The sequence below is a fragment of the Triticum aestivum genome, chromosome 5D (assembly GCF_018294505.1).
Source record: "Triticum aestivum cultivar Chinese Spring chromosome 5D, IWGSC CS RefSeq v2.1, whole genome shotgun sequence".
NCBI lineage: Eukaryota > Viridiplantae > Streptophyta > Magnoliopsida > Poales > Poaceae > Triticum > Triticum aestivum.
Window position 1 is genome coordinate 218,778,035 of NC_057808.1, and position 72,089 is coordinate 218,850,123.

Sequence of the window (72,089 nt, forward strand, 5' to 3'; positions counted from 1 at the left end):
GGCCATAGCCGCGGTCATCCGCCTCCGTTCCCTTTCTCCTTTCCACGCCACTACTGCCCACCATGGCTTCCTCGCGCTCCAGCGCTCTTCGGGATGGGCAGACGACGGACCACAAGGAGATGGCAGCCATTGCTGTCAACTGGCTTGCCGGCAGGCAGCCGGAGGACGACGACATCCCAATGGAGAACATGGTAGTCGACGATCCGGCGCCAACCCCCTCCTTCGCGCCATCCTCGCTGGTGCATTGCACCATGACCATCGGTGAGGCCCGTGCCCAATACATGGACACGGTCAGGCACAAGTGTCAGGAGCAGTTCCGGGAGGCGCAGGCCGACGCCGCCTACAGCCACCATCTCCTCCAGGAGCACCTGCAGGCAGAGGAGCGGATCGCTTCGGAGCGGGCGGAGCAGGAGCGCTGCTCAACTTGTACCGCTCCACCCGCGAGAGCCACCTCGCGCGCTGACGGTACCGCATGCGGGTGGCGAAGGTTGCGGCTGCCTAAAAAGAGGGCGATGAAGCGGGCGAGGCGCTGTTTGGCAAGACCGAGGACGAGACGGAGGACAATGTCGGCTCCGCCGAGTCCCCGCTCTGCTGGCGTCGACGAGGCCCTGCCCCGCCGAGGCCCCTCCGCGCCAATAATGAGGCAGAGGACACCGCCGGATCTATCGATGACCCGCCTCGCTGGCACCGAGGCGGAGGATTTCGCCGGCTTCTGCGAGGCCCTGCTCCGCCGAGGCCCCGGCCCGCCGGCACCGAGGCGGAGGACTTTGCCGGCTTCGGCGAGGCCCTGCTCCGCCGAGGCCCCGCCCCGCCAACAACGAGGCAGAGGATATCGCCGGCTCCACTGAGTCCCCGCCCTGCCGGCAACAAGGGGGAGGACTTGCCCTGCTCCGCCGAGGCGCCGCCCCGCCGGCAACGAGACAGAGGACATCGCCTGCTCCGTCGAGGCCTGCCCCGCTGCCAATGAGGCCGCGCTACATAGAAAACGAGGAAGAGTAGAACATGGTAGGTCGCCGCCGCTCGGGTCCAAGTAAGGCGACCGCTGCTACCCTCCGGTTGAAGCCAAGCTTGGCGGGTTGACCATTGGCGGCCGCTTAGCTTCTTGTCGGCGACATGGAGTCGGAGAGTTGTGCTGGAGAAGGTCACTACTTCAGTGACTTAACTGAAGTGTAGTAGGGTCACTGACATGTGGGGGCATCTGGCCCACATGTCGGTGACCCAACTGCAACTGCAGTTAAGTCACTGAAGATTCTGTTCGACTGAGCCGGACACTGGTGGGTAGCTTCGGTTAATTAATTATACCTCCAGCGCACCCCTTTTTAGTTGAAGAATGTATGAAATGTAATGAAATCCTGCATGTTTATATGAAATCCGGCCGTGTATGAATGAATTTAGTTCGATTAGTTCGAATTCTTGTATCACTGGCATTGGATGAACATGCAAAACAATACGTACTAGCATTATGTCGGCGTTCTGGGAACGGGGGTCCCCAGACTTGCCTGCCTGCGGCCCACGGCGTGGCTAAGTTAGCGGGCCGTACGACCCGCCTTCATCAACAAAGCATCCAAGACCCTCGCGAGGGGCCAAGCCTCATGAGGTGGACGACTCAAGACCTCCTCGGGAGTGGTCTGACCAGGCAGACTCACGAGGAGAGGAGATATCAAGGCGGGGCAAACCTCACGAGGCTTTCGTGACGTGAGCCATGACGATCGACACCAGGCGGGCGCCAGCGCGCGCAGCGTCCTTGTTTCCTCTTGGTGCTAAGGAGGCAAGCGCAGGCGAGGAATACCGAGGCACCAGGCAAAGGTTGCCATATCGGTGCAACGAGACCAAGACCAGACGGACGGCAAGACGGAGGTCACTGTGGAGCCCAAGACGGCGTCACCACCAGAGCCTTTTGCAGGTGAAGACCGCTTTTGTCAGGATAGCTTGTACTAGCTGTTCCCCTTCAAATTTGCCCGCCGTTGTTGGCTCCCTTCCCGCTCAATATTTGGGGAGAGGACCAGGGCCTATATAAGTAGAGCTAGACACCACAGTAGGGGGCAGGAGGTAGTTCATCGAGCTCTCACCCACTAGTCCACAGAGCACAAGAACACCTCAACCTCAGGAGGATGGTCTTCCCCTTGTACTGTTCCTCATCAGCCCAAGAGGCAATCCACCACCACAACACTAGAGTAGGGTATTACACCACAACGGTGGCCCGAACCAGTATAAATCTCGTGTCTTTATGTGTTGCGAGTTTGTCGAGTTCGTCCGCGAGATCTTAGCAAGCTAGGGCGTAGATCGGTAGGAGGGAAAGACTTCACGCGCACCCCAGAGTTCGAACCTTAAGGGTTTTGCCGGAACCCCACATCCGACATTTGGCGCGCCAGGTAGGGGTGCGCCGTAGCTCCTCTTCACCAGCCTACGCCCCGCGCCGTCGCACTTCACCCCCATGGAAGGTGCCCCGCCATCCACTCCCGCGGCCAGCATTGACAGCGGGGCATCTGGGTACCGAGCCCTGGCCCCCGCCCTGCGGCGGGTACGGTGGCCGACCAAGTTCAAGCCAGAGATGCCGCCGTGTTACGACAGCGTGGCAGACCCGTCGCCGTTCCTGCTAGAGTACGAGGAGGCTGTCCTCAAGGCCGGAGGCGACGACAAGATCATGGCCAACTGGTTCCCCATGGCCCTCGCCGGTGAGCCACGCGCCTGGCTGCTCAACCTCCCTGGATCCACGGTGACGTCCTGGGGGGAGCTCTGTGACCTCTTCGCTGCTCGCTACGCGGTGTCGGTGCACCACGCAGTCGCGGCCCTGCTGGGCGGCTCTCAAGCACCGCCTTCCGATCGCCACGTCAAACCGTTCCTCCGCCAGATTGGGGCTGCCTCCAAGCACCCGGGGGCTCCGCCGGGTTGGGCCGCGCCAGAGGCCGACCTTACTTTCGGCTTAGAAGACCACCCCGACTCCACCGCCGGCTCGGGCATGCTCCCAATGCTTTGCACGCCCACCATTTTCAATGTGGCTGTTACCAAGACCCTCATCGACGGTGGTGCCGGCCTCAACTTGCTCTCCGTAGAAGCCTTCAGCCTTCTTCACGTGTCGCTCAAGCGGCTCAGCCTCAGCAAGCCCTTCTCGGGAGTTGGTGGCGGAGCTGCCCACTCTCTGGGGCAGATCCGTCTCCCCGTCACCTTCGGCACACACGACAACTACCGCACCGAGCTGGTTGACTTCGACATCGCCCGCATCGGTCTCCCGTACAACGCCATCCTCAGGTACCCAGCTCTCGCTCAGTTCATGGCGGCGACTCACCCGGCCTACAACCTCATGAAGATGCCTGGGAGCAGAGGCATCCTCACCATCAAGGGGGACACCAAGGAGGCCGTGACGGCACTCAGGCTTGCCTTCAAGACCGCGGCGGCAACACAGCCTGCCGTCGCCGGTACCCCCGAGGCCAAAGAGGCCGCACCTACCAAGAAGTAGTTGTTCACCCAAGACAAGGCGGAAACCAAGCAGGTGCCGGTCAACAAGGACGGATCTTCGGGAGCCACCTTTACCATAGGCACCAGCCTCGACCTGGGTCAAGAGGAGGCACTTGTGAGGTTCTTGTGCGCAAACAAGGAGATATTCGCGTGGGAGCCTAATCAGCTGGTAGGGGTCCCGAGGGAGGTGATTCAGCATCATCTAAGGGTATGCCCCAACATACGCCCCGTGAAGCAGCGAGCAAGACGGCAGTCCACTGAGAAGCAGGCCTTCATCGTCCAGGAGACCCGCAAGCTGGAGGCGGCGGGTGCCATTCGCGAAGTTCGATATCCCGAATGGCTGGCGAACCCCGTCGTAGTGCCAAAGAAAGGCGGGAAGGAACGGATGTGCGTCGACTTCACCAACCTTAATAAAGCCTGCCCCCAAGATCCGTTCCCGCTACCGCACATCGACCAGATCGTTGACTCCACCGCCGAGTGCGACCTGCTGTGCTTCCTGGATGCGTTCTCAGGGTATCATCAGATCAAGATGGCGGTGGAAGACGTGGAGAAGACAGCCTTCCTGACACCATGTGGGGTGTACTACTACACCTGCATGCCCTTCGGGCTGCGCAATGCAGGCGCAACTTTTTAGCGGCTGATGCACATTGCCCTGGGGCAGCAGCTCGGGAGAAACAAAGAGGCCTACGTCCACGACATAGTGGTAAAGTCTCGCGAGGCGAGAACATTGATCCAAGACTTGGAGGAGACCTTCGAGAGCCTACGCCAGGTAAACTTAAGGCTCAACCCGGAGAAGTGTGTGTTCGGCGTCCCCTCCATCAAGCTGCTGGGATTCCTGGTATCACACAGGGGGATTGAGGCGAACCCGGAGAAGATCAAGGCCATCGAGGACATGAGCCCACCACAGACCCTCAAAGAGATGTAGAAGCTAGCGGGGCGGGTGACCGCATTGGGGCGTTTCATCTCCAAGCTAGGGGAGCGCGCCTTACCCTTCTTCAAGCTCATGAAGAAGAAGGGCCCGTTCGAGTGGACCCCGGAGGCCGACCAAGCCTTCCAAGACCTCAAGAAATACCTTACCAGCCCGCCGGTGATGGTGGCACCATGGCCTCTCGAGCCCCTAGTGCTCTACCTTGCCGCCACCCCGTACTCCGCCAGCGCGGCGCTGGTGGCGGTTCGGGAGGAGCGCCAAGCAAGGGGCGCACTGTGCCAAGCCGGAGCTAAAGTGGTGTAGGGTCAGGAAGGCGCAGCAAGGGCCTCAGCGGCAGAAGACCAAGCTCGGCAGGACAAGATCGCTGAAACTCCTGAAGACAGTCAGGTCTCAGGAACCCCTCCACCTCTGGAGATGCCCCAATCTCCGCAGGACCCGGGCCTTGACAGTGTGCCAGCTCTCGTCGAACACCCGGTGTACTTCGTCAGTACCGTGCTACAGGACGCGAGGGCACGCTACCCCATGCCTCAGACACTCCTGCTCGCACTCTTGGTGGCCTCACGCAAGCCGCAACACTACTTCCAGGGCCACCCCATCAAGGTCGTCTCAGCCTACGCATTGGAGAGGGTGCTCAGGAGCCCCAACTCAGCTGGAAGGGTCGCTGAGTGGAACATCGAGTTGCAAGCATTCCAGTTGGAGTTCAGCACGACCATGGTCATCAAGGGGCCCGCGCTCGCTGATTTTGTGGCAGAATGGACGGATGCCCCGACGCTTGAAGAAGGCGAAGACCGATCCACCTCACCAGGGAGCGAGGCTCCATACGGCTGGGTCATGTATTTCGATGGCGCCTTCGCGCACCAGGGCGCGGGGGCTGGAGCAGTGCTCATTTCGCCCACTCAGGACAAGCTCTACTACGCTATGCAACTCTGCTTTCAGCACGGCGAGAAGGTCTCCAACAATATCGCGGAATACGAAGGCCTCATAGCTGGCCTGAAGGCTGCGACGGCTCTAGGGGTGAAGCGCCTTACAGTCAGAGGTGACTCGCAACTCCTTGTCAACTTCTCCAACAAGGTATACGAGCCAAAGGACAAGCACATGGAGGCATACCTCGCGGAGGTGCGTAAGATTGGAGAAGCAGTTCTCGGGCCTGGAGCTGCAGCTCGTGCCCCGGGGCACCAACAAGGAAGCCGACGACATCGCCAGGAGAGCATCCACGCGGCAACCGCAAGAGCCCGGCGTCTTTGAGGAGCGGCTCTTCAAGCCATCAGCTACACCGCCACTTTCAAGCACGACTCAGCCCCGGGAGGAGCTCCCACAGCCTCTAGCCACGGGAGCCCCAGCCTGTGGCCCAACCTCAGGAGCTCGGCTACTCTTAGCGCTCGGGCCCCAGGATGAATGCTGGACCAAGGAATTCAAGGAGTACCTGATGCAAGGGACGCTACCGAAGAAGGAAGAGGACGCAGAGCGAGTGGCCCGGCAGGCCACGGCATACTGTATCCAAGATGGTGAGTTGTACAGGAAACGACCGAACGATGTCACGCTGTGCTGCATCTCCAGTGATCAAGGAAGGGAGTTGCTGATTGACATACACGGCGGGGACTGCGGGCACCACTCGTCGTCACGGACCCTCGTCAGCAAGGTGTTCCGAAGTGGATTCTACTGGCCTACAACACTCAACGACGCAGCCAAGCTGGTGAAGTCCTGCGAAGCTTGCCAATTCCACGCCAAGCAAATCCATCAGCCAGCTCAGGGCCTCCAGACCATCCCGCTCACATGTCTGTTCGCGGTCTGGGGGCTGGACATCTTAGGCTCGTTCCCTCGGGCGTCAGGGGGCTACCGCTATCCCTATGTCGCCATCGACAAGTTCACCAAGTGGGCGGAAGTGGAAGCCGTTGGTACCATCCCGGCCGGCTCTGCTGTCAAGTTCATCAAGGGCCTCGTGAGCCGTTTCGGGGTCACCAACCGCATCATCACAGATAACGGCTCGCAGTTTACTAGTAACCTCTTCAAAACCTACTATGCTAACCTTGGAACACAGATCTGCTACGCTTCGGTGGCGCACCCCAGGAGTAATGGTCAGGCTGAACGCGCCAACGCAGAGGTCCTAAGGGGCCTCAAGACCAGGACCTTCAAGAAGAAGCTAGAAGCCTGCGGCAGGGGATGGCACGACGAGCTTCAGTCCGTGCTGTGGTCCATCCGCACCACCGCCACCAAGCCAACGGGCGAGACTCCATTCTTCCTTGTCTACGGAGCTGAAGCAGTCCTTCCTCACGAGGTCAAGCATCGCTCCGCGCGGGTCCTAGCGTTCGACGAAATGCAGCAGGACGCCACGCGGGGGATGGATCTCGTGCTAGGGGAGGAACGCCGTAGCGAAGCTGCATTGAGGGCGGCAAGGTACCAACAAGCACTGCGGCGATACCACTGCCGCAACATCCACTCCAGGACGCTCGAGGTGGGCGACCTCGTCCTGAGGCGGGTCCTCTCCAGGGAAGGGCTGCACAAGCTTTCGCCCATGTGGGAGGGCCCGTTCAGGGTCGTCCATGTCTCCAGGCCTGGTGCAGCGCGCCTGGAGACGCAAGACGGGATGCTCATCCAGAACGCCTGGAACATCCAGCACCTCCGGAAGTTCTACCCATGAAGCAAGGCCCAGAGCCTGTGAAGAAGGCCCGGTGCCTGTGAAGAATCGCCGCCCGTGACACTCTCACGTAATAATGAGTGGGGCTGTACACGCCCCGGAGTCTCAGGAGCGCCGGCCTCAGGCCCTGGGGCTCCCGCCCATGCCTAGTGGCAGCACTTAGCTCCGCGCTGGTGAGAAGACTTGAAGACTAGACTAGGTGCCGGACACGGCTTTTCATTTGCTTTCCGTAGTTGGCTCGTTTTTCCTTAATCGAAGTTTGCCTTTGGTGTTCCTTGCTGATTCGATTCCCTCGCCTCTTACTGCGTTTTCGGGCTCTGGTTCGCTCGTGTTCTCTCACTCGCATACCTCGCGAGGGGGCTAGGCAGGTGCCCTCGCGAGCGTTTTTCTCCTCTCTGCCTTCTCGCGAGCCACCCTCATTCGAGCCTAAAAACCGGCACATCTCTCCTAGTCCGTGCCCCTCGGGTACCGCGATACAAAGCGTCGGGTCAAGGCTTGGGTGAACGACAAGTCTCCTGGCAAGCTCCCTAACAATTTTTTTGCAGTTCCTGAGCAATCGCAGACCACAAGGTCAGGACGGACACGAGGAAATAAACGTCTCGTAAGGAGGAGGGCGCCCCGAACGCACCAGGCTAAGTTGTCTTTGCGCAAAATAGCCACACAACGCTGAGATAACAAGCATAGCATAATGATTAATAAGTTATGGTTCGATACACGCCCCTCCGGGCCCATGCTGGTTTCGTTTCGATGTAGGAAGGAAAAGGAGAACATAACAAAAGCGGCGATCGCCCCTGCGGCAGCCGACGGGGGCGGGCCTCGACGACGTCCCGGGTCTAGTCGGACCCCTCCTCGCGCTTCATCGATGCGCGGCGGCGAGACGACCCGCTACCACCTTCGAAGCGGGCGCGACGGCATGGCGGCTGATCAAGGCCGCCGTTGCTGGAGCTGTCGCCAAGGGAGGAGCCGCCATAGCCAGACGAGGCGCGGCCGGTAGGCTCGTCCTCCTCCTCGTCCCGACCATCGCCAAGGCCGAGCACCTCCTCGCCGTCGTTCACCTCAGGGCAGCATCCGGCGCGGCGACCGTCTTCCCCGAACACCCTCATGAAGAGGGTCGTGTCGCCGTCGAACTTGAAGTGGAGGGTGCACCGCCTGCCCAGGCCGCGCGCGCGGGCGAACGTCTGCCAACCGCGGGCCAGAGCTATGTTGCCCGCGACGGAGACCTCGACCGCGACCCAAGAAGCCCTGCTGCAGCAGTCGTCTGCCTGCAGCCAGAGCCCGCCTGGACCGGAGGCCGGCAGCTCGTCGGCAAAGAAGCGGGGAAGCTGGAGCCAGCTGCCGGCCGGGTCCTCCGACCAAACAACGAACTCCGGTAGCACCTCTGACGCATGGAACCGCGGCCGGGGAGGTCGCGCAACCACGGCACGTCTCCTCTCGTCAACAGGACTACCGCGACTGGAGCGGCCCCTGCAACGCACTGCGGCGCCGCCCCGAGAGCCGGGGGCCGCAGCGGGGGTCGCGGCATGCTTGCGGGGACGGCCACGTCCTCGTTTGGGTGCCGGGGAGCCGGGTCCCTCCCGAGGGGCTTTGCCCTTCTCCGCGGTGGAGAACCTCTTCGGCAACGCCATTACTGCTAGCGGTGGAGCAAGGAGGAGGAAGCAAGCGACCAAGGAAGAGATGGGCGACGGGGGCTCCGCCCCCCTCCCCATTTATAGCAAAAGAAGGCCAACCGGAGCCTCCCACGATCACAGGTAATGATGGTTTTCCTTGCATGTCGCAGGGACTTGTCAAGTCGAGCAGTTGCCGAGGCAGCATGGGGAAGCGGAGACGCCCACGTCCAATCAACCGCCACACGTCAACCGAGGCTGCAGGCTTTTGGGCCCGCGTCTCTCCGCACTTGACCCTTGGCTTCGCCGCGAAGCCAAGCCCGAGCGCACCTTGGGCCCGGGGGTTACTGTCGGCGTTCTGGGAACGGGGGTCCCCAGACTTGCCTGCCTGCGGCCCACGGCATGGCTAAGTTAGCGGGCCGTACGACCCACCTTCATCAACAAAGCATCGAAGACCCTTGCGAGGGGCCAAGCCTCGCGAGGCGGACGACTCAAGACCTCCTCGGGAGTGGCCTGACCAGGCAGACTCACGAGGAGTGGAGATATCAAGGCGGGGCAAACCTCACGAGGCTTTCGTGACGTGAGCCATGACGATCGACACAAGGCGGGCGCCAGCGCGCGCAGCGCCTTGTTTCCTCTTTGGTGCTAAGGAGGCAAGCGCAGGCGAGGAATACCGAGGCATCAGGCAAAGGTTGCCATATCGGTGCAACGAGACCAAGACCAGAAGGATGGCAAGACAGAGGTCTCCGTGGAGCCCAAGACGGCGTCACCACCAGAGCCTTTTGCAGGCGAAGACCGCTTTTGTCAGGATAGCTTGTACTAGTTGTTCCCCTTCAAATTTGCCCGCCGTTGTTGGCTCCCTTCCCGCTCAATATTTGGGGAGAGGACCAGGGCCTATATAAGTAGAGCTAGCCACCACAGTAGGGGGCAGGAGGTTGTTCATCGAGCTCTCACCAACTAGTCCACAGAGCACAAGAACACCTCAACCTCAGGAGGCTGTTCTTCCCCTTGTACTTTTCCTCATCAGCCCAAGAGGCAATCCACCACCACCACACTAGAGTAGGGTATTACACCACAACGGTGGCCTGAACCAGTATAAATCTTGTGTCTTTCTGTGTTGTGAGTTCATCGAGTTCGTTCGCGAGATCTTAGCAAGCTAGGGCGTAGATCGGTAGGAGGGAAAGACTTCGTGCGCACCCCAGAGTTCGAACCTTAAGGGTTTTGCCGGAACCCCACATCCGACACATTATTCCCAGGGTGATCACCTCGTTTGCAGTAGTTTCACACGTACTCCCTCCGGTCCTTTTTAGTCTGCATATAAGTTTTGTCTGAAGTCGAAGTATCTCTACTTTGACCAATCTTATAGAAAAAAGTATCAACATTCACAACGTAAAATCTGCTGACTTGAAAGAAATCTAATATGTGAAGTAAAAAGGAACAGAGGGAGTACAAAAAGTTTGAGCAGCTTTTTAGCGTTCCTGTACATTGCAATCAAACACACAGGCCTGGCAATTCATAGGGAACATTCAAAACAATCGATGATTATGCATCTCACAGATTCACATGTCAGAGCCAATATTTACTTCAGAACTAAATAATAAAGAAAAATCGATCGATGATGCTGACAGCAAAGGGCGTCCCATTCGAAAATATCAAATGCGTGTCTTCTTGCTAACATCAATGAGCAAGATTTGACAAGGTTGTCCCATTCCAAAATGTCAAATGTGTATTGTTTTGCGTACATCAACGAGCAAACTTTGACAAGGTTTTCTCATTCCAAAATATCAAATGCCTACGATTGTGGAATGGACAGGGTTTGCCATCAGTTCGGACATTGACATGGCACCTCGTGCTAAATAAACCAACTGTTCTTTTTGTGCAGTTCCACCAAAATCAACCAAATTCGCGCGTAGCTTGTATGATTTCGCCTTTTATATGTTGCAACGCCTTGAACATATCAGCACCTCCTTTCTTGTGGTGGAAATGAATGATTCCCATTGAAATCAAGCTGAGCACCCCTGTTTGCATAAATACAAAAATGATGAGTAAAGCAAATTGTATTATGAATTTACAATTTAAATAGGCACCTACATGGTCCATGTAGAGCACACTTTTAAAAAATGGAACTCACCGAAAAGAATCCTAGAACAACATTGTACTTGCCCATCACAGCAAAAAAGATGGAAATCTGTGAGTCCTTCTGAGCTGAAGTTAGTTTGGTCTTGTGGGGAGTAATGTAACTGCATCCTTCAACTTCTCCTTCTGATGAGAAGATAGACTGGGCTTCTTCATCCTGGCATAATCGGAACTAGTCACTTCACGTACTCCATATTGTTCTTCAGAGGAGGATGATCCTGCTGTGCAAAGACAAGAGAACAATTGAATGCTAGCATCTGTTTGCTCAAAAAAGGGAAAGAAAATACTTAAAACAACCATTACATTAACAAAGGGAGTAACTGATGAAATGTATAGTCACAAAGAGATGCATCTCCTCATTATCCTCATAGGAAATGATATGATACCAAACACAGCAGCTCAACTTGAACTGTATTATTACTTAATTTTAATAGTGGCTATAACGGTGGCAAACCGGTGGATCAATTTATTAGCAGCCTTAGATTAACATGTGAAACAATACCACTTTCTCATGAGAGTAGCTAAACAGTAGCACAACACCAATAGAGATGACAAAGCTCAATCATATGGATGAAATCCGTGGGCCGGTACCAACCTTTGTCAGGAGGCTAATTGTGTAGAGCTAGCAGATGAACTCTGTGAAGGGATGACCCTTTTTAATGAGTGTACGCATATCTTGATGCGTGAGACCATTATTGCTAAATTGAGAACGTACTTGATGAACTCTATGATCTAATAGTAGCCCATGATTACTTTCATGATGATTATAAGTCCTCCACATTGCAGTTGTTAAAGGTGCTCAAAGGGGAAGCACTCTTCATCAAGTAATGACCCCTCGACATGGTTCTCTTGACGTGCCCTAGTATACTCTACTTGTTCACCTGTGTCGGTTTGGGGATAAATTTTTTACTCCGCGAGAAATTGAACAAAAAGCTGTCGAATTGGCCTAATTTTGAAAGAAGATTAAATAACTATTTATGCTAGTTTATCGAAGGTTTCAACTCACAAAAGGGCAAGCAAAGAAATTAATCCCCCTAAAAATCAAAAAATGCTTTTATAAAATAATTCATGCCGAGATTCATGTTTGGCATGCATATCATACAAAAAGATGAGATGAGCCTATAGCATGTCTCAATGACAGGAGACTTGATTATATAAAGAATATAAAGTCCCGAAAATAATAAGAGGAAAAGAATAGCTTCTTGCCCGGTTGAAACAACGATGAACTAGGATATGAAGTTGTTACCTGTTCACAATAAAATTGAGCGACAAAATGTGGATGTCTGCATGATCCTTATCATGGTGAATATGAGCTACCATTTGTTACAAATATCACATCTCAAATCGTTCCTTTAGAACAGTGATGGACTCATGCTTCTACATATCTGTATCTCATAAACACAAGGCTGGCCTTGTTTTTACAAGCCATGGTACTTGCTCAGGGACGAGCAAGACTTAAGCTTGGGGGAGTCGATGAGTCCAATTTATGTGATGTTTTTACAAAGTATTTTGTGCCTACGTAGTAGGCTTTGTGGAATTTTACCGCGTTCGCGCACTTCGTTTTGTTGATAGTCCCTCAAGTAACATCTTTTGAATCAATTATCATTTAGTGGAGAAAATCCTCATAAATGGTGGTTGAATCACGTATTTAAGGTGATGATCACTTTCCGTAAGAGAATCAAGCAATAAGGCCAAAGGAATGGACGTCGCCGTGCTTTCAGCATGAAAGACGGTGTTCCATACGACCGCAAGCACCCGCGAGCGGTCGTATGGCACGCCGCAGCTGGATCAAGTATTTTCACCCCGTCAAATCGGATCGTGAATCAGATGCTCAGAGACACCAGAAACTCATCCTTTTCACTGTGGAAGAGGACAACGTCATCACCACCATCATCGTCATCCACTACATCATCATCATCATCCACATCCTTATCATCTGCAACATCAAGAAGCCTAGTGGATCCTTCGGTGTATCATATGAATCTCTCATTCATGTATTCCATTACCATTGTCATGATGTTTGTTGCCCTCATGTGTGAGTAGACCCCAAGTTCTCGGGGATATGGATGAACCTTGGTATGTGTAGGATCTAAAACGTTTATTGTGGATATGAGATCCTCTGTTGAATGCGTAGTTTAATAACTTCATGAATGTTGTGAAGGGCCCCCACTCAGAATTTGTGCCTTATGACCATGAAGTATATCACTGCCATTGTAAAGGTTTAGGACGTGGGGGTAATTCGAGGTGACAGTAAAAGCCTACCGCTCCTAGCCTTTGCAATTGACCAGGGAATCACGGAGAACCCTTAGAGAGGCCACGTCCATGGGTAAACCCTTAATTATCATGAGTTGTAACCCTCCGGGGGAGACTATGATGGTGGCGTGCGTGGCACAAAGTCTACCACGAGTAGAATGTGTACTGTACCCGGCTCCGCCCAGCATAATCGCCAACAGTGGCTCAAGTATCTGGTATATACTATGCTTATGCATATGTGCGTTAGAAACATACCAATGGGGATTCCGAACTCCCTGAGAGTTTCCTTTTTATTCTGTTGTTGAACTAGTCATCACAATCCTCGCACTTCATTTACTTTTTATGTTATTTAGTTACAAGTTACAAACACTACTCAAGAATCCTTTTTATCTGCCCTCAATCTGCTTTAAGTCTACAATTGTTTACAGGCACAAAAAAACATAGTTCTCTACAAGAGGCAAAAGTCTGATTCCTGTGCTCCATGTGGGATCCATAATCTTACTTTGAAAAGGTGATAACCCACAAGTATAGGGGATCACAACTGTTTTCGAGGGTAGAGTATTCGACCCAAATTTATTGATTCGATACAAGGGGAGCCAAAGAATATTCGCAAGTATTAGCAGTTGAGTTGTCAATTCAGCCACACCTGGAGGACTTAATATCTGCAGCAAAGTGATTAGTAGCAAAGTAGTATGGTAGTTTGATAGTAACGGTAGCAGTAGCAATTTTGTAGTGATCGTAACAGTAGCAATGACAAAAATAACTTAGCAAAGATCAATATATGAAAAGAATAGGCATTGGATCAGTGATGGATAATTGCGTTGGATGGCATTCATCATGAACAGTTATAACCTAGAGTGACATAGAACTAGCTCTAATTGATCAATGTAATGTAGGCATGTATTCCGTATATAGTCATACGTGCTTATGGAAAAGAACTTGCATGACATCTTTTGTCCTACCCTCCCGTGGCAGCGCGGTCCAAAAGGAAATTAAGGGATATTAAGGCCTCCTTTTAATAGAGAACGGGAACAAAGCATTAGCACTTAGTGAATACATGAACTCCTCAAACTACGGTAATCACTGGAAAGAATCCCAATTATTGTCACCTTGGGGTATGTGGATCATAACTCGTAATAGGTGCATATAACTTGAAAGATAGGATCAAGAACGCACATATATTCATGAAAACATAATAGGTTTAGATCTGAAATCGTGGCACTCGTGCCCTAGTAACAAGCATTAAGCATAGCAAAGTCATAGCAACATCAATATCAGAACATACTGGACACTAGGGATCAAGCCCTAACAAAACTAACTCGATTACATGACAGATCTCATCCAACCCATCACCGTCCAGGAAGCCTACGAAGGAATTACTCACTCCCTGCAGTGAGCATCATGAAATTGGTGATGGAGGAAGGTTGATGACGACAATGGTGTCGAATCCCCCTCTCCGGAGCCCCGAACGGACTCCATATCATCCCTCCCGATGAAGAACATGAGGTGGCGGTGGCTCCATATATCGTAAAACGCGATGAATCCTTCACTCTGATATTTTTCTTGGTGAATAGGTATATATGGAGTTGGAGTTAGGGTTGCCGGCGGTCCAGGGGCCCCACAAGCTTGTAGGGCATGCCCCCTGAGCTTGTGGCTCCTGGATGGCCCCCCTCTGGTATATTTTCCACCAGTATTTTTTTATATTCCATAAAAATTCTCCATAAATTTCCAGGTCAATCTGAGAACTTTGATTTCTACACAAAAACAACACAATGGAATTCTGCTGAAAACAGCGTCAGTCTAGGTTAGTTTCATTCAAATCTTGTAAGTTAAAGTCCAAAACAAAGAGCAAAAGTGTTTGGAAAAGTAGATACAATGGAGATGTATCAAAAGGCTACAACTAAACCCTATGTACTTGCTGGTTATCAGTGTCCGGCCGGATCAGTGTGAAAGACGATGCTACCGAATGTGAAAAGTTGGGCGGGGACGTATATGTCACTGCAACAGATGTCGCCGTTGGTCTGAAGACGAGCCATTGATCCTTCTTGGCCACACAAAGGGACCTGTATGGGTCACCAATGCCGGTGCTAAAACCAACAGATCTCGGGTAGGGGGTCCCGAGCTGTGGGTCTAGGAACAATGGTAACAGGAAGACGAAGGGGACGATGGTTACCCAGGTTCAGGCCCTCTTGAGGAGGCAAATCCCTACTTCCTACTTTGATTATATTGCTGCGATGGAGTACGGAGTACAAGATGATCTACCTCGAGATCGTATGATTGTGTTCTAAACCCTAAGGCTGGTAATCGTGCCTCTAAAGACTAAACCCCTCGTCTTATATATGCACCGGGGGTACATAGGTTACACACATGGTCGGTTGCCAACGTGTCGGCTATAGAGCAATCCCTGAAGTACCCATCTTGGTGACGCTGAGGTTCGTAGCTTCGGTAATCCTTCCCTTTAGGGATTGGGGGGCATAAGCCCGACCCATGGACTGCAGGGCGCACCGGTTAGTACCCCTTAGTACATGACACAAATACCTGTTCTGTTTCTTATCCGTCTCATCACAAACGGAGAGCAAATCTAGGCGAGAAATGGGTCTCAAACAGATAGAAATGGGCGCTCGCTTCGCTCTCATCGCCCACTGGTGTCTGCCCTGGTCCTACATATCAGCGACCGAGCATGAGCTGGCTCTCCCTCCACGACCGATGCGACCAGGAACGGCGAGGGCACCGATGTAGGACGCCGCCGCGTGCACCGGCGAGGCCACCTACGCAGGATGCCGCTTCGCGCACCAGCGAGGCCACATGTGCGCAGGCTTCCATCTCCCAATTTCCTCTTGAAGGAAATATGCCCTAGAGGCAATAATAAAGTTATTATTTATTTCCTTATACCATGATAAATGTTTATTATTCATGCTAGAATTGTATTAACCGGAAACATAATACTTGTGTGAATACATAGACAAACAGAGTGTCACTAGTATGCCTCTACTTGACTAGCATGTTGATCAAAGATGGTTATGTTTCCTAGCCATTGACATGAGTTGTCATTTGATTAACGGGATCACATCATTAAGAGAATGATGTGATTGACTTGACCCATTCCGTTAGCTTAGCACTCGATCGTTTAGTATGTTGCTATTGCTTTCTTCATGACTTACACATGTTCCTATGACTATGAGATTATGCAACTCCCGTGTACCAGAGGAACACTTTGTGTGCTACCAAACGTCACAACGTAACTGGGTGATTATAAAGGTGCTCTACAGGTGTCTCCGAAGGTACTTGTTGGGTTGGCGTATTTCGAGATTAGGATTTTTCACTCCGATAGTCGGAGAGGTATCTCTGGGCCCACTCGGTAATGCACATCACTTAAGCCTTGCAAGCATTGCAACTAATGAGTTAGTTGCGGGATGATGTATTATAGAACGAGTAAAGAGACTTGCCGGTAACGAGATTGAACTAGGTATTGGGATACCGACGATCGAATCTCGGGCAAGTAACATACCGATGACAAAGGGAACAACGTATGTTGTTATGTGGTCTGACCGATAAAGATCTTTGTAGAATATGTGGGAGCCAATATGAGCATCCAGGTTCTGCTATTGGTTATTGACCGGAGACGTGTCTCGGTCATGTCTACATAGTTCTCAAACCCGTAGGGTCCGCACGCTTAAAGTTTCGATGACAGTTATATTATGAGTTTTGATGTACCGAAGGTTGTTCGGAGTCCCGGATGTGATCACGGACATGACGAGGAGTCTCAAAATGGTCGAGACATGAAGATTGATATATTGGAAGCCTATATTTGGATATCGGAAGTGTTCCGGGTGAAATCGGGATTTTACCGGAGTACCGAGGGGTTACCGGAACCCCCCGGGGGGTTAATGGGACATAGTGGGCCTTAGTGGAGAAGAGGAGATGCGGCTAGGGCAAGGGCCGCGCGCCCCTCCCCCCTAGTCCAAATAGGACAAGGAGAGGGGGGCGGTGCCCCCCCTTTCCTTCTTCTCCTCCACTTCTTTCCCCCCCTTCTCCTATTCCAACAAGGAAGGGAGGGAGTCCTACTCCCGGTGGGAGTAGGACTCCTCCTGGCGCGCCTCCTCCTGGCCGGCCGCACCTCCCCCCTTGCTCCTTTATATACGGGGGCAGGTGGCACCCTAGAGACACAACAATTGATTTGATCTTTTAGCCGTGTGCGGTGCCCCCCTCCACCATAATCCACCTCGATAATACTGTAGCGGTGCTTAGGCGAAGGCCTGCGTCGGTAGAACATCATCATCATCACCACGCCGTCGTGCTGACGAAACTCTCCCTCAACACTCAGCTGGATCGGAGTTCGAGGGACGTCATCGGGCTGAACGTGTGCTGAACTCGGAGGTGCCGTGCGTTCGGTACTTGATCGGTCGGATCATGAAGACGTACGACTACATCAACCGCGTTGTGCTAACGCTTCCGCTTTCGGTCTACAAGGGTACGTGGACAACACTCTCCCCTCTCGTTGCTATGCATCACCATGATCTTGCGTGTGCATAGGAATTTTCTTGAAATTACTACGTTCCCCAACAGTGGCATCTGAGCCAGGTTTTATGCGTAGATGTCATATGCACGAGTAGAACACAAGTGAGTTGTGGGCGATATAAGTCATACTGCTTACCAGCATGTCATACTTTGGTTTGGCGGTATTGTTGGATGAAGCGGCCCGGACCGACGTTATGCGTACGCTTACGCGAGACTGGTTCTACCGACGTGCTTTGCACACAGGTGGCTGGCAGGTGTCAGTTTCTCCAACTTTAGTTGAACCGAGTGTGGCTACGCCCGGTCCTTGCGAAGGTTAAAACAGCACCAACTTGACAAACTACCGTTGTGGTTTTGATGCGTAGGTAAGAATGGTTCTTGCTAAGCCCGTAGCAGCCACGTAAAACTTGCAACAACAAAGTAGAGGACGTCTAACTTGTTTTTGCAGGGCATGTTGTGATGCGATATGGTCAAGACGTGATACTATATTTTATTGTATGAGATGATCATGTTTTGTAACCGACTTATCGGCAACTGGCAGGAGCCATATGGTTGTCGCTTTATTGTATGCAATGCAATCGCCCTGTAATGCTTTACTTTATCACTAAGCGGTAGCGATAGTCGTAGAAGCATAAGATTGGCAAGACAACAACGATGCTACGATGGCGATCAAGGTGTCGCGCCGGTGACGATGGTGATCATGACGGTGCTTCGGAGATGGAGATCACAAGCACAAGATGATGATGGCCATATCATATCACTTATATTGATTGCATGTGATGTTTATCTTTTATGCATCTTATCTTGCTTTGATTGACGGTAGCATTATAAGATGATCTCTCACTAAATTTCAAGATAAAAGTGTTCTCCCTGAGTATGCACCGTTGCCAAAGTTCGTCATGCCCAGACACCACGTGATGATCGGGTGTGATAAGCTCTACGTCCATCTACAAGGGTGCAAGCCAGTTTTGCACACGCAGAATACTCAGGTTAAACTTGACGAGCCTAGCATATGCAGATATGGCCTCGGAACACTGAGACCGAAAGGTCGAGCGTGAATCATATAGTAGATATGATCAACATAGTGATGTTCACCATTGAAAGCTACTCCATTTCACGTGATGATCGGTTATGGTTTAGTTGATTTGGATCACGTGATCACTTAGAGGATTAGAGGGATGTCTATCTAAGTGGGAGTTCTTAAGTAATATGATTAATTGAACTTAAATTTATCATGAACTTAGTACCTGATAGTATCTTGCTTGTCTATGTTGATTGTAGATAGATGGCCCATGTTGTTGTTCCGTTGAATTTTAATGCGTTCCTTGAGAAAGCAAAGTTGAAAGATGATGGTAGCAATTACACGGACTGGGTCCGTAACTTGAGGATTATCCTCATTGCTGCACAGAAGAATTACGTCCTGGAAGCACCGCTAGGTGTACCACCTGCGCCAGCAACTGCAGACATTGTGAATGCCTGGCAGTCACGTGTTGATGACTACTCGATAGTTCAGTGTGCCATGCTTTACGACTTAGAACCGGGACTTCAACGACGTTTTGAACGTCATGGAGCATATGAGATGTTCCTGGAATTGAAGTTAATATTTCAAAAGAATGCCCGGATTGAGAGATATGAAGTCTCCAATAAATTCTACAGCTGCAAGATGGAGGATAATAGTTCTGTCAGTGAGCATATACTCAAGATGTCTGGGTACTGCAATCACTTGATTCAACTGGGAGTTAATCTTCCGGATGATAGCGTCATTGACAGAATTCTTCAATCACTGCCACCAAGCTACAAGAGCTTCGTGATGAACTATAACATGCAAGGGATGGATAAGACGATTCCCGAGCTCTTCGCAATGCTAAAGGCTGCGGAGGTAGAAATCAAGAAGGAGCATCAAGTGTTGATGGTCAATAAGACCACCAGTTTCAAGAAAAAGGGCAAAGGGAAGAAGAAGGGGAACTTCAAGAAGAACAGCAAGCAAGTTGCTGCTCAAGAGAAGAAACCCTAGTCTGGACCTAAGCCTGAGACTGAGTGCTTCTACTGCAAGCAGACTGGTCACTAGAAGTGGAACTGCCCCAAGTATTTGGCGGATAAGAAGGATGGCAAGGTGAACAAAGGTATATGTGATATACATGTTATTGATGTGTACCTTACTAGAGCTCACAGTAGCACCTGGGTATTTGATACTGTTCTGTTGCTAATATTTGCAACTCAAAACATGGACTACAGATTAAGCGAACACTGGGCAAGGACGAGGTGATGATGCGCGTGGGAAACGGTTCCAAAGTCGATGTGATCGCCGTCGGCACGCTACCTCTACATCTACCTTCAGGATTAGTATTAGACCTAAATAATTGTTATTTGGTGCGAGCGTTGAGCATGAACATTATATCTGGATCTTGTTTGATGTGAGACGGTTATTCATTTAAATCAGAGAATAATGGTTGTTCTATTTATATGAGTAATATCTTTTATGGTCATGCACCCTTAAAGAGTGGTCTATTTTTGATGAATCTCGATAGTAGTGATACACATATTCATAATGTTGAAGTCAAAAGATGCAGAGTTGATAATGATAGTGCAACTTATTTGTGGCACTGCCGTTTAGGTCATATCGGTGTAAAACGCATGAAGAAACTCCATACTGATGGACTTTTGGAACCACTTGATTATGAATCACTTGGTACTTGCGAACCGTGCCTCATGGACAAGATGACTAAAACGCCGTTCTCCGGTACTATGGAGAGAGCAACAGATTTGTTGGAAATCATACACACAGATGTATGTGGTCCGATGAATGTTGAGGCTCGCGGCGGGTATCATTATTTTCTCACCTTCATAGATGATTTAAGAAGATATGGGAATATCTACTTAATGAAACATAAGTCTAAAACATTTGAAAAATTCAAAGAATTTCAGAGTGAAGTTGAAAATCATCGTAACAAGAAAATAAAGTTTCTACGATCTGATCGTGGAGGAGAATATTTGAGTTACGAGTTTGGTCTACATTTGAAACAATGCGGAATAGTTTCGCAACTCACGCCACCCGGAACACCACAGCGTAATGGTGTGTCCGAACGTCATAATCGTACTTTACTAGATATGGTGCGATCTATGATGTCTCTTACCGATTTACCGCTATCATTTTGGGGTTATGCTTTAGAGACGGCTACATTCACGTTAAATAGGGCACCATCGAAATCCGTTGAGACGACGCCTTATGAACTGTGGTTTGACAAGAAAAACCAAAGTTGTCGTTTCTTAAAATTTGGGGTTGCGATGCTCATGTGAAAAAGCTTCAACCTGATAAGCTCGAACCCAAATTGGAGAAGTGTGTCTTCATAGGATACCCAAAGGAGACTGTTGGGTACACCTTCTATCACAGATCCGAAGGCAAGACATTCGTTGCTAAGAATGGATCCTTTCTAGAGAAGGAATTTCTCTCGAAAGAAGTGAGTGGGAGGAAAGTAGAACTTGATCAGGTAACTGTACCTGCTCCCTTATTGGAAAGTAGTTCATCACAGAAACCGGTTCCTGTGACGCCTACACCAATTAGTGAGGAAGTTAATGATGATGATCATGGAACTTCAGATCAAGTTGTTACTGAACCACGTAGGTCAACCAGAGTAAGATCCGCACCAGAGTGGTACGGTAATCCTGTTCTGGAGGTTATGTTACTAGACCAGGACGAACCTACGAACTATGAAGAAGCGACGCTGAGCCCAGATTCCGCAAAATGGCTTGAGGCCATGAAATCTGAGATGAGATCCATGTATGAGAACACTTTGGTTGACTTGCCCAATGATCGGCAAGCCATTGAGAATAAATGCATCTTCAAGAAGAAGACTGACGCTGACGGTAATGTTACTGTCTATAAAGCTCGACTTGTTGCAAAAGGTTTTCGACAAGTTCAAGGGATTGACTACGATGAGACTTTCTCACCCGTAGCGATGCTTAAGTCTGTCTGAATCATGTTAGCAATTGCCGCATTTTATGATTATGAAATTTGGCAAATGGATGTCAAAACTGCATTCCTGAATGGATTTCTGGAAGAAGAGTTGTATATGATGCAACCGGAAGGTTTTGTCGATCCAAAGGGAGCTAACAAAGTGTGCAAGCTCCAGTGATCCATTTATGGACTAGTGCAAGCCTCTCGGAGTTGGAATAAACGCTTTGATAGTGTGATCAAAGCATTTGGTTTTGTACAGACTTTTGGAAAAGCCTGTATTTACAAGAAAGTGAGTGGGAGCCCTGTAGAATTTCTAATATTATATGTGGATGACATATTGTTGATTGGAAATTATATAGATTTTCTGGATAGCATAAAAGGATACTTGAACCAGAGTTTTTCAATGAAAGACCTCGATGAAGCTGTTTATATATTGGGCATCAAGATCTATAGAGATAGATCAAGACACTTAATTGGACTTTCACAAAGCACATACCTTGATAAAGTTTTCAAGAAGTTAAAAATGGATCAAGCAAAGAAAGGGTTCTTGCCTGTGTTACAAGGTGTGAAGTTGAGTCAGACTCAACGCCCGACCACTGCAGAAGATAGAGAGAAAACGAAGGTCATTCCCTATGCTTTAGCCATAGGTTCTATCATGTATGCAATGCTGTGTACCAGACCTGATGTGTGCCTTGCTATTAGTTTAGCAGGGAGGTACCAAAGTAATCCAGGAGTGGATCACTGGACAGCAGTCAAGAACATCCTGAAATACCTGAAAAGGACTAAGGATATGTTTCTCGTTTATGGAGGTGACAAAGAGCTCGTCGTAAATGGTTACGTTGATGCAAGCTTTGACATTGATCTGGATGACTCTAAGTCACAAACCGGATATGTATTTATATTGAATGGTGGAGCTGTCAGTTGGTGCAGTTCTAAACAAAGCGTCGTGGCGGGATCTACGTGTGAAGCGGAGTACATAGCTGCTTCGGAAGCAGCAAATGAAGGAGTCTGGATGAAGGAGTTCATATCCGATCTAGGTGTCATACCTAGTGCATCGGGTCCAATGAAAATCTTTTGTGACAATACTGGTGCAATTGCCTTGGCGAAGGAATCCAGATTTCACAAGAGAACCAAGCACATCAAGAGACGCTTCAATTCCATCTGGGATCTAGTCCAGGTGGGAGACATAGAAATTTGCAAGATACATACGGATCTGAATGTTGCAGACCCGTTGACTAAGCCTCTTCCACGAGCAAAACATGATCAGCACCAAGGCTCCATGGGTGTTAGAATCATTACTGTGTAATCTAGATTATTGACTCTAGTGCAAGTGGGAGACTGAAGGAAATATGCCCTAGAGGCAATAATAAAGTTATTATTTATTTCCTTATATCATGATAAATGTTTATTATTCATGCTAGAATTGTATTAACCGGAAACATAATACTTGTGTGAATACATAGACAAACAGAGTGTCACTAGTATGCCTCTACTTGACTAGCTCGTTGATCAAAGATGGTTATGTTTCCTAGCCATTGACATGAGTTGTCATTTGATTAACGGGATCACATCATTAGGAGAATGATGTGATTGACTTGACCCATTCCGTTAGCTTAGCACTCGATCGTTTAGTATGTTGCTATTGCTTTCTTCATGACTTATACATGTTCCTATGACTATGAGATTATGCAACTCCCGTTTACCGGAGGAACACTTTGTGTTCTACCAAACGTCACAACGTAACTGGGTGATTATAAAGGTGCTCTACAGGTGTCTCTGAAGGTACTTGTTGGGTTGGCGTATTTCGAGATTAGGATTTGTCACTCTGATAGTCGGAGAGGTATCTCTGGGCCCACTCGTTAATGCACATCACTTAAGCCTTGCAAGCATTGCAACTAATGAGTTAGTTGTGGGATGATGTATTACAGAACGAGTAAAGAGACTTGCCGGTAACGAGATTGAACTAGGTATTGGGATACCGACGATCGAATCTCGGGCAAGTAACATACCGATGACAAAGGGAACAACGTATGTTGTTATGCGGTCTGACCGATAAAGATCTTCGTAGAATATGTGGGAGCCAATATGAGCATCCAGGTTCCGCTATTGGTTATTGACCGGAGACGTGTCTCGGTCATGTCTACATAGTTCTCGAACCCGTAGGGTCCGCACGCTTAAAGTTTCGATGACAGTTATATTATGAGTTTATGAGTTTTGATGTACCGAAGGTTGTTCAGAGTCCCGGATGTGATCACGGACATGACGAGGAGTCTCGAAATGGTCGAGACATGAAGATTGATATATTGGAAGCCTATATTTGGATATCGGAAGTGTTCCGGGTGAAATCGGGATTTTACCGGAGTACCGAGGGGTTACCGGAACCCCCCGGGGGGTTAATGGGCCATAGTGGGCCTTAGTGGAGAAGAGGAGAGGCGGCCAAGGCAAGGGCCGCACGCCCCTTCCCCCTAGTCCGAATAGGACAAGGAGAGGGGGGCGGCGCCCCCCTTTCCTTCTTCTCCTCCACTTCTTTCCCCCCTTCTCCTATTCCAACAAGGAAGGGAGGGAGTCCTACTCCCGGTGGGAGTAGGACTCCTCCTGGCGCGCCTCCTCCTGGCCGGCCGCACCTCCCCCCCTTGCTCCTTTATATACGGGGGCAGGGGGCACCCTAGAGACACAACAATTGATTTGATCTTTTAGCCGTGTGCGGTGCCCCCCTCCACCATAATCTACCTCGATAATACTGTAGCGGTGCTTAGGCGGAGGCCTGCATCGGTAGAACATCATCGTCGTCACCACGCCGTCGTGCTGACGAAACTCTCCCTCAACACTCGGCTGGATCGGAGTTCGAGGGACGTCATCGGGCTGAACGTGTGCTGATCTCGGAGGTGCCGTGCGTTCGGTACTTGATCGGTCGGATCGTGAAGACGTACGACTACATCAACCGCATTGTGCTAACGCTTACGCTTTCGGTCTACAAGGGTACGTGGACAACACTCTCCCCTCTCGTTGCTATGCATCACCATGATCTTGCGTGTGCGTAGGAATTTTTTTGAAATTACTACGTTCCCCAACACCTCTTTCACCGGTCGTGGCCCTCTTAGGAGAGGAGGCGTCGTGGCCTACTGTGGTCTACTGAGGATTCGAGGTTCAATGCCGCCCAAGCAGCATGTGCGCCATGGGCGGGGGGAGCAATAGGAGCGGGGAACCGGCACCTCGGCGACGCGCGCGACCTTGGCCAGCCGCGGCGACTGGCAGACGGCCTGGGCCATTCTCGGCTCCGAGAACACCGTCCCTAGCCATCATTGCTGTCGATCGTGCTCCATTCGGCATGCGGCGCTCGGTAGTATCCAGGGGTTGTTGGCCGGGTTGTCCTCCTAGGTGTCCATGGCGACGCCGCAGAACTCCTCCTGGTCGACGCGCACAAACTGCCTGGACAGCGTGGCTGATAGTGGCCATGGGTGCATGACCGTCCTTGGTGGTGCACGACGGCGTGCACGTGTTCCCTCGCTGCTACGAGGTGAGCGTGACAGGGCGGGTGCTCGCTGGTGTAGGTGGGTGCTTGCTGGTGCAGGTCGGTGCTCACGACGTAGATCCAACTCATCCCCATTGTCCCCGGTGGCAGAGGCTTGGCACCTGGGCATGCACGGCCACGCTCCGTAGCAGTCGGTCTGTCGAGGCACCGGGCTTGAGGCGGCGGCCTCCCTGCTCGGCGCGCAGCTCGACGGCTACTCCAATAGGCGTGGCCCAGCGACCATTGCGGAGCTACAACAAGGCCAAATGGGCCATGGCCCACCCAGCCTATGTTCAAAACACTGAAGAGTGTATGAAAAATTGGGCCTTCTTGAGAGAAAAAATGTGTGTTTCCTTCAGGTTGGGCTACCTGGGCCCGCCCAACAATTTCTAGGCAGCTTCGCCACTGCCGGCGACAATTTATGGCGCGTTTGGTTCCTCGCATCACTTTTTGCACATTTGCATACTTGTCCCAGTTGGGCCTGGCTGAGCATATGCAGACAAAAAATCAACATCTGCATGTTGATTGGTTGTCTGCATGTCCTCTCCCTGCATCGTAGCGACGCCTCTATACACCACGTTTGGTTGCTCGCATTGTATGTGCTCACACGAGTGCACGTTGTTTGGTTACATACGAGCATAGGGTTGTGCTCACCTTGTACCCTACTTGATGAGCTTACCAATACTACTACACCTTACACACGTTCACACTGAGCACACCAACGCCACAACACTGCTATTACGATGAACTGGACGAAGATGATGAAGTTCTTCAGCCCTAACGGTCGATCCACCTTGCCAACCTCAACCTTACTGCATGAATGCTCTTGCACATACTTGAAGTAAGCATCTTCTGCCACCTGCATAATCTTAAACCCCCCTCTGTGGTTGCTGTCGATGTATCCTTAAACTTCTTTGTTGCAAGCCTCCCATGAACTGTAAACCCCTAGAACCCTACCTTCGAACACCACATACCACTTGCCCTAGCAGTGCAAACGAGCAATAAGTTCAAGCAACAAGCATCGGAACACACAAACAACAAGCAATGAAGAACTCTAGGAGCAAGCAATGGAGTGGAAGAGCACTAGTAAGCATGCACGATCATAGCAAGTTCAACCTACCACTACTTTGGCGTCATCCTACTACCACATCCAAAAGAGGGTGTAAACCTCTCAATCAGGAGGCATCTGGTTCATAGGAGGTTGGGAGTCCTCAATGTAGGACGACGGGAACTGGCTCTCGGACACCATGATGGTCTGACTAAATTCTTGTGTGGTCATGTTCTACAAATGTATGCGTCATCAACACCACAAGACACTACAGATGGATAGTAGGAACTAGCAGTACAACAAGGATAGATCGAACTAGCAGTAACACATGCACACATGGATGATCTAGTTGAAGACAACACTACCAACTCCATCAAAGCATACCACAGCTCAACACAGCATAACAGAGCACTAATCATGAACACATGGATGATCTTGTTCAACACTTGCACACTAGAATACTACCAATCCATCCATGACCACTAGCTACCAACACTTGCCCACATGGAAACAACCCCTAGCATGCTCCAAATCCATCACAACTAGCTACTACAACATCACAGTCAAACAGATCGGACGACCTAACCCTAGCACATTGACAAATCTAGCTATAACTAGTAGAGAGGACGTGGTGATTGAACTTACAGACGCCATCGAAACGACCGCGGAGGAGGTGCCTGACACGTCGGAGAGGAGGAGGAGTCGACCCGCCGCCGCAGTCAACCGGTCGCTGGAGCAGTTCCGCCGCTTACCTCGTCGTCGAAGTGGATCCGCTCTGGAGGGAAAGCTTGAGAGGGGGGAAATGGTGACGGGAGTTTTGCCATGGCGGTCACCCTCGATATATAGGGTGACCGAATCAGCTGGCGGTGACTCGAATTCGTCCCGCCGCTTTTTTGGAAATGCGCCATCGCTCCCGCCATCTCCCTCCCCTGCACGGCGCGACGTTCCCCTTCCCTGCATCGCTCGAGCCTGGCTCGCTGGAAACGGCCGAGGCCGTTCGTAGCGGGCCTGACTGAGGGGTGCTTTAAGGTTCGTGCTATGCAGGCCAAACAGTAAACACATACATCCAAGCAGCCCATTTTCATCCCGCGCGGGCCTGGCCCGATCTAATGCACGCGCCGTTACTTTCTGGTCCACGTCTTTCTCGTTCCTTTAAAATGCGTCTTCCGCATTGGACACATACATGCTCTTCGGATGCGTCTGCTGTCCGTTTTGACGACTCAAACAGATTAAAAAAAACAAAATTTGTGTTTGTTTGGGTCGCTGTGTTGGAGTTTGGCTAATTTTGTGGAGATGCTTTAGAAGGATTAGAAATCAACCTTCCTTGGGAAGAAACGAGGATGGTAGGTTTGAACAGAGAGGAAATGCGCACGCGTGAACAAGAAGCGAGAAGCATGTTCCTCCGTGCGTGCACATCCTAAAAAGAAGGGGGCAGCAGGAACACTAACCAGAGTTATGATGACGAGCTGGTCCCAATCCCAATCCCACCCCCTCCCTTCAATCCAACTCCATCTCCTCGGAAATCCCATCCTTTCTCGACCAAACATCCCCGCTGATTAGATTAGGTCGCCCCCAGCTCAAAAAAATTGATCTCTTCTGGGCCAAAGACCCCGTCTGGAGCTGAGAAAAATCCCTTCTTTCGTCGTACATTCACGGCGCTCCGATTGTTTCCCCCCATTCAATCGATTCATTGGTCGCGATCTGCGTGGCGGATTTGGATCCCATCTAATCGCAAGCATAGAAACACGTCCTGAATAGCGAGCGATCCACCAAGAACTCCACCACAAGAGTTCCCCAATCATTCCTCGCCGCTGCATTTGGCCCACTCCAGGAAATCCCCACTGGGCTCGCCCCCCAAGCCGCACCGGATTACAGCTCACAAGGGCCAGATTTTCAGAGCAGGGCAGGGAAAAGGAGGAAGCAATGACGGAAGTGGCGCTTCTCCGGGGCCCGACCAACCTCGCTTCCCCCGCAAGCCGCGGCCCCTCCTCCTCCCTGCGCTATTTAGCCAATGCCGACAGCGACGTGCTGCAGAGAGGCGGCAGCGGAGAGAGCCCTACAGGATCCGCAGGACGGACTGAGCGAGAGGTGCAAGGATCGGAGGAAGAGGAGCGGTGGTCTTTCTTGGCGCTGCTGCTTGCGCTGCTGCGGAAGTCGTTTCTTGGTTGCAGGGAGGAGGGCGGCCAGGGCGAAGGTTGCGCGATGGAGATCGGGTGGCCGACGGAGGTGCAGCACGTGGCGCATGTCACCTTTGATAGGTTCCATGGATTCCTGGGGCTGCCCGTCGAGCTCGAACCCGAGGTGCCCCGCCGCGCTCCCAGTGCCAGGTCTGTCGCTGGCTCTCTTCATCAATTCAACGATGTGATTTTGTTCTGAATCCGAGGGCATCTGAGCGATCAGTTTTATAATTCCAGTCTGAATTTGATGTTTTTCCTTCAATGATTTGAATTTGAATTTAACGCCTGCTTCGTAATTAAAATCCTACTGGCTTGAAATGGGGTAGTTACACAAATGTAGTAGTCTTAAGCAATAAATGGCGCTGTTTGCATATTTGGATTTTATCTGGTGTGATTCTCTCTCTCTTTCTCTACGCCAGTGCTTTTATTTAGTAGAGAGGGAATTTCATTTTCTTTTTTCAGGTGGAATGTTAGTTCCCTGTTTTTGGCGTTTTCAGGTGGAATGTTACACTCCACTCCACTCAATTTTACTTTAGTGACTCCACTCAATTTTATTTTAGTGCATTATAATTTGAGCCCCTTTTTGTTGGGCAGCCGTAGCCGGATTTATACAGTGGTAGATCAATTATGTGCACAACTTGTTACTTTTGCAACCTCTCCATGTTCTATTAATAATTGGTCAATCATGTCACTTGATGTAATCTTACCTGATAGTGTGAGATTTTCATGTAGCTTCTTGCCTCATTAAATCGAAACAAAACATGATATAAACATTAAACAAGGCTGTAAATGAACTGTTATTTTTGCTTCGAAATGAGGCTGGTGTAAATGTAATCAGCGTAGTTGCTGTAAATAGAAAACCATTGCCACAGATCTCGAAAATCATTGCCACAGGTGCTTCTTTAGTTAGTACTAAAAGCTTATAGCTAGACAGAGAAAATAAGCACAAGTGTTCTAGTAGAATTTTTCAATCTTAATGGTGGCCATTCGGTCTGGCAGCTTCCTTAAATACTACTGATGTGCTTGTATTCCGTTTTCATCCCTTTTATTTCAGTTCGTTTTTGACTTTCATAAAACTACCAAAATAATTTTAATGTTCTTCAGTTCATTTTGAAATTACCTATGTTTTTAATACTGGTTCCAATTTCTTATTTCTAAAGCAGTATACTTACATTTTTCAATAGGGAAAAGAACTTACCTGATAAGTTTAAAGAACTTACATTTTTCTGTTTGTGCTATATATTAAATATTTGCTTATGCTTGCTATGAAAGTGCATAGGGGTGCATTGTTTAGTATTTTTTGTTCAGTCTTCCTAGAATGTCTAGAAAGAATGGAAGAAATGGCTCCATACGCAGTTTCTACTTTATAGGAAGACGGGACCTAGAGTAGTATCTTCAATACAAGATAATGTGGCACAAACACCAATAGGAGCTCGTCCAACTGGAGGATTTATGGTAGTTTATCAATAAAACTGAAGCATATGGTCATGCTCATTCAGCCATAGGAAAAATTCTTGAACGGCCAAATGGCCTCAAAAATTCAGAAAATAGTTCTCAGATAGTTACAGACCTAAAATATCAAATCAGCATATGCAGTGCCTAAATTAGAATAAAATTGTTTGCATCCTTACATTCATGCCATTGTTGCTATAAATTGTTTTGGAACCGTCTAAAATATTGAAATCTGGTTCTTGCATCCTTAACTTTGCAGCACATTTTGTTTACTTTGGTTATTGCTGTCCCTCAGCTGATTGAAACTTGAAATGCAGTGCAAGTGTCTTTGGAGTTTCAACAGAATCAATGCAGTGTTCGTATGATTCGAGAGGAAACAGTGTTCCGACAATTCTCTTGATGATGCAGAGACGTCTTTATGAACAAGGTGGTCTTCGGGTATGGCCTTTCAGTAATGAGTTTGAGTATTACTTGCTTTTTGTACGTGCTTGTATCTTTTTTCTGACAAGTAAATATCATCTTGCTTGTAATGTGCAGGCAGAAGGTATTTTTCGTATAAATCCAGAGAATAGCCAGGAGGAGCTTGTGAGAGACCGGTTAAACAGCGGAATCGTGCCGTATGGTATTGATGTCCACTGTTTGTCAGGTCTAATAAAAGTAAGCTTCTTTTTTTCATGTAAGCTATGTGATTCTGTCGAAATCAGTAGTTTCCTAAGCATATGTATAGTAATCAGAGAGTTATTAATGGTTGTGATTATATTCATTGGTGAAAATTTATATCAACACCTATCGGAGAATACAGACATCCTTTCTGAGTGGAACCTAATCTTTTATTTTTCTCACAAAGATATTGTCACAGGTTTATTGTTTATTCTAAATATACACAAGTTGAGCAATCTTCTGTTGCAGAATAAAATTTTGCTTTTGGAACCAGTTATGGCTGCTGTCAACTATGTTGACATTGACTGTTTATTCTCTTGAGCTAGTAAACTTTACTTGCTTGCCGACATACTTGATGACAAAAGGTAGGTCATCATCTCATCTGCTTTCCAATCCTTTCCAGGCATGGTTTAGAGAACTGCCGAGCGGGGTGCTGGACCCTATTCCACCTGAACAGGTGATGCAATGCCAATCTGAAGAGGATTGTGCTCGGGTTGCCAAATGCCTCCCACTAGCTGAAGCGGCCTTACTTGACTGGGCCGTTAATTTGATGGCTGATGTCGTCCAAGAAGAAAAGATAAACAAGATGAATGCTCGAAACATTGCTATGGTTTTTGCACCAAATATGACTCAGGTGACAATGGTCCTAGCAGCAAACTGGCAATATGTTTACTGCTAAAATTTGATAGTCATATGGTTAGGTGAATGCTTACTGGTGACACATATCATGCAGATGGCAGATCCTTTGACTGCACTAATGTATGCAGTCCAAGTGATGAATTTTCTGAAGATGCTAATAGAGAAGACCCTGAAGGATAGAGAGGAGTCCAATCTGGACGATGTGTCTTTGCCCCAAAAGGACCCGTCTGATGAAAACGGGCATCATAACCCTGGCTTTGCCGTCGATGCTCACCGTGCGGAAGGATCAAGGCGTCCTTCTTTCTTCAGCGAGGAACCCCTTCTGAACAGCCCTGCACACAGCACCGAAGACAAGCCTAACGAGACCAATCCTACCGGAGGAGACTCTGCACCTTCTGGCCAGAAATTCATGAACACAGAGGGCTCTTGTCGATGGTCCCAACCTCTGCCTGCTGCTTCAGCCACCACTGATATTTCCTGTGCTACAACATTGAACTCACTGCAAGGCAAGGGGAGCCGTAGCCTGAATAGTAGTAGGAGGACAAGGAAGGGCAAGGGGCAGTCTGCAACGCCCGCCGTCGCTCCGCCAACCGAGAAAAAATCACGAGGTGGAAGCATCGTGAGCCGGTTAAACTCCACGGTCGAACGGATCGAAGCGTGGAGATGAATGAGCTCAGATGCTACTGTCGACCCTCTTGTGTCGTAGATGACTGACCCGGTGTGTTCCTGCGTACATGATCGACCGAATTTTGATGTGGTTTTCATTTCCTGTCAGGTCATGATCGTTGTATTCCTTTATTTGATTTGCTTCCACACGTACGCTAACTTTTGTATCTTGCTTATCAGTTGTACTTCTCACTGTTTTGAGTAAATTAAACACAGGCCGTTGCTTTCCGCCGTACAAAAGTTTGTTGAAAACCCCGAAATTCTCATTGCGTCTTGCATCTTATTCCGGTGGCTATCTTTCACTCTTGGTGTTATTGGAATGGTCAACTGTTAACCCACTATGATCTTTTCAGAAAGAATATGTACACGGTTGCTGATATCATCCTTCCTTTTGATTTCAAAAGTAGATGATATACTTTGGCCATAAAAAGTTCTACAGGTTCAGTTCAGGAACTTATTCCCTGTTAAAGAAACCATAAAATGAATTTATTCCCTGTTAAAGAAACCACAGAGGCCGCTAATACCAGACTAGTCTTCGCCCACGTCATCCTGACTAGTGGGTCGATTGTCACGGTCCACCCGTCAGGGAGCCGGAACTGGTGAGTAGATGTACATCAGCTAAAGTCAGACCCTACAGTGTAGTTGCCCCCGAATCTGTCTTGACATGAGATCGATTTTTTTTAGGAGACAAAACAAGTTCAAAAATTCTTAAAAAACATGCAGACGCACATCAATGTTTGATGTACAACCTCAAAAAGTTTCAGCTACTAATCCAACCTGCACTTATAGAAAAAAAGAAGACAAAATCGAATGTGAATAGTGTCAAATACTATTCACTCGAAGATGACACTATTCACAATTGAATTTGTCATTTTTGTATCTCCAATTGTTGATTGAGTTTTGAACTGGGTTTTTCTAGTTGTAGACATACAACATAGGTATGTTGTCAAATAATTCCAGAATTTTTTGAATTGTCTAAATATGAATTTTTTGGGTTGATCCTATGATTCTCATTTAAAGGGCAGATTCTATTCTAGTCTCCGCCACTTTTTATCCTTCTAGTTTCTTGGATCTTGCCAAAAATAAAAGTTTATTGGAGCAACGTCACCGACCTCACAATTTTTTCTTTTGCGGGGTACCAGCCTCATAATCTTTATTCAAAGAAGCAGACGTAAATAATTTCCCTAGACATGAACTGCCTGAACTGAACTCTCACTCACTACTGAGCCATGGCAATATGGCATCCATCCATCCATCCATATGTCCCCTCGTCGTAACTATCAGAATCGGGTAGCTTTATTCCATTCTGCATTGTTTTCCTTCACTCTTTTCGTTATTCCCAGTGCACCGCCACCACTGGTGGCACCGTTGTCGACGTACATACCTGAAATCCCTGGCTGAAATTTTCTCACTGCCACGCACGCGCACACCCACACTGAAAGCAGAAGCAGCTGGTGCCAAGTTAGAGATTTCATGGTCCCAAAAGACAGATCCATAGATAGATATCTCACTATCTACCCATGTGAGCTGCAGCATTACAGCACCGTATTCTTATTTTACCTGCATATTTGCTCTCACTCTGCAGTGTTGGATCGGTCCACTTGTGTGAAAAGAAGGAAATATTCCGAATTCCATAGCCACAGAAAATGCCTAAATTTCTTATTTTGCAAAATGACAAGAAATGCCCGTATCTTCTTGGCCTCGCCTTTTCTCTGACTATATATGTGCCGGCCGTTCCTCGCAAGTGAGAAGAGCACAGGAAGATAGAAATCTCTTCTGCAAATTCTTCAAAAACCTTGTTCGGATTGACGGCCCGTGCAGGTGTTCACTCAGGTGAGCGAAGTGATCATCTCTCCATGGCATGCATGGTCACTTGGCATTCGTGCGTTTACCGAAATTTTTCATACTGATCAAGTGCAATTTCGTTTTTAGCTTCCTGTTTGCAGTGCAAAGATTTCATTTCAAGGTCAGGGGAGATAGACATGGCGGCGGACGGCGGGTTGAGGAGGCTGTTCGAGAAGCCACTGCCGGAGAACCCGACGCTGCTGGAGGCGCTGTCGGCGTGGAACCGCGTCCACCCCAAGAGGCCCGTCGACCCGACATCCTTCACCGAGATCTTCGGCGAGCTCCACTTCCAAGAGAAGCAGCAGCCGCAGCCGGACCACGTCGCCCGGGGCGGTGTCCTGCCGGCGCCGCGTCCGCCACCTTCACCTCCTCTTGTTCGCGCGACCACGGTGTCGTCCTCGTCGTGGATCGACGCCGCCGAGAAGAGCAAGGACGACTCGTCTCTCGACGCGCTCCTCAGGTCGCCGAAGCCCACGCCGACGGTGAAGAGGAGCGCGAGCTTCTCCATGAAGAAGAGCCCGTCCGCGTCGTCCCTGCTGCTCTGCACAGAGGGGCTCGGGTCCGAGAGCACCGTGGACGTGCTGAGGGATGACGACGACGAGCTAGCCGCCGCGTTCCGCCGCCAGGTGGAGACAGGCGACGACGCGTACGTCGTCGACGCGAACCAGGAGGAGAAGGAGAACCAGCGGCCTCCGCCGTCGTTCCCGCCCCCGATACGGTCGATCAGCGTGCGCGGCGGGAAGCCGAGCGTGTGCTTCCGGTCGTTCCGTCCGGACGGCAGGTTCGTGCTGGTGGAGGTTGTCATCCCCGGGAAGGAGCTCCTGCGGGCGTCGCGCGAGGGCGGTCGGCTCAGGCTGCAGTTCGCTGGCGCCACCGCACACGCGTAGACCAAGACAGGACAGCACGATGTTTACTGGAAACACTGGCTGGATCATGCAAGAACACAGGACAGGATAATCATCTTGCTGCGTCTACGACGCACATATTGTATCGTATATATCGGGGTGTGAATTTGTCTTTTTGAGAGTACTACTATCAACGAATTCAGAATCCTTTTCGCATCATGGCTCGTTGGATGGCATGCCGCCATTGTAATGTGAGAGTTAAAAAGCATGGCGACGCACAAAGGAATGCTTTTGTCTATGAAAAAGGGGATGCTTTCCTTTCCGGATCCTTAAATCTGAAGTTTTTCTTTCTTCTTAGGCCTTCTTTAGTTTGTATATATATGAATTTTCGCTGGTGCAATTAACGTCATCACATTACGGTTAAAATCTCCTATTGCTCACACGGTCACGAAACGTCGTCCCACGATGATGTGCGATGGGGGTACATCACACACGCCACAGGATAAATAAGTGCGATAAGGTTCCAGGATGTTAGATAGTTTGGCAAAAGCAATCGTATACGATGATTGAATCTATGGCACACGTGATTCTAGAGGTACCCGTTTGCCATACATCCAACGTCTTGAATGTTTTGTTCGTGGAGATTGTGTCTGATGATAGGCCTATCACACACCCTATATCATGGCGCAAAGTTTTCTTTTCTTTTCTTTTTTACAAAAAAGCTGACAGCGCAGCGTTTTCATTGATAAAGGAGTGGGGGGGGGGGGGGGGGGGGTTTAGAAATACAAGGTATTTACAGCAAACACCATCACGGGAAGACGACTCGAGCCTCCTCTACATCAACCTAGTCTGGTTGCCTAGGTCTATCTAGCAGTGAGTTGACCCTCCATCCGCCTGCCCTACTCCAAACGGCTGCCTCCTCTACGATCTTGGCGATCAGAGCCACGGCAGGAGAGCGTTGGTTCCTGAAAATCCTTGCGTTCCGTTCGATCCATAAGTTCCACCATACGAGCTGAACCAGGGAGCTCCAAGCTTTCCTCTCCTTTGCTGGGAACATGCCATAGGAGTGGTCTGACCAAATCATCAGAGAGGTGGTGGTGGCAGAGGGGGCAAGGCCGAGCGACAGGTTGCATCTTCGCAAAACCCCCTGCCAGATCTGGACGGAGAACGGGCAGGAGGCGAGAAGGTGGGCGGCGTCTTCCATCGGCCCAGCACAAAGAGCGCAGGCAGGGTCGTGCGGCCAACCCTTTTTGGCGAGCATGTCGGCAGTGTTGCAGCGTCCAAGGAGAGCGAGCCACCCGAATACTTTGCTCTTCCCAGGGGCGTCCGAATTCCAAATGAATTTGTCGAAGCTAGCTCGGCAGCTACCCTCGAACTGAATGATATACGCCGATCTCAAGCACTGTAAACCCCATCAGCCGTCCATCTCCACGAGACCGAGTCTGGCTCCGTACTCAGCAAGGTCGGGCTGATTTCAGTCCAAAGGCTTGTGAACTCTCTCGTGGCCTCCGGTGTGAGCATAGGCTGGAGGTGCCGGATCCATCTGCCCTCTTGCAGTGCTTGAGATACGGTAATGTTTTTCCTTGTGCACTGTCGAAAGAGGTGAGGGAAGCACAGTTGGAGACAGACTCCGTTGTGCCAGGGATCCCTCCAGAAGGATAGCCGTGCCCCATCTCCGAGATGAAATTTGACGGAGGCATTGAAGAGGGCTCTAACCGTCGGGTCAACCGGAAGCTCTAGTCCGAGCCATGGCTTGTTAGGGTCCGTCCAAGCTTGCCATAGCCATCGGACACGCAAAGCAACGCTGTGCTTGGCCAGGTCGAGGACACCGAGGCCACCGAATTCAGTCGGCCGGCAAACCAGCTTCCAATTGGCGAGGCATTTGCCGCTCGAGGAAATCTCCTGCCCTCCCCAAAGGAAATCTCCAATTGGCGAGGCATTCATCGACACCAGATGAGCTTGGGTTCACAAAGCAAAGTTTGCAATGCACCTAAGATCGAAGACGGTTTGCGAGTAGGAACATGTATGATAAGGGGCCTATCATGTCGAATATCCATTTCTGAACCCAAGCTCATCTGGTGTCGATGAATGGTAAAATAAATAAAAAATCTGTTTGATGAGGACATCCCAGGTTCACCTAGTTTGTCATCTTTTCTTTTTTTGAGGATCAACAGTTTGTCAACTTCTTTTCATGATAAAACTAAGCTCTCGAATAAAGCTGCTACAAAGAAGACCTATTTGGGTCCCATGACAAGGAGTCGTGCCAAACAAATAGAACAAGAGGTGGATGCGCTCCTAGCTGATCATAATTCAACTATCCATGAGAAATTTATACTGCCTAAATATTGTGTGTTGATTTTACTCAGGTACAATATTGAGGACAACCAACAACTTTCAGCACATGAAGAAACAAGTTCTGAAGCCCATACAAACAATTTTGAAGAGAACAAGTTTCAACTATGATGTAAACCATGTTTTGATGACAAGGGCGACTAGTTACACATCAAGGAAGAATATCAATCCATCTTAACACTCTATTGTTGCTTGCAGAGTTCCAGAATTCTTCCTAGAACTTGTTGCATCATGCAACACAAATATATGAGTATCCAGCACGCGTGGAAGTACAAAATGGACAACATATGAAGTCTACTTTCATGAAAATCAAATGGGGCATCATTTTGTAGTCCCGAGTCAAAGGATATAAGAGTTCTAATGCAAGCTGTCCAGAGCATTAATTGCTTCACAAGGCTCCATGAGTTTACTCCCTTGACCAGCTGGTTATCACAAATTTGGGCCCCTCTTTTCGATTGGTTCCGCACCTAAGCTAGGAGGGATGTTCCTAGTATAAATACCCCTTCCCCCACTTCAGCCACAACTCTTTGGAAATTTGATTTCAACATAGGTTAGCTAAGTGCAACCAGAATCTTGTTTGAGAGTTCACTTTCTCCTTAGCTCTTGTAATCTTGCCTTGTGAGAGGTTAACTCACTTCGTGATTTTACAACAGTAGCCGTTGAGGCAGCTACCAATTTGTACTTCCAACTTCGTGTGTGGTTGCGTGGATTGAAAACTAAGAGTGTGGGGGCGAATATTTGTTGTTGGTGTTGCATATGAAATAGTTGTCTTCGGTCTCGTCAGGTTACACTAGTTATCCATTACCCGACATCATTGTTGGCTGGGACCGAGGGTTTCCTTCGTACCCTTCAGGCGGTGTTGATTCGTTCCTCAAGCAGATCCTCCATGAAGATCGGGCAACCCCATATTACTATTTTTGCATAAAAGATGTTTGAGTGTGTGAGGTTCATGCCAATTTTCAGGTCGTTCGAACATCTGAGTAGCTCTTAGAAAAAAGTTGCTCCAAACAGTGCATGAACGATAAACTTTTTTGCATACCCCCATTTTTTCTGAGAGTTTCTCAGATGTCCAAAGTAGCTGAAAATTAACACGAACCTCACGCACATATACATCTCCTTTCTAGTATATTTTTTATTTTACCGTTCACACGCAGGAGGAGCTAAGCCAGGGAGCCATTTAGCCGCTCTCCCTATCACACACACTATACTCTTGTGCGCCATCTGCGATGCACTGCATACTGCACATGTTTAATAATAGGAAAGTATTTTTGTGCTATACTTGTCACAGGCATTTTGTATGAACTGGGCATGTAGGATAAGTGAGCCTATCACACACGCTCTTTAATAATGCGTCATTTTCGATGCATTTTTTTTGAAGAACTAGCAGGAGCACTGCCTTTTTCTTATAGAAGGGATGGCGAAAGGACGCAATTTACAGAGGGGCAAGCGTTTTTAGGGAACGTCACAAAAACCGCAAAAGACCGACCTAGTAACTAGCTTAGCCAATGCCCACGTTTGGCAGGCTTTCGGCAAACACCATGTCACGCTGATTAATTGCGTCGAGGGCAAGTTCCGCCACCTCGCGGTGCGTCAGCCGATGTCCAGTGAACAGACACCTATTCCGCTGCTTCCAGATCGACCATAGCATGTAGATGATTCTCCCACTGCGCCTCTTGCGCACCTGTTTGGACTGTGATGTTAGTGTCTTGTCCCACCAGTTAGACACGTTTCCTGACTCCGGGAGGAAGCCCGAGATTGGAACTCCTTCATTTGTCCATGTGTTCACCTGGTTCCAGACCGCAACCGTGAAGGGACAGTCCTTGGAGAGGCGAGTTGCAGTTTCTGGCTGCTGAAGACATAGCAGGTGTTGGGGAACGCAGTAATTTCAAAAAAAATTCCTACGCACACGCAAGATCCATCTAGGTGATGCATAGCAACGAGAGGGGAGAGTGTTGTCTACGTATCCTTGTAGACCGAAAGTGGAAGCGTTATGACAACGCGGTTGATGTAGTTGTACGTCTTCATGATCCGACCGATCCTAGTACCAAAAGTACGGTACCTCCGTGATCTGCACACGTTCAGCTCGGTGACGTCCCACGAACTCTCGATCCAGCTGAGTGTCGAGGGAGAGCTTCGTCAGCACGACGGCGTGATGACTGATAACCCACAAGTATAGGGGATCGCAACAGTTTTCGAGGGTAGAGTATTCAACCCAAATTTATTGATTCGACACAAGGGGAGCCAAAGAATATTCTCAAGTATTAGCAGTTGAGTTGTCAATTCAACCACACCTGGATAACTTAATATGTGCAGCAAAGTATTTAGTAGCAAAGTAATATGGAAGTAATGGTAACGGTAGCAAAAGTAACATTTTTGGGTTTTGTAGTGATTGTAACAGTAGCAACGGAAAAGTAAATAAGCGAAGAACAATATGTGAAAAGCTCGTAGGCATTGGATCGGTGATGGAGAATTATGCCGGATGCGGTTCATCATGTAACAGTCATAACATAGGGTGACACAGAACTAGCTCCAATTCATCAATGTAATGTAGGCATGTATTCCGAATATAGTCATACGTGCTTATGGAAAAGAACTTGCATGACATCTTTTGTCCTACCTCCCGTGGCAGCGGGGTCCTAATGGAAACTAAGGGATATTAAGGCCTCCTTTTAATAGAGTATCGGACCAAAGCATTAACACATAGTGAATACATGAACTCTTCAAACTATGGTCATCACCGGGAGTGGTCCCGATTATTGTCACTTTGGGGTTGCCGGATCATAACACATAGTAGGTGACTATAGACTTGCAAGATAGGATCAAGAACTCACATATATTCATGAAAACATAATAGGTTCAGATCTGAAATCATGGCACTCGGGCCCTAGTGACAAGCATTAAGCATAGCAAAGTCATAGCAACATCAATCTCAGAACATAGTGGATAGTAGGGATCAAACCCTAACAAAACTAACTCGATTACATGATAAATCTCATCCAACCCATCACCGTCCAGCAAGCCTACGATGGAATTACTCACGCACGGCGGTGAGCATCATGAAATTGGTGATGGAGGATGGTTGATGATGATGACGGCGACGGATTCCCCTCTCTGGAGCCCCGAACGGAATCCAGATCAGCCCTCCTGAGACGGCGGATCCGTATCGTAAAACGCGATGAATCCTTCTCTCTTATTTTTTTCTCCCCGAACCCGAATATATGGAGTTGGAGTTGAGGTCGGTGGAGCAACAGGGGGGGCACGAGGCAGGAGGGCGCGCCTGGGGGGCAGGCGCGCCCCCACCCTCGTGGACAGGTGGTGGGCCCCCTGGCCTTGATTCTTTCGCCAATATTTTTAATATTTTCCAAAAATAAGTTCGGTGGAGTTTCAGGTCATTCCGAGAACTTTCGTTCTTGCACATAAATAACACCATGGCAATTCTCCTGAAAACAGCGTCAGTCCGGGTTAGTTCCATTCAAATCATGCAAGTTAGAGTCCAAAACAAGGGCAAAAGTGTTTGGAAAAGTAGATACGACGAAGACGTATCAACTCCCCCAAGCTTAAACCTTTGCTTGTCCTCAAGCAATTCAGTTGATAAACTGAAAGTGACAAAGAAAAACTTTTACAAACTCTGTTTGCTCTTGTTGTTGTAAATATGTAAAGCCAGCATTCAAGTTTTCAGCAAAGATTATGACTAACCACATTCACAATAACTCTTAGGTCTCATGTTTACTCATATCAATGGCATAATCAACTAGCGAGCAATAATAATAAATCTCGGATGACAACACTTTCTCAAAACAATCATAATATGATATAACAAGATGGTATCTCGCTAGCCCTTTCTGAGACCGCAAAACATAAATGCAGAGCACCTTTAAAGATCAAGGACTGACTAAACATTGTAATTCATGGTAAAAGAGATCCAGTCATAGTCATACCCAATATAAATTAATAGTAATGAATGCAAATGACAGCGGTGCTCTCCAGCTGGTGCTTTTTAATAAGAGGGTGATGACTCAACATAAAAGTAAATAGATAGGCCCTTCGCAGAGGGAAGCAGGGATTTGTAGAGGTGCCAGAGCTCGATTTTGAAATAGAGATAAATAATATTTTGAGCGGCATACTTTCATTGTCAACATAACAACCAAGAGATGGCGATATCTTCCATGCTACACACATTATAGGCGGTTCCCAAACAGAATGGTAAAGTTTATACTCCCCCTCCACCACAAGCATCAATCCATGGCTTGCTCGAAACAACGAGTGCCTCCAACTAACAACAGTCCCGGGGGAATTTTGTTTGCAATTATTTTGATTTGATTTGCTTAAAGCATGGGACTGGGCATCCCGGTGACCAGCCATTTTCTCGTGAGTGAGGAGCGGAGTCCACTCCTCTTGAGAATAACCCGCCTAACATGGAAGATACGGACAACCCTAGTTGATACATGAGCTATTCGAGCATACAAAACAGAATTTCATTTGAAGGTTTAGAGTTTGGCACATACAAATTTACTTGGAACGGCAGGTAGATACCGCATATAGGAAGGTATTGGTGGACTCATATGGAATAACTTTGGGGTTTAAGGGATTGGATGCACAAGCAGTATTCCCGCTTAGTACAAGTGAAGGCTAGCAAAAGACTGGGAAGCGACCAACTAGAGAGCGACAACAGTCATGAACTTGCATTAAAATTAATAAACATTGAGTACAAGCATGAGTAGGATATAATCCACCAAGAACATAAATATCGTGAAGGCTATGTTGATTTTGTTTCAACTACATGTGTGAACATGTGCCAAGTCAAGCCCCTTAAATCATTCAAAGGAGGATACCACCCCACTATACCACACCACAACCATTTTAATAGCATGTTGGCACGCAAGGTAAACCATTATAACTCATAGCTAATCAAGCATGGCATGAGCAACTATGATCTCTAATTGTCATTGCAAACATGTTTATTCATAATAGGCTGAATCAGGAACGATGAACTAATCATATTTACAAAAACAAGAGAGGTCGAGTTCATACCAGCTTCTGTCATCTCAATCAGTCCATCATATATCATCATAATTGCCTTTCACTTGCACGACTGAACGATGTGAATAATAATAAGAGTGCACGTGCATTGGACTAAGCTGGAATCTGCGAGCATTCAATAAATAGGAGAAGACAAGGCAATATGGGCTCTTGGTTAAATCAACAATAATGCATATAAGAGCCACTTCAACAATTTAACCATGGTCTTTTCCTATCGACCCCCAAAGAAAAGAAAAGAAATAAAACTATTTACACGGGAAAGCTCCCAACAAGCAAAAGAAGAACGGGAAATATTTTTGAGTTTTCTTTTTAATTATTACTACTACAGCATGAAAAGTAAACTAGCTAAAGCTACAACTAATTTTTTTCTTAAGGTTTATTAAACATACAAGAAGAAAGCGAGAAAAAGAAAAATAAACTAGCATGGATATTACAATGAAAGAGTATGAGCACCGACATCTAGCAATGAGTGTGTGAACATAAATGTAATGTCGGTGGGAAATACGTACTCCCCCAAGCTTAGGCTTTTGGCCTAAGTTGGTTTATTGCCACGGATGGCCTGGCGGATATCCAAAGTTATAGCTGGGGTCGTACTGAGATGCAACAGCTATCGCATCGTGGGCTGCAGCTTGAAGACGAGCTGCCCTCGTCCTCCTTTCGTACTCATTTGCCTCCTCCCTGGTTATAAAATGTCTCCCCTTTGCCTGAAAGTCAAAGAGAGTAGGGGCAGGGAGAACAATATTGACGGCGTGACGCCTGTCAAAGATTAGTCGGTACTAGAGAGGTGGTTCATTCCTCTCGACAACCTGATGGTGAACCATAGAATTAAAGTCTAGATAAGTAGGAGGCAACTCAATATCATCATCACGTATGGCTACATCAAGAAAATCAGCTATGCAGGTTGCATAAATTCCACCAAAGAAATCTCCATTAAATTTATTATTATGCAACCTACGTGTGACAATGGCTCCTAAATTATAATGTTTATCTCCCAACACAGCACTCCTGAGAACACTGAGGTCAGGGACACACATGTGACATGCTTCATCCTTACCATTTATGCACCTACCTATGAAGAGAGCAAAATAATGTATAGCAGGAAAATGAATACTCCCTATGGTAGCTTGTGTTATGTCTCTAGATTCACCCACAATTATACTAGCAAGAAAATCTCTAAATTCAGATTTGCGAGGTTCACTAGCACTACCCTATTGTGGAAGTTTGCAAGCAGTGGTAAAATCCTCTAAGTCCATAGTATAAGATTTTTCATAAAGATCAAACAGGACACTCTGAGAATTGCGTGAAGATGAAAATTCAAACCTCCTTACAAAGGAACTAGTGAGATAGTGGTACTGGCGGCACTTTTCTGCCTCAAAGCTCACAAGATCAGCGTTACGCAAATATGCGTTAAATTCGTCCTTAATTCCTGCTCGATCCATGAAGTCCTCTGAAGGCCATTCACAAGGCCGCACTGGAGCGTTCCTTGGTGGCTCATCATCGGCATCACGCATTGCAAGCCTGGGTCCTTGTTTCCTTGAAGAACCACCTTGGTACATTTTCCTAAGCATATTTCTTCCTCTGAAAAATTTCTGAATTTTTTAGTAAATTCAAATAAAAGTGAACCAAGCTCAACAAAATTGATAGCAACTACTCCTACAAGTGCCTAGAGACTATATCATGCATTAGAACTACTTGGAACCATATAAATTTGACATGCAAGCTCAAGAACATGGTCACCTAGGCAGCACAAATTTGCAATGAATAAGGCACTAGAACAAAAACTAATTGGACCAATGGAGGAGTCACATACCAAGGAACAATCCCCCAAAGCAGTTTTGTGAGAGGTGCTTTGAGCAAGGAGATCAAAAATCGCAGGAAAATGAGCTAGAACTCGTGCTTGAGCTGGATGGTGATTTTTTGGGAGGAAGAAGTGTGTGGGTGCAGGAATAAGTGCAGGGGAGCCACCGCGGGCCCACGATGCAGGGGGCGCCCCCGGGGGGGGGGGGGGGTGGGCACGCCCTGGACCCTCGTGGCCAGGTGCTTGCTCCCCCAGCTATGTTCTCAGTGCCAGATATTCTCAAATATTCTAGAAAAAATCATATTAAATTGGCAGGGCTTTTGGAGAACTTTTATTTTCGGGGTATTTTTATATTGCACGAATAATTCAGAAAACAAACAGAAAAATACTATTTTACTTTATTTCAACTAAATAACAGAAAATAAAAGGAGGGTACAGAAGGTTGTGCCTTCTAGTTTCATCCATCTCATGCTCATCAAAAGGAATCCACTAACAAGGTTGATCAAGTCTTGTTAACAAACTCATTCCGAATAACATGGAACCGGAGGAATTTCGAATAACACTATGTTACCTCAACGGGGATATGCACATCCCCAATAATAAGAATATCACATTTCTTCTTGACAGTAGGAAGAGGAAATTCAGAACCTCCAAAAATAATCGATGGAATTTTTCCAATAGAATTGATACTGTGGACCTGAGGTTGTTTCCTTGGAAAGTGTACCGTATGCTCATTACCATTAACATGAAAAGTGACATTGCCTTTGTTGCAATCAATAACAGCCCCTGCAGTATTCAAAAAGGGTCTTCCAAGAATAATAGACATACTATCGTCCTCGGGAATATCAAGAATAACAAAGTCCGTTAAAATAGTAACGTTTGCAACCACAACAGGCACATCCTCACAAATACCGACAGGTATAGCTGTTGATTTATCAGCCATTTGCAAAGATATTTCAGTAGGTGTCAACTTATTCAAGTCAAGTCTACGATATAAAGAGAGAGGCATAACACTAACACCGGCTCCAAGATCACATAAAGCAGTTTTAACATAATTTCTTTTAATGGAGCATGGTATAGTTGGTACTCCTGGATCTCCAAGTTTCTTAGGTATTCCACCCTTAAAAGTGTAATTAGCAAGCATGGTGGAAATTTCAGCTTCCGGTATCTTTCTTTTATTAGTAACAATTTCTTTCATATACTTAGCATAAGGATTCATTTTGAGCATATCAGTTAATCGCATACGCAAAAGATAGGTCTAATCATTTCAGCAAAGCGCTCAAAATCCTCATCATCCTTTTTCTTGGATGGTTTGGGAGGAAAAGGCATGGGTTTCTGAACCCATGGTTCTCTTTCTTACCGTGCTTCCTAGCAACAAAGTCTCTCTTATCATAACGTTGATTCTTTGATTGTGGGTTATCAAGATCAACAGCAGGTTCAATTTCTACATCATTATCATTACTAAGTTGAGCATCATCATGAACATTATCATTAACATTTTCATTAGGTTCATGTTCATTACCAGATTATGTTTCAGCATTAGAAATAGAAATATCATTTGGATTCTCAGGTGTTTCAGCAATAGGTTCACTAGAAGCATGCAAAGTCCTATCATTTTTCTTTTTCTTCTTTTTAGAAGGACTAGGTGTATCAATGTTATTTCTCTGAGAATCTTGCTCAATTCTCTTAGGATGGCCTTCAGGATACAAAGGTTCCTGAGTCATTTTACCAGTTCTAGTAGCCACTCTAACAGCATAGTCATTATTCTTACTATTCAATTCATTGAGCAAATCATTCTGAGCTTTAAGTACTTGTTCTACTTGAGTGGTAACCATAGAAGCATGTTTACTAATGAGTTTAAGTTCACCTTTAACTCTAGACATATAATCACCCAAGTGTTCAATCATATAAGCATTTTGTTTTAATTGTCTACCAAAATAAGCATTAAAATCTTCTTGCTTAACCATAAAATTGTCAAACTCATCTAAGCACTGTCTAGCAGACTTATAGTGAGGAATATCACCTTCATCAAATCTATAGAGAGAATTTACCTTTACTACCTGTGTCGGGTTATCAAGACCATGAGTTTCTTCAATAGGTAATAGATTGAGATCATATATTTCTTCAACAGGCGGTAAATCAAGACCATGTATCTCTTCAATAGGAGGTAAATTCTTAACATCTTCAGCTTTAATACCCTTTTCTTTCATAGATTTCTTTGACTCTTGTATATCTTCAGGACTGAGAAATAGAACACCTCTCTTCTTCAGAGTTGGCTTAGGAATAGGCTCAGGAGTTGGCTCAGGAAGTGTCCAATTATTTTCATTGATCAACATATTATTCAATAGAATTTTAGCTTCATCCGGTGTTCTTTCCCTGAAAACATAACTAACACAACTATCCAGGTAATCTCTGGAAGCATCAGTTAGTCCATTATAAAAGATATCAAGTATTTCATTTTTCTTAAGAGGATGATCAGGCAAAGCATTAAGTAATTGGAGAAGCCTCCCCCAAGCTTGTGGGAGACTCTCTTCTTCAATTTGCACAAAATTATATATTTCCCTTAAAGCAGCTTGTTTCTTATGAGCAGGGAAATATTTAGCAGAGAAGTAATAAATCATATCCTGGGGACTATGCACACAACCAGGATCTAGAGAATTAAACCATATCTTAGCATCACCCTTTAATGAGAACGGAAATATTTTAAGGATATAAAAGTAGCGAGTTCTCTCATCATTAGTGAACAGGGTGGCTATATCATTTAATTTAGTAAGATGTGCCACAACAGTTTCAGATTCATAGCCATAAAAAGGATCAGATTCAACCAAAGTAATTATATCAGGATCAACAGAGAATTCATAATCCTTATCAGTAACAATGATAGGTGAAGTAGCATAAGCAGGATCATATTTCATTCTAGCATTCAGAGTTTTTTGTTTAAGCTTAGCTAATAATTTCTTAAGATCACTTCTATCATTGCAAGCAAGAAAGTCTCTTTTAGTTTCTTCATCCATAACATAGCCCTCAGGCACAACAGGTAATTCATATTTATTAGGGGGAGAGTCTTCATCATCACTATCATCAATATTATCAGTTTCAATAATTTCATTCTCTCTAGCCCTAGCAAGTTGTTCATCAAGAAATTCACCAAGTGGCACAGTAGTATCAAGCATAGAAGTAGTTTCATCATAAGTATCATGCATAGCAGAAGTGGCATCATCAATAACATGCGACATATCAGAATGAATAGCAGAAGCAGGTTTAGGTGTCGCAAGCTTACTCAAAACAGAAGGTGAATCAAGTGCAGAGCTAGATGGCAGTTCCTTACCTCCCCTCGTAGTTGAGGGATAAAATTTTGTTTTCTCGTCTTTCAAGTTCCTCATAGTGACCACTTGATATAAATCCCAAGTGACTCAAAGAATAGAGCTATGCTCCCCGGCAACGGCGCCAGAAAATAGTCTTGATAACCCACAAGTATAGGGGATCGCAACAGTTTTCGAGGGTAGAGTATTCAACCCAAATTTATTGATTCGACACAAGGGGAGCCAAAGAATATTCTCAAGTATTAGCAGTTGAGTTGTCAATTCAACCACACCTGGATAACTTAGTATCTGCGGCAAAGTATTTAGTAGCAAAGTAATATGGAAGTAACGGTAACGGTAGCAAAAGTAATATTTTTGGGTTTTGTAGTGATTGTAACAGTAGCAACGGAAAAGTAAATAAGCGAAGAACAATATGTGAAAAGCTCGTAGGCATTGGATCGGTGATGGAGAATTATGCCGGATGCGGTTCATCATGTAACAGTCATAACATAGGGTGACACAGAACTAGCTCCAATTCATCAATGTAATGTAGGCATGTATTCCGAATATAGTCATACGTGCTTATGGAAAAGAACTTGCATGACATCTTTTGTCCTACCCTCCCGTGGTAGCGGGGTCCTAATGGAAACTAAGGGATATTAAGGCCTCCTTTTAATAGAGTACCAGACCAAAGCATTAACACATAGTGAATACATGAACTCCTCAAACTATGGTCATCACCGGGAGTGGTCCCGATTATTGTCACTTCGGGGTTGCCGGATCATAACACATAGTAGGTGACTATAGACTTGCAAGTTAGGATCAAGAACTCACATATATTCATGAAAACATAATAGGTTCAGATCTGAAGTCATGGCACTCGGGCCCTAGTGACAAGCATTAAGCATAGCAAAGTCATAGCAACATCAATCTCAGAACATAGTGGATACTAGGGATCAAACCCTAACAAAACTAACTCGATTACACGATAAATCTCATCCAACCCATCACCGTCCAGCAAGCCTATGATGGAATTACTCACGCACGGCGGTGAGCATCATGAAATTGGTGATGGGGGATGGTTGATGATGACGACGGCGATGGATTCCCCTCTCCGGAGCCCCGAACGGACTCCAGATCAGCCCTCCCGAGAGAGTTTAGGGCTTGGCGACGGCTCCGTATCGTAAAACGTGATGAATCCTTCTCTCTTATTTTTTTCTCCCCGAACACGAATATATGGAGTTGGAGTTGAGGTCGGTGGAGCAACAGGGGGCCCACGAGGCGGGGGGCGCGCCTGGGGGGCAGGCGCGCCCCCACCCTCGTGGACAGGTGGTGGGCCCCCTGGCCTTGATTCTTTCGCCAATATTTTTAACATTTTCCAAAAATAAGTTCGGTGGAGTTTCAGTTCATTCCGAGAAATTTCGTTCCTGCACATAAATAACACCATGGCAATTCTCCTGAAAACAGCGTCAGTCCGGGTTAGTTCCATTCAAATCATGCAAGTTAGAGTCCAAAACAAGGGCAAAAGTGTTTGGAAAAGTAGATACGACGGAGACGTATCAACTCCCCGAAGCTTAAACCTTTGCTAGTCCTCAAGCAATTCAGTTGATAAACTGAAAGTGACAAAGAAAAACTTTGACAAACTATGTTTGCTCTTGTTGTTGTAAATATGTAAAGCAAGCATTCAAGTTTTCAGCAAATATTATGACTAACCACATTCACAATAACTCTTAGGTCTCATGTTTACTCATATCAATGGCATAATCAACTATCGAGCAATAATAATAAATCTCGGATGACAACACTTTCTCAAAACAATCATAATATGATATAACAAGATGGTATCTCGCTAGCCCTTTCTGAGACCGCAAAACATAAATGCAGAGCACCTTTATAGATCAAGGACTGACTAAACATTGTAATTCATGGTAAAAGAGATCCCAGTCATAGTCCCAATATAAATTAATAGTAATGAATGCAAATGACAGCGGTGCTCTCCAGCTGTGCTGTTTTAATAAGAGGGTGATGACTCAACATAAAAGTAAATAGATAGGCCCTTCGCAGAGGGAAGCAGGGATTTGTAGAGGTGCAGAGCTCGATTTTGAAATAGAGATAAATAATATTTTGAGCGGCATACTTTCATTGTCAACATAACAACCAAGAGATGGCGATATCTTCCATGCTACACACATTATAGGCGGTTCCCAAACAGAATGGTAAAGTTTATACTCCCCCTCCACCACAAGCATCAATCCATGGCTTGCTCGAAACAACGAGTGCCTCCAACTAACAACAGTCCCGGGGGAATTTTGTTTGCAATTATTTTGATTTGATTTGCTTAAAGCATGGACTGGGTATCCCGGTGACCAGCCATTTTCTCGTGAGTGAGGAAGCGGGTCCACTCCTCTTGAGAATAACCCGCCTAACATGGGAAGATAGGACAACCCGTTGTTCCGAACATGACTATTCGAGCATACAAAACAAATCATTTGAAGGTTTAGAGTTGCAATAAAATTTATTGGAAGCAGGTAATACCGCTATAGGAGGTATTGGTTGACCAGAAATGAATAACTTTGGGGTTAAGTGCATTGATGCACAGCTTATTCTTCCGCTTAGTACAAGTGAAACTAGCAAAAGACTGGGATGCGACAAATGAGACGTGATAAAGTCTATGCACATGCATTACATTGAAAAACATTGAGTACAAGCGATGAGTAGGATATAATCACCAACATAAATATCTGAAGTACGTTGATTTTAGTTGCAAATAATGTGTAACATGTGCCAATCAAGCCCTTATATCATTCAAAGAGGAACCACCCACTTTACCTCCCAATGAGGATTGGGCTTGGGGGCCTCCTTGGCTCTCCTGCTACAACAAGGCCCAATAAGGCCCATACACTCCCCGGGGGGTTCCGATAACCTCCCGGTACTCCGGTAAATATACCCGAACTCACTCGGAACCATTCCGATGTCCAAACATAGCCATCCAATATATCGATCTTTATGTCTCGACCATTTCGAGACTCCTCGTCATGTCCGTGATCACATCCGGGACTCTGAACAACCTTGGTACATCAAAACACATAAACTCATAATACCGATCGTCACAGAACGTTAAGCGTGCGGACCCTAAGGGTTCGAGAACTATGTAGACATGACTGAGACTCATCTCCGGTCAATAACCAATAGCGGAACCTGGATGCTCATATTGGTTCCTACATATTCTATGAAGATTTTTATCGGTTAAACCGCATAACAACATACGTTGTTCCCTTTGTCATCGGTATGTTACTTGCCCGAGATTCGATCGTCGGTATCTCAATACCTAGTTCAATCTCGTTACCAGCACGTCCCTTTACTCGTTCTGTAATGCATCATACCACAACTAACTCATTAGTCACATTGCTTACAAGGCTTATAGTGATGTGCATTACCGAGAGGGCCCGAAGATACCTCTCCGACAATCGGATTGACAAATCCTAATCTCGATCTATGCCAACTGAACAAACACCATCGGAGACACCTGTAGAACATCTTTATAATCATCTAGTTACGTTGTGACGTTTGATAGCACACAAAGTGTTCCTTCGGTATTCGGGAGTTGCATAATATCATAGTCATAGGAACATGTATAAGTCATGAAGAAAGCAATAGCAACATACTAAACGATCAAGTGCTAAGCTAATGGAATGGGTCAAGTCAATCACATCATTCTCTAATGATGTGATCCCGTTAATCAAATGACAACTCATGTCTATGGCTAGGAAACTTAACCATCTTTGATTCAACGAGCTAGTCAAGTAGAGGCATACTAGTGACACTCTGTTTGTCTATGTATTCACACATGTACTAAGTTTCCAGTTAATACAATTCTAGCATGAATAATAAACATTTATCATGATATAAGGAAATATAAATAACAACTTTATTATTGCCTCTAGGGAATATTTCCTTCAGTCTCCCACTTGCACTAGAGTCAATAATCTAGATTACACAATAATGATTCTAACACCCATGAAGTCTTGGTGTTGATCATGTTTTGCTCGTGAGAGAGGCTTAGTCAACGGGTCTGCAACCTTCAAATCCGTATGTATCTTGCAAATCTCTATGTCTCCCTCCTTGACTTGATCGCGGATGGAATTGAGGCGTCTCTTGATGTGCTTGGTTCTCTTGTGAAATCTAGATTCCTTTGCCAAGGCAATTGCACCAGTATTGTCACAAAAGATTTTCATTGGACCCGATGCACTAGGTATGACACCTAGATCGGATATGAAATCCTTCATCCAGACTCCTTCATTTGCTGCTTCCAAAGCAGCTATGTACCCCGCTTCACACGTAGGTCCCGCCATGACGCTTTGCTTAGAACTGCACCAACTGACAGCTCCACCATTCAATATAAATACATATCTGGTTTGTGACTTAGAGTCATCCGGATCAATGTCAAAGCTTGCATCAACGTAACCATTTACGACGAGCTCTTTGTCACCTCCATAAACGAGAAACATATCCTTAGTCCTTTTCAGGTATTTCAGGATGTTCTTGACTGCTGTCCAGTGATCCACTCCTGGATTACTTTGGTACCTCCCTGCTAAACTAATAGCAAGGCACACATCAGGTCTGGTACACAGCATTGCATACATGATAGAACCTATGGCTAAAGCATAGGGAATGACCTTCGTTTTCTCTCCATCTTCTGCAGTGGTCGGGCATTGAGTCTGACTCAACTTCACACCTTGTAACACAGGCAAGAACCCTTTCTTTGCTTGATCCATTTTTAACTTCTTGAAAACTTTATCAAGGTATGTGCTTTGTGAAAGTCCTATTAAGCGGCTTGATCTATCTCTATAGATCTTGATACCCAATATATAAGCAGCTTCACTGAGGTCTTTCATTGAAAAACTCTGGTTCAATTATCCTTTTATGCTATCCAGAAAATCTATATAATTTCCAATCAACAATATGTCATCCACATATAATATTAGAAATTCTACAGGGCTCCCACTCACTTTCTTGTAAATACAGGCTTCTCCAAAAGTTTGTATAAAACCATATGCTTTGATCACACTATCAAAACATTTATTCCAACTCCGAGATGCTTGCACCAGTCCATAAATGGATCACTGGAGCTTGCACACTTTGTTAGCATCCTTTGGATTGATAAAACCTTCGGGTTGCATCATATATAACTCTTGTTCCAGAAATCCATTCAGGAATGCAGTCTTTACATCCATTTGCCAAATTTCATAATCATAAAATGCAGCAATTGCTAACATGATTCGGACGGACTTAAGCATCGCTACGGGTGAGAAGGCCTCATCATAGTCAACTCCTTGAACTTGTCGAAAACCTTTTGCAACAAGTCGAGCTTTGTAGACAGTAACATTACCGTCAGCGTCAGTCTTCTTCTTGAAGATCCATTTATTCTCGATGGCTTGCCTATCATCGGGCAAGTCAACCAAAGTCAACACTTTGTTCTCATGCATGGATCATATCTCAGATTTCATGGCCTCAAGCCATGTTGCAGAATCTGGGCTCATCATCGCTTCCTCATAGTTCGTAGATTCGTCATGGTCAAGTACCATGACCTCCAGAATCGGATTACCGTACCACTCTGGTGCGGATCTTACTCTGATTGACCTACGAGGTTCAGTAGTAACTTGATATGAAGTTATATGATCATCATCATTAGCTTCCTCACTAATTGGTGTAGGAGTCACAGGAATTGATTTCTGTGATGAACTACTTTCCAATAAGGGAGCAGGTACAGTTACCTCATCAAGTTCTACTTTCCTCCCACTCACTTCTTTCGAGAGAAACTCCTTCTCTAGAAAGGATCCATTCTTAGGAACGAATGTCTTGCCTTCAGATCCGTGATAGAAGGTGTACCCAACAGTCTCCTTTGGGTATCCTATGAATCACATTTCTCCGATTTGGGTTCGAGCTTATCAGGTTGAAGCTTTTTCACATAAGCATCACAGCCCCAAACTTTTAGAAACGACAACTTGGGTTTCTTGCCAAATCACAATTCATAAGGTGTCGTCTCAACGGATTTAGATGGTGCCTATTTAACGTGAATGCAGCCGTCTGTAAAGCATAACCCCAAAATGATAGAGGTAAATCAGTAAGAGACATCATAGATCGCACCATATCTAATAAAGTGCGGTTACGACGTTCGAACACACCATTACGCTGTGGTGTTCCGGGTGGCGTGAGTTGTGAAACTATTCCGCATTGTTTCAAATGAAGACCAAACTCGTAACTCAAATATTCTCCTCCATGATCAGATTGTAGAAACTTTATTTTCTCGTTACGATGATTTTCCACTTCGCTCTAAAATTCTTTGAACTTTTCAAATGTTTCAGACTTATGCTTCATCTAGTAGATATACCCATATCTGCTCAAATCATCTGTGAAGGTGAGAAAATAACGATACCCGCCGTGAGCCTCAACATTCATCGAACCACATACATCAGTATGTATGATTTCCAAAAAATCTTTTGCTCGCTCCATTGTTCCGGAGAACGGCGTTTTAGTCATCTTGCCCATGAGGCATGGTTCGCAAGTACCAACTGATTCATAATCAAGTGATTGCAAAAGTCCATCAGAATGGAGTTTCTTCATGCGCTTTACACCAATATGACCCAAACGACAGTGCCACAAATAAGTTACACTATCAGTATCAACTTTGCATCTTTTGGCTTCAATATTATGAATATGTGTGTCACTACTATCGAGATTCAACAAAAATAGACCACTCTTCAAGGGTGCATGACCATAAAAGATATTACTCATATAAATAGAACAACCATTATTCTCAGATTTTAATGAATAACCGTCTCACATTAAACAAGATCCAGATATAATGTTCATGATCAACGCTGGCACCAAATAACAATTATTCAGGTCTAAAAGTAATCCCGAAGGTAGATGTAGAGGTAGCGTGCCGACTGCGATCACATCGACTTTGGAACCATTTCCCACGCGCATCGTCACCTCGTCCTTAGCCAAACTTCGCTTAATCCGTAGTCCCTGTTTCGAGTTGCAAATATTAGCAACAGAACCAGTATCAAATACCCAGGCACTACTGCGAGCATTAATAAGGTACACATCAATAACATGTATATCACATATACCTTTGTTCACCTTGCCATCCTTCCGATCCGCCAAATACTTGGGGCAGTTCCGCTTCCAGTGACCAGTCCCTTTGCAGTAGAAGCACTCAGTCTCAGGCTTAGGTCTAGACTTGGGCTTCTTCACTTGAGCAGCAACTTGCTTGCCGTTCTTCTTGAAGTTCCCCTTCTCCCCTTTACCCTTTTTCTTGAAACTGGCGGTCTTGTTGACCATCAACATTTGATGCTCTTTCTTGATTTCTACCTCCGCAGCCTTTAGCATTGCGAAGAGCTCGGGAATTGTCTTATCCATCCCTTGCATATTATAGTTCATCACGAAGCTCTTGTAGCTTGGTGGCAGTGATTGAAGAATTCTGTCAATGACACTATCATCAGGAAGATTAACTCCCAGTTGAATCAAGTGATTGTTATACCCAGACATTTTGAGTATATGCTCACTGACAGAACTGTTCTCCTCCATTTTGCAGCTGTAGAACTTATTGGAGACTTCATATCTCTCAATCCGGGCATTTGCCTGAAATATTAACTTCAACTCCTGGAACATCTCATATGCTCCATGACGTTCAAAACGTCGTTGAAGTCCCGGTTCTAAGCCGTAAAGCATGGCACACTGAACTATTGAGTAGTCATCAGCTTTGCTCTGCCAGACGTTCATAACATCTGGCGTTGCTCCTGCAGCGGGTTTGGCACCTAGCGGTGCTTCGAGGACGTAATTCTTCTGTGCAGCAATGAGGATAATCCTCAAATTACGGACCCAGTCCGTGTAGTTGTACCATCATCTTTCAACTTAGCTTTCTCTAGGAACGCATTAAAGTTCAACGGAACAACAACACGGGCCATCTATCTACAACAACATAGACATACAAAATACTATCAGGTACTAAGTTCATGATAAATTAAAGTTCAATTAATCAAATTACTTAAGAACTCCCACTTAGATAGACATCCCTCTAATCATCTAAGTGATCACGTGATCCAAATCAACTAAACCATGTCCGATCATCACATGAGATGGAGTAGTTTTCAATGGTGAACATCACTATGTTGATCATATCTACTATATGATTCACGCTCGACCTTTCGGTCTCAGTGTTCCGAGGCCATATCTGCATATGCTAGGCTCGTGAAGTTTAACCCGAGTATTCTGCGTGTGCAAAACTGGCTTGCACCCGTTGTATGTGAACGTAGAGCTTATCACACCCGATCATCACGTGGTGTCTCGGCACGACGAACTTCCGCAATGGTGCATACTTAGGGAGAACACTTGTACCTTGAAATTTAGTGAGAGATCATCTTATAATGCTACCGCCGAACTGTAGCGACCCGACCTCAAACGGTCAAGTCTCTGTGCTTCAGTGCCATCCCTGGATCGGTAATGCTGATACACACAGTACTCGAAGGATTTATAACAGAGTAGCAATCACACACTTATTACATCGAATGTCTCAAAAGAGAACTTATTACAATAAATATGGCTTAAGGCCATCTAATACGATAACAGCGGAAGGCTTGGAAGATAAAGTGAGTCCATCAACCCCAACGGCATAGCTGAGCTGCACGGCAACGACCTAACGAACCTTACTCCTTGTTTGAAAAGTCTGCAACATAATACGTTGCAGCCCGGAAACGGGTCGGCACATGGAATATGCTGGCAATATAACACAGTAGAGCAAGTACAGAATAATGCTATCACTACATGCATATTTGGCTGGTGGAAAGCTCTATGGTTACAGTTTTGCGAAAAGCCAATTTTTCCCTACAACAAAGGAATAAGTTTTATTTTAACTATCATGGTAGTTGAAACATCATTGAGAAGGTTCCTCCAACTCAATCCCAATTAAAAGTAATTATCAACCCAACAATATTAATTTAGAGTGATGAGATACTTAGGATAATCCAAGTACTAGATACTCAAGATGTCCATAACCGGGGACACGGCTAACCATGATTAGATTGTACACTCTGCAGAGGTTTGCGCACTTTTCCCCACAAGACTCGATCGCCTCCGTTGGATTTCTCGCACTACATGGTGTTTGAGAAACGGATGACCGAGACACAGTCTTTCAGAAACATTAACTCTTTACTCCGGGCAGACCATACCAACCTACATCCCTCTACCTGCTGATCCACCTCTTCAAGAGCTCATGCAACTTACTCAACTATGCTAGAGCCCATAATAGCTTGTGGCTGCACACGGAAGTTTCTAGCATGAAAATATCTCAGTTCCCTTGGAGCCTGGGTGGCGGACCTTAGGATGATCGCACGGGTACTCCGGGATATCCTAGGACAACACTGGATTCTCCAGGTGCCCGACAATCAATCCACCCATATGTGTATTAAAGTTGCCACCTTAAGTTGAACCATTAATTAATCATCTCACATCTGTCATGGATTCACTCACCCAAACCACTTCTACGAGCATAGCATAGCAATATAAGCAATACGTAGAAGTAACTCCCAAGGGTTTGAATATAACAGGGCAATAGGTTCTACCTCATCAACTACTTCCCAATACCCACAAGTTAATCATATCCTAATCATGCAGTGTTTGAGGATTGGAGGTAATGCATAAAAACTGGGTATGGAAAGAGTATGATCAATGTGTTACTTGCCTTGCTGATGATCCGCAAAACCTAGGGACTCGTAGTAGCACGCTTCGCACTCCGGGATTCTATAGCAAACAAACAATAGCATACATAAGCAATCAAGCAAAGATGCACCGGCAAAACTCAAATAAAAAGAATTGACTAGGAAGTTCAACTTAAGAACTCCGGTTTGCAAAAAGAATCAAACCAAATGGAGCAACGAAACTCAAACTATGAAAGAAACAAGATCCGTTTGCTAATCTGAACTAAAGTCAAATTTTACAGTACCAAAATCTTGTTCAAGTTGATTAAACAGAAAGAGGGTTTCGAGACGAAGATCTAGGCGCTTGAATCGCCTGATTCTGATAAACGAGCGAAAAGATAAACTGAAACGAAAATCGGATCAGAAATCGCGATCGAAAATAATCCCGGAAAATCCGAGAAAAAGAAAAACTAAAGAACAGGCTAACGAATGAACGTTCGCTGTCTGCGGCTAACGAGTGAACACCGTTCGTTAAAACGAACGAACGTCCGCTAAATAAACTAAACTGAGAAAACCGGTGAACCGATAAAAAAACGAACCTAGGGTTTTCTAAAAAAACCGAACCGGTTTTAAAAATAAAACCGAACGGCGGCAACGGCGGCTTATACCTCCGGCGAGGTCCAGCGAGGCGGGGCGGCTCCGGCGAGGTCCGGCTGTGGCGGCGAGTGGCGCGAGTGGCGACGGCGCTAGGCGGCGGCGGCTGCAAGCGGCGGCGGCGGGGGTCGGGTGGTGGTGGTGGGGGTCGGGGCGGCGTATATAAGGAGGGGGCTAGCTTGGGGAGGGGGCAAGGCGGCGCGGGACAGAGTCCCGGTCGGACTCGGCTTGCGGCGTCGGCGGTCTCCGCGTCGGGGACGGTTCGGGCGGTGGGCTGGGCTGGCTGGCTGGGCTTCGGCCCAGTCGGCGAGGATATTTTTTTTAAAAATAATTTTGCCGAAACTTAAATAAATCCTAGAAAATAAAATAAAAATCCAAAAATTCCAAAACAAATTTTCGCCGTCTAAATAAAATATTTAGAACAAGATGAACATTTTCTTGGCCCTAAAATATAACTTTGAAAAACATGCAATTTTCTAATGCAAATAAAATAGCAATAAACTCCGAATAAAATCAAATATTTGATTTTAATATTTTTCCTCCAATACTTCATTTATTTTGGAGAAGTCATATTATCTCCTCTCATATATTTTAATATGAAATATTTTCAGAGAGAAAAATAATTAAAACCAAAAATCCTCGTTTCAATATTTGATAGAATTCAAATATGAAAACAGTGAAATCCCCAACTCTCTCCGAGGGTCCTTGAGTTGCTTAGAATTTCGAGGATCACGAAACGAAATGCACCAAAATATGATATGCAGGAATGATCTATGTATAACATTCCAAATTGAAAATTTGGGATGTTACAAACGTACCCCCCTTAAGATGAATCTCGCCCTCGAGATTCGGGTTGGCTAGAAAATAGGTGTGGGTGGTCTTTGCGAAGATCATCCTCTCGTTCCTAGGTGGTTTCATCCTCGGTATGGTGGCTCCACTGAACTTTGCAAAACTTGATAACCTTGCTGCGGGTGACTCGGCTGGCAAATTCAAGAATCCTGACTTGCTTTTCCTCATAGGTCAGATCACTGTCCAACTGAATCGCCTCCAAGGGCACTGTATCTCGTAACGGTATATCGGCCATCTCAGCATGACACTTCTTCAGCTGTGAAACATGAAACACATCATGAACTCCTGACAGTCCTTCAGGTAACTCCAACTTGTAGGCAACTTCTCCCATACGTTCCAAAACACGATACGGTCCTACAAATCTCGGGGCTAACTTTCCCTTGACTCCAAAACGTTTCACTCCTCGCAGAGGTGACACTACGGGCTCTATCTCCAATTTCATAGGTTACTTCCTTGCGTTTCGAATCTGCATAACTCTTCTGCCTGGACTGATCTACCTTTAATCTATCGTGAATCAACTTAACCTTCTCTTCAGACTCCTTGATCAGGTCTGGTCCAAACAACTGTTGATCTCCAACTTCATCCCACATCAACAGTGTTCCGCACCTTCATCCGTACAGGGCTTCGAACGGTGCCATCTTCAAACTGGCTTGGTAGCTATTGTTGTATGAGAACTCTGCATAGGGCAAATTGTCATCCCAACTAGATCCATAATCCAGCGCACAAGCTCTCAACATATCCTCCAGATTCTGGTTGACTCTCTCGGTCTGTCCATCTGTCTGCAGGTGGAATGCTGTACTGAACTCCAACCTTGTCCCCAAAGTCTGGTGCAGCTGATGCCAAAACTTTGAAGTAAACTGTGTTCCTCTATCTGATACAATGGTCCTCGGAACTCCATGCAGACATACGATCCTGGTCATATATATCTTGGCCAACTTCGCACTTGTATAGGTGGTTTTTACTGGGATAAAGTGAGCCACTTTAGTCAAGCGATCAACTACTACCCATATAGAATCATATCCTGATTTGGTCCTGGGCAATCCGGTGATAAAATCCATGCCAAGTTTATCCCACTTCCATTCGGGTATCGGCATAGGCTGTAACAATCCTGCTGGCTTTTGATGCTCTGCCTTCACTCTCTGACATACATCACATACAGCTACATACTCGGCAATATCCTTCTTCATACCAGTCCACCAGAAACGTTCCTTCAAATCCAAATACATCTTGGTGTTTCCGGGGTGTATCGAGTATGGTGAGTCATGAGCCTCCTGAAGTATTAACTTCCTGATCTCTGTGTTATTGGGCACATAAACACGGTCCTCAAACCATAAGGTGTCGTGCTCATCCTCACGAAAACCTTTGGCCTTTCCTTTGCTCATTCTCTCTTTTATCTCGGCAATCTCTTTGTCATCCTTCTGAGCTTCTCGAATCTTTCCTAACAATGTAGACTGAACCTCCATTGTTGCAACAAAACCTCTAGGAACAATCTCCAATCGAAGTTCCCTGAGATCCTCTGCTAACTCCTTTGGCAATCCCGTGCTTACTAGGGTGTTAGCATAACTCTTCTGACTCAAAGCGTCTGCTACGACATTGGCCTTGCCTGGATGATAGTGAAGCTTCATGTCATAATCCTTTATAAGCTCCAACCATCTCCTCTGCCTAAGGTTCAGCTCCTTCTGGATGAAAATGTACTTCAAACTCTTATGATCCGTGTACACATCACAACGGTTTCCAATAAGGTAATGTCTCCAAGTCTTTAACGCATGCACTACGGCAGCCAACTCCAAATCATGTGTGGCATAATTCAATTCGTGCGGTTTTAGTTGTCGTGAGACATACGAAACAACTCTTCCGTCCTGCATAAGCACACTTCCAAGTCCTAGGCGAGAGGCGTCGCAATACACTTGGAAATCCATGCGTATATCCGGCAGAATCATCACTGGGGCTGTAGTCAAACGTTTCTTTAACTCCTGAAAACTCGCCTCACATTCTTCCGTCCATTTAAATTTGGTATCCTTCTTCAATAACTCCGTCATTGGCTTCGCAATCTTGGAAAAATTCTCAATGAATCTCCGATAGTATCCTGCGAGTCCAAGAAAACTGCGGATCTCACTAACTGAAGTGGGTGCCAACCATTCAGTGACTGACTGAACCTTGGTGGGATCTACTGCTATACCTTCTCCTGATATAACATGTCCAAGGAATCTGACTTCCTTCAACCAAAGCTCACATTTGCTGAACTTGGCATACAACTGATGTTCCCTGAGTTTTTCGAGAACTAAACGTAAATGCTCCTTGTGCTCCTCCTCATTCTTCTACTATACCATTATATCATCAATGAACACCACAACAAACTTATCCAAATATTCCATGAACACCTTGTTCATCATGCTCATGAAGTAAGCAGGGGCGTTAGTCAGTCCAAATGACATGACCGTATATTCATACAACCCGTACCGTGTGGTGAATGCTATCTTTGGTATATCCTTCTCTCGAATCTTTAGTTGGTGATATCCCGATCGTAGATTGATCTTTGAAAACACCTTAGCTCCTTGCAGCTGGTCGAACAAATCATTGATCATCGGCAGTGGGTATTTGTTCTTGATCGTCACCTCATTCAACACACGATAATCAACAACCATTCTTAGAGACTTATCCTTCTTCTCAACCAAAAGCACTGGGGCTCCCCATGGGGATGAGCTCCGTCGAATGTAACCTTTCTCCAATAACTCCTTGATCTGCTTCTTAATCTCCTCCAGATCATTTGCAGGCATCCGGTAGGGTCTCTTTGATATTGGCCCTGTGCCTGGCAATAGCTCTATCAAAAACTCGATGTCTCGATCCGGTGGCATGCGTGGTAATTCCTCTGGAAAAACATCTGGGTAATCCTGTACTACAGGCACTTCCTCCTGAACGACTCCCGTGAGGGTATTTACTTGGCTCCTCCTAGGCGCATGCCTAGATACATACTTAATCCTTTTTCCCTCAGGGGTGGTGAGATAAATTGACTTACTAGCACAGTCAATGCTTCCTCCATACTTTGACATCCAGTCCATGCCTAATATCACATCCAATCCTTGTGACTCCAAAATTATTAGGTCTGACGGGAAAACATGGCTACCAATGGTTAAGGGTATCTAGTCACACCATCGGCTAGCCATATACTCTGCTCCAGGTGAACTCACTAACATAGGGGTCCTAAGGGTTTGGGTTGGTAGTTTAAACTTATCCACGAATCCCCTTGATATGTATGAATGCGATGCACCGGTGTCAAAAAGAACAAGGGTGGTAAAAGACTTAACCAAAAACTTACCGATAACCGCGTCTGGCTGCTCTTCAACCTCCTCCACGTTAACGTGGTTCACTTGTCCTTTGTTGAATGAATTGGGCTTCTTCCCAGCGCTCCCATTACCGCTTCCATTCTTCGCTTCAGGGCACTCCGTGGCATAGTGTCCAGTCTTTCCGCACTTGAAGCAAGTAATGTGACTTAGGTCTCTCTTGGCGGGTGTGGCTGGATTGGAGCGGTTCTGATTGTTGCTTGTTCCGTTCCCAGTCCCATTCTTAGAACCATTGTGGTTATGCGAACTTCCTCCGGTGTGGTTATGACCTCCATGGTTATGAACTAGTCCTCCCGAGTTCGGGGTTAGACGAGGCTTCTGCTGAGCTCCGGAGTTGTATCTTCCTTGCCCATACTTCCTCTTACGGCTTTCAATCTGCTGCTGCTTCCCTTCAATCATAAGAGCCTTATCTACCAACTCCTGGTAGTTGTTGAATGTTGCCACCATCAACTGCATGCTCATCTCATCATTCAGCCCTTCCATAAACTTCTCCTGCTTCGCGGCATCTGTGGCCACATCATCAGGGGCATAGCGAGATAACTTGCTAAACTCATCCACGTACTGAGCTACAGTACGGTTCCCCTGGCGTAAGTTGCGAAACTCATGCTTCTTCATATTCATAGCTCCAGTTGAGACATGGGCCGTGCGGAAAGCTTGCTGAAACTGATCCCAAGTGACGTTGGCTATGGGGAAAGTGGCCGTATAATTCTCCCACCATGAGGCTGCTGGTCCATCCAATTGATGTGCGGCAAAGCGCACCTTCTCAGCATCTGTGCAACCTGCGGTGGTCAACTCCCTTCCAATACGGCGTAGCCAATCATCTGCAACTATAGGCTCGGTGCTACTGGAAAACACCGGCGGCTGCAACCTCAGAAATCGAGCTAAGTTGTCAACTGGAGGCGGATTGTTGTTGTTGTTGTTGTTGTTGCCTTGGTTCTGGACTAACAATTGCATCAAGGCATTCTGCTGCTGGATCAACTGAGTGAGCTCTGGCGGGAAGGCAAATCCGGTGTCACGTCTCGGAGGCATCTGGCGGGTTTAGAGGGGAGAGATTAGAATAGAAAAGGGGTCTAGTGAGAAAGCACTACCCATATGCACATGAGACAAACACAATCATTTCACTCAATCAATCAAGCAAGGGCATACAAACGGTCTAGAACTATCGTAAAAGTGCTCAACTACTACTATATACATGGGGGAATACTACTAATCATTTGGTGGTCATCTAGAAATTTTGATCGGTGGAAGACTCCATGATGTCTGCTCCAGCTTCGTCTTCAAAGTCATCTTCACTGGGGTCGGAGTCGGTGTCGTCGATGATGATGTAGTTCTCCGGGCAAGTGGAATCGTCGTCCTCTCCTCCCGGCGCGGGGTCTCCCATGAATACTCCGATCTTCTTTATCAAGTCGTCATTCTTCTCCAATAGTGTTGCAATTTCCTCCTCATATCCATCGCGTGTAGACTTAAGTTCTTCTTCCAGCTCGATGATCCTTGTCTTCGCCTTCTTCAAATCTATCATATCTGCGCACATCTGGTTCTCCTGGCGTCGAATGTGTTGGTTTAACTCCTGGATGAAAGCTGCAATGGATCTGTCCTTCTTGGTGCTGATCATCTCCCATTGCTCATCTCGGCGCACACATATCTGATAGATAGTGTCCGTAAGATCCTTGTTGTAGACTTCTCCAATGCGTCCCATGGTAATGTGGGCTGCCATGCTCTTGCCTAGGCTCCAGGTGGGTGCTTCAAAAGAAAACTCTATGGGCTTAGTGGTTGGCCAGAACGTCTTTCCTGGTACTTGAACTTGAATCATCCAGCGCTCCTCTTCTGGTAAAGTGGCGTTGTAAGTCCCGGTGAAGCTTGGTATTCCGATGTTCAGGTACCTAGTGACTTCCTTCAAGTGGCGTCCAAAGGGGGTGCCTTCATCCGGTTGTGCAAACTTGTTCCTTGAATCCGCCAGCCTAAGAGTAGAAAATGGAGAGGAGTCAGAAATGAGTAGAGAAGAGTGACCTATGGGTTTTATCTTAGTGGTCGTGTCCTACACTCAGTGTGTGCTCTGATACCACCTTGTAGCGACCCGACCTCAAACGGTCAAGTCTCTGTGCTTCAGTGCCATCCCTGGATCGATAATGCCGACACACACAATACTCAAAGGATTTATAACAGAGTAGCAATCACACACTTATTACATCGAATGTCTCAAAAGAGAACTTATTACAATAAATATGGCTTAAGGCCATCTAATACGATAACAGCGGAAGGCTTGGAAGATAAAGTGAGTCCATCAACTCCAACGGCATAGCTGAGCTGCACGGCAACGACCTAACGAACCTTACTCCTCGTCTGAAAAGTCTGCAAAATATTACGTTGCAGCTCGGAAACGGGTCAGCACATGGAATATGCTGGCAATATAACACAGTAGAGCAAGTACAGAATAATGCTATCACTACATGCATATTTGGCTGGTGGAAAGCTCTATGGTTATAGTTTTGCGAAAAGCCAATTTTTCCCTACAACAAAGGAATAAGTTTTATTTTAACTATCATGGTAGTTGAAACATCATTAAGAAGGTTCCTCCAACTCAATCCCAATTAAAAGTAATTATCAACCCAACAATGTTAATTTAGAGTGATGAGATACTTATGATAATCCAAGTACTAGATACTCAAGATGTCCATAACCGGGGACACGGCTAACCGTGATTAGATTGTACACTCTGCAGAGGTTTCCACACTTTTCCCCACAAGACTCGATCGCCTCCGTTGGATTTCTCGCACTACATGGTGTTTGAGAAACGGATGACCGAGACACAGTCTTTCAGAACCATTAACTCTTTACTTCGGGTAGACCATACCAACCTACATCCCTCTACCTGCCGATCCACCTCTTCAAGAGCTCATGAAACTTACTCAACTATGCTAGAGCCCATAATAGCTTGTGGCTACACACGGAAGTTTCTAGCATGAAAATATCTCAGTTCCCTTGGAGCCTGGGTGGCGGACCTTAGGATGATCGCACGGGTACTCCGGGATATCCTAGGACAACACTAGATTCTCCAGGTGCCCGACAAGCAATCCACCCAGATGTGTTATTAAAGTTGCCACCCTAAGTTGAACCATTAATTAATCATCTCACATCTGTCATTGATTCACTCACCCAAACCACGTCTACGAGCATAGCATAGCAATATAAGCAATACGTAGAAGTAACTACCAAGGGTTTGAATATAACAGGGCAATAGGTTCTACCTCATCAACTACTTCCCAATATTTAATCATATCCTAATCATGCAGTGTTTGAGGATTGGAGCTAATGCATAAAAACTGAGTATGAAAAGAGCATGATCAATGTGTTACTTGCCTTGCTGATGATCCGCAAAACCTAGGGACTCATAGTAGCACGCTTCGCACTCCGGGAATTCTATCGCAAACAAACAATAGCATACATAAGAAATCAAGCAAAGATGCGTGGGCAAAACTCAAATAAAAAGAATTGACCAGAAAGTTCAACTTAAGAACTCCGGTTTGCAAAAAGAATCAAATCAAACGGAGCAACGAAACTCAAACTGCGAAAGAAACAAGATCCGTTTGCTAATCTGAACTAAAGTCAAATTTTACAGTACCAAAATCTTGTTCAAGTTGATTAAACAGAAAGAGGTGGAGGAGGGGGGGCCCTCTCTATGGCGCGCCCTAGGGGAGTCCTAGTCCCACCGGGAGTAGGATTGCCCCCTTTCCAAGTAGTAGTAGGAGAGGAAGGAAGGAGGAGAGAGGGAGGAAGGAAAGGGGGGCCGACACCCCTCCCAATTCAGATTGGGCTTGAATCGCCTGATTCTGATAAACGAGCGAAAAGATAAACTGAAACGAAAATCGGATCAGAAATCACGATCGAAAATAATCGCGGAAAATCCGAGAAAAAGAAAAAACTGACGAACAGGCTAACGAACGAACGTTCGCTGTCTACGGCTAACGAGTGAACACCGTTCGTTAAAACGAACGCACGGACGAACGTCCGCTAAATAAACTAAACCGAGAAAACCGGCGAACCGATAAAAAAACGAACCTAGGGTTTTCTAAAAAACCGAACCGGTTTTAAAAATAAAACCGAACGGCGGCAACGGCGGCTTCGGTGAGGCGGGGCGGCTCCGGCGAGGTCCAGCTGCGGCGGCGGGTTGCGCTGCAGGCGGCAGCGCGGTGCTAGGCGGCGGCTGCAAGCGGCGGCGGCGGCTTCGGCAGGCGGCGGGGGTCGGGTGGTGGTGGTGGGGGTCGGGGCGGCGTATATAAGGAGGGGGGCTAGCTTGGGGAGGGGGCAAGGCGGCGCGGGGACAGAGTCCTGGTCGGACTCGGCTTGCGGCGGCGGCGGCCTCCACGCCGGGGACGGCTTGGGCGGTGGGCTGGGCTGGCTGGCTGGGCTTTGGCCCAGTCGGCGAGGAGATTTTTTTTAAAATAATTTCGCCGAAAGTTAAAGAAAGCCTAGAAAATAAAATAAAAATCTAAAAATGCCAAAACAAATTTTCGCCGTCTAAATAAAATATTTAGAACAGGATGAACATTTTCTTGGCCCTGAAATGCAACTTTGAAAAACGTGCAATTTTTCTAATGCAAATAAAATAGCAATAAACTCCGAATAAAATCAAATATTTGATTTTCATATTTTTCCTCCAATACTTCATTTATTTTGGAGAAGTCATATTTTCTCCTCTCATATATTTTAATATGAAATATTTTCGAAGAGAAAATAATTAAAACCAAAAATCCTCGTTTCAATATTTGATAGAATTCAAATATGAAAACAGTGAAATCCCCAACTCTCTCTGAGGGTCCTTGAGTTGCTTAGAATTTCGAGGATCGCGAAATGAAATGCAGCAAAATATGATATGTAGGAATGATCTATGTATAACATTCCAAATTGAAAATTTGGGATGTTACACGAACTAAGCAAAATAAGATGCATAAAGGATAAACATCACATGCAATCAAAATAAGTGATATGGTATGGCCATCATCATCTTGTGCCTTTGATCTCCATCTCCAAAGCACCGTCATGATCACCATCATCACTGGCTTGACACCTTGATCTCCATCGAAGCATCGTTATCGTCTCGCCAACTGTTGCTTCTACGACTATCGCTACCGCTTAGTGATAAAGTAAAGCAATTACATGGCGATTGCATTTCGTACAATAAAGCGACAACCATATGGCTCCTGCCAGTTGCTGATAACCCTGTCACAAAACATGATCATCTCATACAATAAAATTTAGCATCATGTCTTGACCATATCACATCACAACATGCCCTGCAAAAACAAGTTAGACGTCCTCTACTTTGTTGTTGCAAGTTTTACGTGGCTGCTACGGGCTGAGCAAGAACCATTCTTACCTACGCATCAAAACCACAACGATTTTTCGTCAAGTGTGTTGTTTTAACCTTCAACAAGGACCGGGCGTAGCCACATTTGATTCAACTAAAGTTGGAGAAACTGACACCCGCCGGCCACCTGTGTGCGAAGCATGTCGGTAGAACCAGTCTCGCGTAAGAGTACGCGTATTGTCGGTCCGGGCCGCTTCATCCAACAATACCGCCGAATCAAAGTATGACATGCTGGTAAGCAGTATGACTATTATCGCCCACAACTCTTTGTGTTCTACTCGTGCATATAACATCTACGCATAGACCTGGCTCGGATGCCACTGTTGGGGAATGCAGGAATTTCAAAAAAAATCCTACGCACACGCAAGATCCATCTAGGTGATGCATAGCAACGAGAGGGGAGAGTGTTGTCTATGTACCCTTGTAGACCGAAAGCGGAAGCGTTATGACAATGCGGTTGATGTAGTCGTACGTCTTCACGATCCGACCGATCCTAGTACCGAAAGTACGGCACCTCCGCGATCTGCACACGTTCAGCTCGGTGACGTCCCACGAACTCTCGATCCAGCTGAGTGTCGAGGGAGAGCTTCGTCAGCACGATGGCGTGATGACAGTGATGATGAAGCTACCGGCGCAGGGCTTTGCCTACGCACTACGATGATATGATCGAGGTGGATTATGGTGGAGGGGGGCACCGCACACGGCTAAGACAATGATCAACTTGTGTGTCTATGGGGTGGCCCCCTCTCCCGTATATAAAGGAGTGGAGGAGGGGGAGGGCCGGCCCTCTCTATGGCGCGCCCTAGGGGAGTCCTAGTCCCACCGGGAGTAGGATTGCCCCCCTTCCAAGTAGTAGTAGGAGAGGAAGGAAGGAGGAGAGAGGGAGGAAGGAAAGGGGGGCCGACCCCCCTCCCAATTCAGATTGGGCTTGGGGGGGCGCCCCTTCCTAGGCCGCCTCCTCCTCTCTCCCACTAAGGCCCAATAAGGCCCATACACTCCCCGGGGGTTTCGGTTACCTCCCGGTACTCCGGTAAATGCTCGAACTCACCCGAAACCATTTTGATGTCCATACATAGCCATCCAATATATCGATCTTTATGTCTCGACCATTTTGAGACTCCTCGTCATGTCCGTGATCACATCCGGGATTCCGAACAACCTTCGGTACATCAAACACATAAAATCATAATACCGATCGTCACAGAATGTTAAGCGTGCGGACCCTACGGGTTCGAGAACTATGTAAACATGACTGAGACTCATCTCCGGTCAATAACCCATAGCGGAACCTGGATGCTCATATTGGTTCCTACATATTCTATGAAGATCTTTATCGGTCAAACCGCATAACAACATACGTTGTTCCCTTTGTCATCAGTATGTTACTTGCCCGAGATTGGATCGTTGGTATCTCAATACCTAGTTCAATCTCGTTACCGGCAAATCTCTTTACTCGTTCTGTAATGCATCATCCCGCAACTAACTCATTAGTCACATTGCTTGCAAGGCTTATAGTGATGTGCATTACCGAGAGGGCCCAGAGATACCTCTCCGATAATCGGAGTGACAAATCCTAATCTCGATCTATGCCAACTCAACAAACACCATCGGAGACACCTGTAGAGCATCTTTATAATCACCCAGTTACGTTGTGACGTTTGATAGCACACAAAGGGTTCCTTCGGTATTCGGGAGTTGCATAATCTCATAGTCATAGGAACATGTATAAGTCATGAAGAAAGCAATAGCAACATACTAAACGATCAAGTGCTAAGCTAACGGAATGGGTCAAGTAAATCACATCATTATCTAATGATGTGATCCCATTAATCAAATGACAACTCATGTCTATGGCTAGGAAACTTAACCATCTTTGATTCAACGAGCTAGTCAAGTAGAGGCATACCAGTGACACTCTGTTTGTCTATGTATTCACACATGTACTAAGTTTCCGGTTAATACAATTCTAGCATGAATAATAAACATTTATCATGATATAAGGAAATATAAATAACAACTTTATTATTGCCTCTAGGGCATATTTCCTTCAGCAGGCACCTAGGGTCGTGAGGCCATCCTCTCACAGCCAGCATATCCGTGGTGAGGATTCTTCCGTGTAGAGCTAGCCAGGCAAAGAACTTGCATTTGGGCTCAGCGTTTGCGGACCAGATCTTGTACATGTCAAAACGTGAGTAGGAGCCAAAGAATTGTGCGCTGTAGGCAGAGGCAGCAGAGTATGCCCCAGAGGTGGTTAAGTTCCAGTGAATGTTGTCCTCCTGGGCAGGAAGGAGGGTAATTTGACTGATCTGATTCCAGAGAGACACAGATTCTCCCAGTTGCTGAATGGTTTGGAGTCTGGCCACCACCCTGATCCAGTTCTCGTTCCTTAGCTCGTTGTGCACCGATCTGTTTTTTTGGGAGGTAATCTTGTAAAGCTCTGGAGCTAGAAGCATGAGGGGCCATTTCCGGTCCAGTTATCATGCCAGAAGAGGGTCTTTGGCCCATTGCCCAGCGTAATAGAGGTGCACGCACGAAAGAGGCTCATGTATGCTTGGTCACATGGTAACTCCAATCCCACCCATGGCCTCTCTGGATCAGTCCATTGCAGCCAAGGCCACCGGAGGCGCAGGGCACGGCTGAATCTCTCCAGGTCCATGATCCCAAGACCGCCCAAATGCCTCGAGCGGCAGACGGTCTTCCAGTTAGCAAGGGAGTGTCCGTCCAAGGTCTGAGATTGGTCCTCTTTTTTGCCAGATGAAGGCCCGAATGATTTTGCCAATCTTCCTCAAAGTCCCCTTCGATAGGCTAAGAGCAGTGATGTGGAAGGCAACCATGGCCGCGAGGACAGGCTGTGCGAGTGCCACCCTGCCAGGCTTGTTGAGCAGTTTTCCTTTCCATCCTGGAAGTCTGCCCGCGAACCTATCGATGAAAGGTTGCAGATCAATCCCTTGAAGACTGCGATAATGTAGGGGGAGCCCCAAGTAGCGCCGGGGAAGGTGACGATCTTGGCGGGGAACACTGACAGTACATCCTAGAGGTCGATGCCGGCACATCTGATTGGGAAGACCTCAGTCTTGCTCAAGTTTGTGATCATTCTGCTTGCATCCCCAAAGGTCTTCAGTATTGCAGAAATCGCACGAAGATCATCCTTGTCTGGGTTTGCAAAAATGCCCGCATCATCAGCGTAAAGGGAGATCCTGCATCTGGCCATCCTTGCACGAATGGGCTTGAGGATGCCTTGTCGGGAGGCAAGCTGAAGGATCTGCTGAAGAGGCTCAATGGCCAGGATGAAAAGCATCGGAGATACAGGGTCACCCTGACGGAGGCCCTTTCCGTGCCTGAACTTTCTTCCGGGGTTTCCGTTAAGCAGTACTCTTGATGAAGACGAAGATAGGGAGATATAGATCGAGTCTCGCCAGCGTTACCCAAAACTGAGGCGTTGCATGACCTCAAGCAGGAAGGCCTAATTGACAGAGTCAAAAGCTTTCGAAATGTGAAGCTTGAGGAAGAGGCCCGGGATGTTCCGATGATGCAGGTCCTTTATGAGATTTTGTACATGCAAGAAGTTGTCGTGGATGGAGCGCTTCTGCACGAAGGTGCATTGGCATTTGGAGACCAGTGTGGGCAGGATTAGAGCCAATCTGTTGGCCAGGAGCTTGGAGAAGATCTTGGATAGACTATGAATGAGGCTGATTGGTCTATAGTCCCCGACCACACGAGCGTCAGCCTTCTTTGGGAGCACAATGATGTTCGCTGAGTTGATGAGCGAAGCACCATCACCGCGGAGGTTAGCAAGCTGAAGGATTGCTTGAACAACGTCACTCTGAATGATCTCCTAGCATGCTTTTAAGAAGGCTCCAATAAACCCATCTGGGCTAGGCGCTTTGACGGAGGGCGGGAAAAAACCCACGTCTTTTATCTCGTCCTCATCGAAAGGTGTATCGAGCTCCGAGAGATCATGTGAAGTTATCTCCAGGTTGTCCCAAATTAAGCTCGAGTTCCAGAGTGTGGGGATGCCCAAATGTTCTTGTAAATGGGAAAGGAGCACTTGTTCCTTATCTTCGGCCATGATGGCAACCCCGTGGTTCGAGTGAAGCGTCTGAATGTAGTTTTCCTGCCGACGCCCATTCACCTTGGCGTGGAAAAACTTTGAGTTGATGTCTCCAAGCCTGATGCCCGTGAGGCATGCGCGTTGGCGCAGCTTGACCTTCTGGAAGGATAGTAATCCAAGATATGAAAGCTTAAGTCTGCGTCTGAGCCCTAGTTCTGCTGGGGCGAGAGACCTCCCCTCCTTGGCTAGGTCAAGCCTCCAGATTACCTCCTTTGCGATGTCAATCTGAGTTCTGAGGACTCCAACTATATCTCTTTGCCATTTCTTGAGAGCCTTTGCAGTATGAGCCAATTTGATGTGAACCTTGCGGATTGCGTTAGTTGACTGGACATGCTTATTCCAGGCCGTGGCCACTATTTCCTTGAAACCTGGTAGACGAAGCCAGGACTCTTCAAACTTGAAAGACGGGCGCCGACGCACCTCAGTATCCCCTTGGAGGAAAAGCAGGGCATGGTCCGAGCAAGAAGAGGAGATGGCTTGAAGGTGTGCATTGGAAAAAGCTCATCCCAACCATCGGAGTGGAAAAAATGATCTATCTTTGTTAGCACCGGGTTCTCTTGAGCACTGGACCATGTGAATTTTCGGACTGAGAGCCACATCTCTTTTAGTTGCAGGTGGTTTAGCACAGAACGGAAACTGCCAATGAGGTGGTTGTTGATGTTTTGGTTGTTCTTGTCAGCCGCTTTGGTGATCAGGTTGAAATCACCAAGAATGAGCCACCGGGGCTTCACAACATACTTCAGCCCCCTGAGCTCATTTAAGAATAGCAGCTTCTCTTGATCCCCCTGAGGGCCATAGACGCATGATAGGGTCCAGTCGAGGCCATCAGCTAGCATGGTGACGGTAGCCGAGATGGATCCATGCGTTGCCTGGAATTCTGAAAGCCTGAAGAAAGCGTCGGATACGGCCATGATCATATCCCCCTTGAACCAACAGCCGGGAGGACTTGGTAGTTTGTAGTAAAGGAGGGCCCGATCATGCTTGCAATCAGAATATTGTCGACGTGTTCGAGCTTAGTCTCTTGGAGGCACACGATGGTAGCACTGTAGTCTCGGACAAGGTCCTACACGGCGTCGCGACGGGCAGGGCGTTAAGGCCACGCACATTCCAGCGCAGAAGCTTGACATTAGGTTGCGCCATATGAGGAAACATTGATCATGCATGGTCCATAGACAAATAACAGGTGATGAGGGGCGCACAGGGATGCCATGTCGCAGTTGTAGGGACGCGGAGTTGCACACACAAGGACGG

At 46.8% G+C, this 72,089-nt stretch overlaps 2 protein-coding genes across 2 annotated transcripts; both read left to right on the plus strand.

Moving 5' to 3' along the window:
* The first annotated feature begins 27,426 nt into the window (after positions 1-27,426).
* On the plus strand, positions 27,427-31,870 carry LOC123120182 (rho GTPase-activating protein 1). Its single transcript, XM_044540177.1, has 5 exons — positions 27,427-28,368; positions 29,988-30,108; positions 30,208-30,327; positions 30,734-30,964; positions 31,064-31,870. Exons 1-5 carry the CDS (start codon positions 27,965-27,967, stop codon positions 31,634-31,636), a joined length of 1,449 nt encoding a protein of 482 aa, XP_044396112.1. The 5' UTR covers positions 27,427-27,964; the 3' UTR covers positions 31,637-31,870.
* Positions 31,871-33,240: 1,370 nt separating this feature from the next.
* LOC123124554 (protein FAF-like, chloroplastic) lies at positions 33,241-34,541 on the plus strand. Its single transcript, XM_044545141.1, has 2 exons — positions 33,241-33,468; positions 33,568-34,541. Exon 2 carries the CDS (start codon positions 33,618-33,620, stop codon positions 34,365-34,367), a length of 750 nt encoding a protein of 249 aa, XP_044401076.1. The 5' UTR covers positions 33,241-33,468; positions 33,568-33,617; the 3' UTR covers positions 34,368-34,541.
* Positions 34,542-72,089: the final 37,548 nt, after the last annotated feature.

Coding starts and splice junctions, on each gene's coding strand:
- LOC123124554 (XM_044545141.1), top strand. CDS start 33,618: ATGGCGGCGGACGGCGGGTTGAGGAGGCTGTTCGAGAAGCCACTGCCG.
- LOC123120182 (XM_044540177.1), top strand. CDS start 27,965: ATGACGGAAGTGGCGCTTCTCCGGGGCCCGACCAACCTCGCTTCCCCC. Junction 28,369..29,987: donor CGCCGCGCTCCCAGTGCCAG/GTCTGTCGCTGG, acceptor CTTGAAATGCAG/TGCAAGTGTCTTTGGAGTTT. Junction 30,109..30,207: donor ATGAACAAGGTGGTCTTCGG/GTATGGCCTTTC, acceptor TGTAATGTGCAG/GCAGAAGGTATTTTTCGTAT.